General features: G+C 34.4%; 1 protein-coding gene and 1 pseudogene across 2 annotated transcripts; one reads left to right on the forward strand and one right to left on the reverse strand.

Annotated features, from left to right (window-relative positions):
• Positions 1–33,171: 33,171 nt before the first annotated feature.
• On the reverse strand, positions 33,172–35,474 carry LOC150036586 (uncharacterized; annotated as a pseudogene).
• Positions 35,475–37,489: 2,015 nt separating this feature from the next.
• Positions 37,490–45,505, forward strand: LOC120076433 (MADS-box protein SVP-like). Of its 2 annotated transcripts, none has more exons than XM_039030255.2 (9): positions 37,490–37,619; positions 37,937–38,131; positions 40,342–40,420; positions 41,385–41,446; positions 41,548–41,647; positions 42,218–42,259; positions 43,260–43,301; positions 43,382–43,542; positions 45,249–45,505. In XM_039030255.2, the coding sequence occupies exons 2-9, from the start codon at positions 37,950–37,952 to the stop codon at positions 45,265–45,267; spliced, it is 687 nt and encodes a 228-aa protein (XP_038886183.1). In that variant the 5' UTR covers positions 37,490–37,619; positions 37,937–37,949; the 3' UTR covers positions 45,268–45,505. The 2 variants fall into 2 exon arrangements, with proteins under 2 accessions (XP_038886183.1, XP_038886184.1); XM_039030256.2 differs by lacking the exon at positions 37,490–37,619 and adding an exon at positions 37,687–37,789.
• The last annotated feature ends 26,584 nt before the right edge of the window (positions 45,506–72,089 follow it).

A 72,089-nucleotide genomic window follows, 5' to 3' on the forward strand; every position in this document is an offset into this window, starting at 1 on the left:
ATAGTCCTTGAATGCTGAGTCCAAAAACTCTCCACCTCGATCCAATCGAAGTGTTTTAATCCGTTTACCCAATGCGTTTTCAACTTCAGCCTTGAACTCTTTGATTTTTTTCAAAGGATTCAGACTTCCATTTCATAAGTTAAACATACCCGTAACTGGAGTAATCATTAGTGAAACTGATAAAATACTCATAGCCACCTCGGGCTCGCACATTCATAGGACCACAAAGGTTAGAATGTACTAACTCAAGAGGCTCTTTGGCTCTATAACCTTTTCTAGTAAAAGGTCGTTTAGTCATCTTACTCTCAAGGCAAGACTCGCACACTAGTAAAGAACTTTCTTCCAGCTCACTTAGAAGTCCATTCTTCACCAATCTCTCATTCCTATTGAGATTGATGTGCCCTAAATGAAGATGCCAAAGTTTGGCATTTTCTTTTGGAGAAATTCATCGACTTTTTGATTAAGTTACGGCAGTTCTAAACAATTCGGTATTATGGAGTGAATTAATGGCTAACGACCTTAGCACCTATAAATTCGATTCAAGATTTGCAATACAAATAAAACACCATCTTTATGAATAAATACTTTATCCACATTAAAAGAGACAAATATTTACATTGCAATAAATAATTTACAGAAATGAGGTTCCTCTTTAGTTTAGAAACAATATATACATCATTCAAAACAAGAAACATATTCTGTAAAGCTAACTAGAGCCCTCCCACTGCCACAGCTGAGACGACGTGCTCGGTGCCTATTCGCATCGTCATTTCACCAGCCTTCAGCTGTCGCCAAGATCTAATCCCCTGAAAAGAAGAACAAACACGGTTAGTGGCGCCCGAATCAATTATCCAGGTTGAATCATCATTTTCCACTAAACAAGTTTCATGTACAAGTAAATCACATTTACCTTTATCAGCCTTGGCCTTAGCCTTGGCTACTTTCTTCTTTTTCAAATACCGAAGACAGTTCCTCTTCCAATGTCCATCCTGGTTGCAGTGGAAACACTTTCCCTTTACAACCGGTGGACGCCTCCTTGGGGCGACAGGCGGTGGGTTAGTAGGCGCCTTTCCTTTTCCCTTACCACTCTTCTTCTTCTTCCCCTTTCTAGAGTTAAAAGTAGAAGGTGCAAACTTCGTTCCTGAGGTCGAACCTCTATGGAATGTCCTGGAGGATGAAGCAACATTTACATCACCCTTCCTCCTCTCCTTACTTGTCAGTAAATATGGTAGGTCTAAAACTCATTGAGGAAAGTTGTAAGGTTATATTTCACTTTGTTAAGATCACATTACTAACAAAGTGCGGGAAGCTCTCTGGCAAAGAATGCAGGATTATGCTAACTTGGCTGCCCTCATCGATCGTAGACCCATTCAACTCCACCACATTAAAGTGGACCATCATGTTAAGCACATGTTCACAAACAGAGGTGCCTTCTTTCATTTTGGAGTGGAATATGTATTTAAGAGCCTCATGCATAAGTTGTTCAGACGGTTTTCCAAACATCCCCCGTAGGGACTCCATGATCTCACGCGCTAAGACCATAGGCTCATGTTTCTTCGCTAAGACTTCAGAAAGGCTTGTCAAGATGTAGGCTCGGGCCTTCTCATTCGCCCTTGTCTATCTCTCGTATGCCTTCCGAACATTTTGAGCAGCATTTGGAGCTGGAATAGGAGGACAGGCCTCTGTGAGAGCGAACATGAAATTCTCGATGATTAGGATCGTCATGATCATGTGTTTCCATGTTGCGAAATTATCGTCAGTTAGTTTTTCGGCGCTTAAAAATGCCAACGTGGCTGTTGCCATTTTGAAAAAGAAGTTGTTGAAAATACGAACAAACCTTTATTAGATTTTACTAAACCACTTTTAAATCAATCAGTTTTGCAAAATAGTTTCTATTTTCCAATGATGCCCCAATGAGGCAGAACAAACGTCACCAGTGGGGTGATCAGTTGCCTCTTCACTGGGATGAGACATACTTAACCATTAGGCAGACTTAGAGATAAGCTCTATTGGCCAACAATCATCGCATGCACCCTAGAGATAGGTTATGGTAGTATGTGGTCGCCTTATGTATCTGTGAATCATTCGTCATCGCATAGACAAGAATAGAGGCTTAGGTGTAAGTCCTATAGACATCATCGCATACATCGTATGCATTCTAAAACTAGAAGCTGTAGCATTTGCATTGAGAGATGACTTATGCTATTGTATATATGTAGCTTAATCGCACAACATGAACGCAACCCTAGGAAGTGTTAGCTAAACCCCTTATCAACCCGTTCCCCCGCATACTCATCGCAGCTTTCGTATTATTAACACTTTTTTCAACTCCGCCGCATAAACTTTATACTGTAAACAACAAACCAACCAACCTCTTGATTTATTTGTTACCGCAAAGTGATCTAAAAATTACCATATCGCATACTATTTTCCTTAGTCCCTGTGTTCGACCCTGGGCTTACTAGGCAACTCAGTAGGATTTATACTTGGGTCTTACTGAGAAAACTTGCATGCACAACGCATATTCCACAATCACATTCTACACCATTATTTCATCGCATAAAATAACGCATTAGTGCCAGAGAGTCCTACCCTAATGAACCCATCGTAGGGAAGAAGCAGATTAGGACAAGAGACTAAGTTACCTTATCCTCTTATAGGAGATCAAATAAAGAAACACGCAAAACTTTCATCCTTTAGGGGAACACTCCCAGGGTGCCTCGAGGCGATGCGTAGTAACTTTATTCAACCTAATGAGGGAGACCAAGGGATATGTCGTCACACTTCCCGCTCCTACTTAATATGAACACTCTCTTCATCTACCTTGATACTACCCAAACACCATTCGTTAGGGGGACACTGATAACATGCAGAAATGCATGTCATCTTAGTCCTTTTACTTGGAATTATGAAGGTTGTTAGGCAGAATATGCGGAAATCATGTTAGGAATTCATGAGAAAAAGAGCTTGCGTCGATCAGTATGATGAATCTCAGCTAACCCGTTACTTTGCATTAATTATGCGTTCAATGTTCTATTTTTGTAGCCAATGCAGGAAATGAATGCAAACGCGGAAACCAGACCACCGCATGCGGAGAAACACCCCATCGCAAAGTCGAATGCGTCGGTCAACGCATGGATGTTGCAGTAATCATCCGTATGTGTCCATCGCATAGGAGTTGTACTTATCAAGCGATTACGATCATCATCTAGAGTTGCGGTATTAAGCGAATGCGGCCATTGAATGATTGCGGCTACGCGACAATGCAAACAAATGAGATCAATGCAAGGCAGGTGGAATGAACGCATCAACGCATCTACCTCGAGAAAATCCAAAAGATGATGTTGACATTTCACCTACCATGCCGTTGGTGGCAGAGGTTCAGAAAAGGACTAACGTGCCGAATGTCAGACTTAGAACAGTCCAATTAATGTTGTCGACGACCCAAGCTCTATAAATAGAAGCCGACGACTAAAATTCAAGTGATCTAGATATTATCCCTCAAACCGGGGATTTTCCCCGCGATCTAGACAAATGCGTGAGTAGATGGTTGAAAGTTCTTCATCTCCATCATCCATTCCGAGTGACGACCGGAGCCTTCGACCGGAGCTAGATCGCGAGAGAGTCAGCTCCTCTGCCCATCCATGGCACCATCAGTAGCCTTGACGCACATCCGTTGAAAGCAAAGTTTTGCTTCCAGCCGGTCATTTCTTTTTCCTTTCTTTTCCTATATTGTATTGTATGACGTTTTGAATTAAGGAATTAATACAATCTATTTTCAATACATTTCTCTATTCCTTCGACTCCATCTCCATCTTCTTTGCTTAGCATCTTTACTTTCATTGCAACACTTAGTGAGATTGCTTGGGTATTGCATACTTAGTCATGTGGATTAGGGATATGAAGCATGTACCAACCTACCGAGAGGTGTGCGTTGCATGAGTGTGTGAGTAACCTTATTTTCTTAGTGTGAAGCTGCGGCAACGCCTGTCTATAGGCTAACGCATTGCTTGTCTATGAGTAAAGTTAGCAACAACTAACTGCCCGAGAGGGTAAGTGGTTGGTCGCATTAAGCAATGTATGCTTTGTGCACTAGAGATAGGAATAAGCTTAGGTCAGCCAAGTTCATACGATTACCTTGCTCTATGAGCGCATCATTCATCATTTAGGCATACTTGAGAGAGTAGTCTAAAACCCAAATCTAAGACTCGAGAGAGCGGATTGGAAAGCATAGGCAAGAATGGGGATCTTAGAGATAAGCTCTGTTTGCATCACATAGTGGATGCACCCTACAGATTGGAATTACATGCATCCAGGAAGTAGGATAAAGGGTTATGCGGTAGCCATGCTCATGTGGCTAGAGCTAGTGAGCTGGTTATGGAGGTCTAGGCAGGCATAGGCTTCTCGGCAATATCGCAGATACACCGCATATGTCCTAAAGTTAGGTTCACGTGTTTGTAGCATGATTGCATGGATTGCATTGACTAAGGTTGTCCTTGCGGTCACTCTTAAGGGTTGCAATGAATTCATCTCCGCATTTTATCAATTTTCCCATACATTTATTTCAAGTCAAGTGTTGTCGTATCTTTACCTCTCATGCATATTCTTATTGCGTTATCTTTTAGATAGGAGTAGGAGTAGGAGTAGGATTAATTTAGCAACATCCCCTCCATTCTTTTATTTATACCACCACATGTACATCACCGCAAACATATAGTTACAAGTCCCTGTGTTCGACCTCAGATTACCCGAGAAACTTGCGTTGGAATTATACTTGGTTCCAATGCAAGAAAACTTGTGGCAGGACGCATGGTCATTGCATACATTCATTAACGCAATATCATTCCAACACATGACCATCAACGCATGACTATCAACGCATATCTTAGGAGCATGCATCGCACAACGCATCCACGGGATTTTGGTTTTCGAGTAAAATTGACTTCCAATTTCCCACCATTAAGTTTTCAGTGCCGTTGTCGAGGACTTAGCAGCTAAATGTTTGTTAAGTTTTGTGTCTCTGCGAGCAAACTTTTTTTATCTTGGGTGTATTGCAGCTTGTGCGACCAGGTTGTAAACAATATTGAAGTCTAGGCAATGCGTCGAAAGCCAATGTTGACCCCAAGGTAGAAAGGCAATCAGTCGCAAAAGAGCTGAAGGTAATTCTAAGCACATGACGGCCGCATACACCAAACAATTGCTGGAAGTTCCAATGGTCAGGGCAACTTGACCCAAGCAGTTGAGAGCCTTCTTCTGCATGGAAGACTCCTTGCGGTGATAACACTCTTATTTTTCCAGAGACGTCTTTTGCTCTATCTTTACTTTGCTTTCTTAGTATAGGTTATTTATTTTATTTTGTTATTTTGGATATATGGCTGCTTCCTTGGTTGTCGTACGTTTTCTCTTGTAGGTGCAATAATAAGTCTCCTCGGTTCGTAGTTCAACGAAAGAATTCCTTTCACAATTCAGCGCATGGCTTCAATCACATGGATTCCAACGCATGAGCGCATGCGTTGTTCCGCCTAAGGTCTTTTCTTGTTATCTTGTATGCCTTATTCTTTTGAAATTCTCTTTTTTTCGATTGCGTTTTTTTGTGATGCTTCTATGATGGTACGTATAGTTCACTGCATTTTCTAACTAATCAACGCAAGGAATTCTTTACTTTTATTAGCTTCTTCAAATTTTGAAAGTCTTTAAGTTTTATTTTGCGCAAACCTTTGTTCAAACATTTATTATCGTATTCTTGTAATTTTGTTTTTAGCTTTACGGTGAGAACGCTACCAACCTCTAAGTTTTGAGGTGGCAGCGGTCTTGGAGAATTGCGTTCATTATATTGCGATCATTTGAAGAAAAAAAAAGTTGAAGTGAGATTTTGAGAATAATAACTCCACTGTCAACGCAATGGGGAAACCCATGTTGATAAGAGTTAAGTTGTGAAAGGCACTTGCTCGAAGATGGATGTCCGCATGACACACGTAAGGGCAAGCCAAAACGAAGGCAAGTCACCAGGATCAGCGCATTAGCGCAACTCCTCTGTCCGAAGCAAGCCAAAACAAATGAGAGAAGAGTTGAGTTGAATATGGAATACAACCAAAGTTGGATGTCCGCATGACACACGTGGGGGTAAGCCAAAACGAAGGGCGTAACCAGGTTCAACGCCGCATTTGAATAAGTCATCGCAAAGTTTTGAAGTATTTTTGAATAAACACATTCTCAAAAGCTAAACAAAGAATTACGGTGAATGAATAAAGGTTTTTTGGCAAAGGCTTGCTAGATCTAAACTTAGACAAGATCTTTTTGAAGAAGCAGCCAAAGTGGAGGAGAGCATTGCGGTGATGGTCAGAGGTCTGTGTAAATTATATTCTGAGAAGCTGGTCATCGCAAAGGAAAGCATGAAATTTAGTTAGCATTTATTGAGTATAACGCATGCTTGAGGACAAGCATGATTTTAAGTTTAGGGGTGTGATGACATGTAGAAATGCATGCCATCTTAGTCCTTTTACTTAGAATTATGAAGGTTGTTAGGCAGAATATGCGGCAATCATGTTAGGAATTCACGAGAAAAAGAGCTTATGTCGATCAGTATGATGAATCTCAGCTAAACCGTTACTTTGCGTTAATTATGCATTCAATGTTCTATTTTTATAATCAATGCAAGAAATGAATGCAAACGCGAAAACTGGACCACCGCATAGACGACCGCATGCGGAGAAAAACTCCATCGTAAACCCAAACGCGTCGATCAACGCATGGATGTTGCAGTAATCATTTGTATGCATCCATCGCATGGGAGTTGCGCTCATCAAGCAATTGCGGTCATCATGTAGAGTTGTGGTATTAAGCAAATGCGGCCATTGAATGATTGCGACTACACGACAACGCAAACTAATGGGATCAACACAAGGTAGGTGGAATGAACGCATCAACGCATCTACCTCGAGAAAATCCAAAAAATGATGTTGACATTTCACCTACCACGCCGTTGGTGGCAGAGGTTCAGAAAAGGACTAACGCATCGAACGTCAGACTCAAAGCAGTCCAATTAATGTTGTCGGCGACCCAAGCTCTATAAATAGAAGTCGACGAGCTGAAATTCAAGTGATCCAGAGATTATCCCTCATACCGGGGATTTTCCTCGAGATCCAGACAAACGCGTGAGAAGATGGCTGAGAGTTCTTCACCTCCTTCATCCATTCCAAGTGACGATCGGAGCTAGATCTCGAGAGAGTCAGCTTCTCTGCCTATCCATGGCACCACCGGCAGCCTTGACGCACATCCGTTGGAAGCAAAGTTTTGTTCTAGCTGGTCATTTCTTTTTCCTTTCTTTTCCTATATTGTATTGTATGACGTTTTGAATTAAGGAATTAATACAATCTATTTTCAATACATTTCTCTGTTCCTTCGACTCCATCTCCATCTTCTTTGCTTAGCATCTTTACTTTCATTGCAACACTTAGTGAGATTGTTTGGGTATTGCATACTTAGTCATGTGGATTAGGGATATGAAGCATGTAGCAACCTACCGAGAGGTGTGCGTTGCGTGAGTGTGTGAGTAACCTTATTTGCTTAGTGTGAAGCTGCGGCAACGCCTGTCTATAGGCTAATGCATTGCTTGTCTATGAGTAAAGTCAGCAACAACCAACTGCCCGATAGGGTAAGTGGTTGGTCGCATTAAGCAATATATGCTTTGTTCACTAGAGATAGGAATAAGCTTAGGTCAGCCAAGTTCATGCGATTACCTTGCTCTATGAGTGCATCATTCATCATTTAGGTGTACTTGAGAGAGTAGTCTAAAACCCAAATCTAAGACTCGAAAGAGCGGATTAGAATGCATAGGCAAGAATGGGGATCTTAGAGATAAGCTCTGTAATCGTCACACAGCATATGCACCCTACAAATTGGATTTGCATGCATCCAAGAAGTAGGATAAGGGGTTATGTGGCAGCCACGCTCATGCGGCGAGAGCTAGTGAGCTGGTTATGGAGGTCTAGGTAGGCATAGGCTTCTCGGCAATATCGTAGATATACCGCATACCTCCTAAAGTTAGGTTCACATGTGTGTAAAATGATTGCATCGATTGTGTTGACTAAGGTTTTCCTTGCAGTCACTCTTAAGGGTTGCAATGAATTCAACTCCGCATTTTATCTATTTTCCCATATATTTATTTCATGTCAAGTGTTGTCGTATCTTTACCTCTCATGCATATTCTCATTGCGTTTTCTGTTAGATAAGAATAGGAGTGGGATTAATTTAGCAACATCTCCTCCATTCTTTTATTTGTACCGCCGCATACACATCATCGCAAACATATAGTTACAAGTCCCTGGGTTTGACCTTGGATTACTCGAGAAACTTGCGTTGGAATTATACTTGGTTCCAACGTAAGAAAACTTGTGGCAGGACCCATGGTCATCGCATACATTCATTAACGCAATATCATTCTAACGCATGACCATCGACGCATGACTATCATCGCATATCTTAGGAACATGCATCGCATAACGCGTCCAAGGGATTTTTGTTGTCGAGTAAAATTGACTTCCAATTTCCCACCATACAAATCAAAGGACTGCCCTCAATGGCAGAGTTCCCAACTCACTCAAAATTGAGGTCATGTTACCTATGGTCATCCTAGTGAAATGAAGTCTCTGTCATGAACGGTGTTATATAACGAAACGTTAACAGTTCGTGGTCAAGTCTTATACAAACTCTTTGTATAGGTCGCCCCCGCTCACATGTCCACAACACGAATGATCAGGTTCAGACCATCTATGACAAGTCACAACATTTGTGACCATTCCACAAAGCGGGCCGCATCCGTAACGTTATCAGGATAAGGTTTCCCTCCTATATCCATATACTACAGACCATTTTGATTATCACTCAAGACATGATCCATTGTATGTCACCACATACATGCTTAAGTTATATACAGATAACCAAGGATTTTAAGTTTATTGGTTGTTGGTAAAGCAAATAAAACATGAAACTAAGAAAAATACAAGATGTGAAATAAAATATCATATATTATACAACACAAACGTTTGTAAAAACTGTTTACAAACTACAGGCCACGAGAATTTAGGGCATCAACCCCAACACCACTTCCATAGTGAAGACGACGTGCACAATTTTAACATGCATCGTCATCTCCCCAGCTTCGAGTTGTTGTCAGTAAATAATTTCCTGAAATGAAGAACGAACATGGTTAGTGGCGCTTGAATCAATTATCCGGGCTGAATCATCATTCTCCGCTAAACAAGTCTCCAATACAAGTAAATCAAATTTACCTTGCTTAGCCTTCTTCTTTTCTACCAAGTATTTGGAACAATTCCTCTTTCAATGTCCCTCGTGGTTGCAATGGAAACAAATCCTCTTTGCAGCCTTGGTCTTCTTGCGCTTCTAGGCAGCAGCTGGTGGGTTAATTTTCCTCTTTCCACCTTTCTTCTTCTCCCATTTTTTGATGCTGGAAGAAGAAGGCACAAACTTAGTTCCAGAGGACGATCCTCATGAAGGAAATCAAACATGAGGATTTCCATGAGCAGTGGAATGATCATTCCAAATTTCATTCGATGTAGAACATACACAATTACAATCAAGAAACGGAAACTAACAGGTCATCCACAATACGAAATTACAGCATGCTTTCAGATAAGATCAAGGGATAGAGTATCATACCTTTGAAGACTCATCCTTCAAACTCCCTCGACGTTCAGTCTCCAAGACAACAACACACGAACGCTCAAGCACAACGACCGCAACAAAGCACGATCAATAGCAACCAACACACGAACACACAACGAATGGCCTCCAAAACCTCGAACTCAAACGAGTTGACCACAATGGTTACCTTGGTATTCTCGGTGTGAAAATCCAAAACTGTGGGCTCTATATGGACTTGGTTAGAGGAAGAAGTCGGAGGAACAAAAAACGTGTAGACGATTGAGCAAGTGGGAGATGAGAAGTGTCTATCGTATAAACGAATGCTCAAACGTGTAGAAGAAGGAAGTCTATCGTCTAGACAATGCCCTGCGATTATTTAGCTACGACCAGCTAAGTGAGCTATCGTATAGTAACACTCCACAATCGTTTAGTCTCTCTATTAGCTATCATTTAGTGAAACAATTTCACTAAACAGTATTACGTGAGTTTCTTTCCGAAAGTAGCAACTCTTCTAAAATTAGGAAAACATTTTTCCTTTTATCTCACAGTTACCATAAAACCATCAAGAATCTCTCACTCAATTGGTTATTAGAGAAAAATAGATAATTATCCAATAATTAATATTATTATATATATATGGTAGCCAACTTACTATATTATATTTATAACCTATAGTTTTAATATTTCATCTAATGAAACATATAAACCATAGCTCTTTTTCTATTTTATGGTACATAATGTAAATAATATTTACATTAATCCTCCACTTGATGTATCTTATACATCACACCGATTATATCATATACAATCGAATTTCCTCTTGTCAATTTGAACATTTTAAATCAACATCAAGAACTGATTCTCAACTTGAATCCATTGAGCTACCAAGGGGACCTTATGGACCTGTAGCTTAAAGCTCCAACAGTACGTGAATAACTGACTAAACTCTTTAGTCACCGAATCCATCATCCGTTAACTATCAAACACTCCACTAAAGACCGACAACTGCACTCTTCTTACTATAGATATATTTTGTGTCCATATCAACCAATCAACAGCGCAATAACTCTTCACATATCGCTCGTAAGTACAGTTGGGCCAATTTACCATTATGCCTCTGTAGTTACATCTAACTCTTTAAGTACCGTTGATACTTCTAATGAACATAAGTCATAGTTCTACTATGACCGAGTTCTCTCTTCCAAAGAAAAATTGTAGCCACTATGTTCAAGACCCAAAATCATCTCTTAAGGGAGTAATCTATCTACTTACCCTTGATTCAGAAAAGGAGTGAATTCCATCTTGTGTAACTGAGTTCCCAGCTCCCTGATAACGGGCAGAAATGCACGTTATCATAGTGCTAAGTTCTTAAACAATGTTGGCTTGCGTTGATAAAACATATTAAATTGCATCCATTAAGCATCAATTCCATAATATTGTGGTCGCATGCGTTCATCACATTAGAACAGTTGATTTTTGTATTTTTGTGCAGAATATGCAATGACGCAAGGCAAAAATTACGATCATAGGAAATCATTGGTCGAGCGCAGCATTACTGCAAGGCTTTGCGATGATCGTGTTTGCAAATATTCGCCCGAGAAGTATTGTCGCAACTTAGTCAGTGCAACATGGTGGGTGCATCTGAGTGAAAGGCTAATTAATCACGATGGAACAAAGCTGATGACAGTCGAATCCGAATTAAATTGACAGCCGATAACGATCACAAGTACATTCAGCATTTCGGTAACAAATATTTAGTGCATCAGTCAGGAATTAAAATAGTCCCATCTGTGCAATCATGAGAGAGAAGTCGTCGTTCACCCTGGATGTTCTATAAATACCAAGGACGACCTTCAGAAAAGGGGTTCAGCAGTTCAAAATTTCATACTTCGGTTCTCACGTTCTTGTTCTTAGTTTTCTTTTGTTTTAAGGTGGACACGAGAGAGGAGGTTATGCTGACAAATCATTCCAGTAAGCTTGAGAGAGTGTCGGAAGCTTCAAGGACAGAGAGAGAGCCAAAGCCTGCAGAAGTAGGAACATTTTTGGAACCGAATAGAGATTTACAGTGTAAAAGCCTCGGTCAGCAAGGAACTGCTACCAGGCTATCTACCTTTAACTTCCATTATTATTTTGTACTCCACTCATTTATCGAAATGGAATCTACTTCTCTATATCTTTTCACTCTTTGTTATTTATGCATGAGTAGCTAAATTAGTTGAATGGGTTGAGAAGCATTTATGCGATTATTTTGTATTATGTATGCTTCATTCATCCACTAGAGATACTCGGAAGGGTAGTCTAAAGACAGGATCTAGGCTTGGGAAGGTCATATTAGAATTTAGGCTCGGGAGAGTCAGATTAGAACGCATAATCAAGAGATAGGAGCTTAGGAATAAGCACTATTTGTTATCAATGCGTCGCATGCATCCTAGAGATAGGATATGATTGTATGCGGTTACCTTGCCTTTATGCATTTTGCATCATCGCATAGGAAAAAAGTAGAGACTTAGGGATAAGCTCTATGGACACTTTTGCATTCAAACATGTGTCCTAGACGTAGGAGCATCACATTTGCATTGGAAAATGACTTGCTGTGCATGGTTGTAGCATGATCGCATAGTTTGACGCATTCTCAAGTAACGCTAGCTAAAGATCTTCTCAACTCGTTCACCCGCATACTCAGTGCATCTATCACACAACTGACTTTTCTCAAATCTGCCGCATTTGTTTATTTTTCATTAACACAATCAACAACAAACCCACAATTAATTGAGTTACCAGTTACCGCAAAGTTTTCATAAAAATTACCATCGCAATCTATTTTCACAAGTCTCTGAGTTCGACCCTGGACTACCAGGAAACTTAGTGGAATTTACACTTGGATTCTGCTAAGGAAACATGAGTGCACAACTCAATTTCACCATCGCATATCATCCATAATTTCACTTCATAAAAATAAGCATCACTCCCCAATCAGATAAATCCCCAAAAAGGTAGGTTGTTGAGTTGGCAATCTGGCCACTCTCACCCATACTAATCAAACGGCCGCCCTCAAAGGCAAGAGTTCCCTAAACACTTAGGATTAAGGTCATGTCACCTATGGTCGTTTAGGTGAGATGTAAGTCTCAAGTATTAGCGGCATTATATAAAAAGACTATTCATCTCACGGTCGGTCTTATACAAACTCTTTGTATAGGACACCCCCGTTCGTTTGTCTCTACATGAATGGTCAAGATAAACCATCTATAGTAGTTCACAACACTTGTAAACCTCTACAAAGCGGGTTGTATCCGTAGTGTCACCAGGATCAAGTATCCCTCCTTAATTCTTATACTACAGACTTTTTTAGGTTATCACTTAAGGCATGATCCACTTGTATACCTCATATACATGCTTAAGTTTACATACAATAACCATGGAGCTTTGTTTATTGGATATGAGTAAATATCAAATAAAATAACTCTTATTTTATTCATAACAATGTGTACAGTTTATAAATTACGAAATTCCGGGAGAATTAGGACATCAATCCCAACAATTGATCCTTCCGCTGCTCACGGAAATCCTCATGTTTGATTTGAAGGAACTCTTATTCAAGAGTACCTACGAGTGGAAGCAGATCATTCCAATTCATTGTGACAGAATTTCCACATATACATTCAAACATACTAATATGCATTTATAATGCTAAATTATTGACATGCTCAAAGAAACAATAAATAAGAGATCGAGAGATCATACCAGTTGAAGTCTTTTTCTTCACAGCAAATCTCGCTTTCGCTGAGACGATAAGCTATCGCTCAGCAAAACTCAATCGTCTACCTCGAACAATCACCACACGAACAGAAGGAAACGGAGATGACACCATCACTCAGAGCCCTCAGTATTCTTGCAGTGAGAATCGAAAGGGTGGGCTTTGTTCGGATTTGGTAGAGAGAAGAAGGAAGAGAGATCGTATACAACAATCAAGAAAATGGGAGATAGGCTCGTCTATCGTATAGAAAAAATGCTTGATCGTTCAGGTGAAGTATACAATCATGTAGGAAAAGATAAGCGATCGTCTATACGATCGTTTAGTAAATATCATGTACTAAACGATCACTTAGGAAAAGGTAAATGATCGTTTAGTAAATAGCACGCGCGGGTGTAATCGTTAACTGATCACTCAGCACTATCGTATAGGTAAGCGATCGTTCAAGCACTATCGTATAGGCACGGGTTTTGTTAAACGATGACACTCTTCAACATAATGTCCACGCATCCAATGCTTAACACACCGTGAGCTATTTAAGCGTCTCAAAGTAATCTTTCAACTTACTCATCCATTATGAAAACAGAAGAGACGTCGTCCTATTACCTCTTTAACTGTCCAATTAATAGACAATGAATATCATCACATCATATTCATAACCTATGAATTAATATCATATATTAATCATAGTATTTTTCCTCCACTAGATATAAGTCATATTTATATCCAATTTTCTCCAAATTAATGTATCTCATACATAAAGTTAATTATATCATATATAATTAACTAGTTCAATTATATCATATATAGTCGAACTCCCTCTTATCAATTTGAACATTTCAAACAGACCCAAAAACTGACTCTCAACTTGTATCCAAGCTACCAAAGGGACCTTATGGACCTATGGCTCGAAGCTCCAATGGTACGTGAATAGCTGACTAAACTCTTCGGCCACGATATCCATCATCCGTTAACTGCCAGGTATTCCATTAAAGACCGACAATTGAACTCTTCTTACCATAGATATATTTCTATATTCATTGGATATAACCAATCATCAGTACGATGACCATTCACAGATGCTCGTAAGTACAACTGGCCAATTTACCGTTTTGCCCTTGTAGTTACATCTTATTCTTTAAGTACCACTGATCCCTCTAATGAACAATACAATATAGTCCTACTATGTGCGAACACCTCTCGGGCCATGAGAAGGTGTGTGGCGCCACATCGTTCAAGCCCCAGGATCAACCCTGAAGAGAGCAATCTATCTATTTACCCCTGCTTCGGGGAAGAAGTGAACTCCATCTTGTGAAGCTGAGTTCCCAGCTCCCAAATCAGATGAATCCCCAAATGGAATGGAATACTCTAAGATGCTTCATAGCTTCAACAAGCCCATATTCTTCCCCTTGGGGAAAGATTCGTGGTAAGTTTGAGTCGACGCTCTGGCAATTCGCATCTATGCAAATCAAAGGACCGCCCTTAATGGTAGGAGTTTCCAACTCACTCAGGATTGAGGTCATGTTACCTATGGTCATCCTAGTGAAGTGAAGTCTCAGTCATGAACGGAGTTATATGACGAGACGTTAACACTTCGAGGTCATGTCTTATACAAACTCTTTGTATAGGACACCCCCACTCGCATGTCCCCTACACAAATGATCAAGATCAAACCATCTATGACAAATCACAACACTTGTAACTATTCCACAAAGCGGGTCACGTCCGTAGTGTTACCAGGATAAGGTTTCCCTCCTATATCCATATATTACAGACCATTTTGGTTATCACTTAAGATATGATCCACTTGTATGTCACTACATACATGCTTAAGTTGCATAAAGACAACCAGGGATATTAAGTTTATTGGTTTGTGGTAAAATAAAAAAACATCTAAATATGCAAAGTCAAGAAGTGAAGTAAATACCATATATATTATACATCACATAAGGATTTCCATGAGTAGCAGAATGATCAATTGTTGGGTTTCGTGTCTTAATTCTCCCAGAATCTCGTAATTTATAAATTGTACACATTGTTTTGAATAAAATAAGAGTTATTTTATTTGACATTTACTCATATCCAATAAACAAAGCTCCATGGTTATTGTATGTAAACTTAAGCATGTATATGAGATATACAAGTGGATCATGTTGGGGTTTGTGCCCTAAAGTCTCGTGTTCTGTAGTTTGTAAACAACTTTGTAAGAACACTTATGATGTAGAATATATATGATATTTACTTCACTTATTGACTTTGCACATTTAGATGTTTTTTATTTTACCACAAACCAATAAACTTAATATCCCTGGTTGTCTTTATGTAACTTAAGCATGTATATAGTGACATATAAGTGGATCAGGTCTTAAGTGACAACCAAAATGGTCTATAGTATATGGATATATGAGGTAACCCTTATTCTAGTAACACTACGAATGTAGCCCGCTTTGTGGAATAGTTACAAGTATTGTGACTTGTCATAGATGATCTGATCCCGATCATTCGAGTAAGGGACATGCAAGTGGGGGCGTCCTATACAAAGAGTTTGTATAAGACATGACCTCGGAGTATTAACGTCTCGTCATATAACTCCATTCATGATTGATACTTCACTTCACTAAGATGACCATAGGTAACATGACCTCAATCCTAAGTGAGTTGGGAACTCCTACCATTGAAGGCGGTCCTTTGATTTGCATGGGTGTGAGTGGCCAGAGCACGAACTCAAACCTACCACTTTGGGGATTCGTCTGATTTGGGAGCTAAGAACTCAGCTTCACAAGATGAAGTTCACTCCTTCCCCGAAGCAGGGGTAAATAGATAGATTGCTCTCTTAAGGACTGATCCCGGATCTTGAACGATGTAGCGCCACACACCTTCTCATGGCCCGAGAGGTGTTCACATATAGTAGAACTATGTTGTATTGTTCATTAGAGGGATCAGTGGTACTTAAGAAGTAAGATGTAACTACAGGGGCAAAACGGTAAATTGGCCAGCTATACTTACGAGCATCTGTGAAAGTCATCGTACTGATGATTGGTTATATCTAATGGACATAGAAATATATCTATGGTAAGAAGAGTTCAACTGTCGATCTTTAGTGGAATGTTTAGCAGTTAACGGATGGTGGATATTATGGCTAAAGAGTTTAGTCAGCTATTCACGTACCATTGGAGCTTCAAACCATAGGTCCTAAGGTCCCCTTGGTAGCTTGTATACAAGTTGAGAGTCAGTTTTTGGGTCAGTTTGAAATGTTCAAATTGACAAGAGGGAGTCCGATTATATATGATATAATTGAACTAATTGATTATATATGATATAATTAACTTTATGTATGAGATACATTAATTTAGAGAAAATTAAATAAAAATATGATTTATATCTAGTGGAGGAAAAATACTATGATTAATATATGATATTAATTCATAGGTTATGAATATGATGTGATGATATTCATTGTCTATTAATTAGACGGTTAAAGGGGTAATAGGACGACGTCTCTTCTGTTTTCATAATGGATGAGTAAGTTGAAAAATCACTTTGAGACGCTTAAATAGCTCACGGTATGTTAAGCATGGTATGCGCGGACATTGTGTTGAAGAGTGTCATCGCTTAGCAAACATGTGCCATGCGATAGTGCTTGAACGATTGCTTACCTATACAATAGTACTGAGCGATCGCTTAACAATTATACCCATGCACGCTTTGTACTAAACGATCGTTTAGCGCCCGATATTTACTAAACAATTGTATAGACGATCGCTTGTTTTTTTCTACACGATCGTTTAGACGATTGCTTACCTTTTCCTACACGATCATATATTTCACCTAAACGATCAAGCATTTTGTCTATACGATAGATGAATTTTGTGTATACGATAGACGAGCCTATCTCCCACTTGTTTGATCGTTGTATACGATATCCCTTCCTCTATCCCTCTACCAAGTCCAAACAAAGCCTACCCTTTGGATTCTCACTCTAAGAATACTGAGGGCTCTAAGTGATGGTGTCATCCCCATTTCCTTCTGTTTGTGTGGAGACTATTCGAGGTAGCCGATTGGGTTTTGCTAAGCGATAGCTTACCATCTCAACGAAAGCGAGTTTTGCTGTGAAGAACAAGTCTTCAACTGGTATGATCTCTTGATCTCTTATTTATTGTTCCTTTGAGCATGTCAATAATTTAGCATTATGAATGCATATTAGTATGCTTGAATGTATATGTGGAAATTCTGTCACAATGAATTGGAAAGATCCACTTCTGCTCGTAGGTACTCTTGAATAAGAGTTCTTTCACAGCGTTACAAGCTACGAAAAGAACAAAGCATTGTTCTTCTTCGCAGTGTTGTAACACTAGGGCACAGCGTTGCAATGCTGCATACAGTCTCCACTGTACAACCATGTTCTCCTTCGTTTCTCCTCCAAATTTAGTCTCGATTTCTCTAGAACATCCCGAAAAACCCACGAACGACAAGAACATAAAATTATAGACTCGTCAAAATCATATGTCCCAAAATACGGGCCCTTACAAATCATATTGTAAAAGAAAATGATAAATCTATGTGACCAATCCCGAAAACATCCAATAATCTTAAACCATTCATAAAAAAGCAATCATCACATGAAGAATTTGATAGAATGAAACCCACCAAAAATTTGTAATACAAATTCTGGTAAATTAAAAAAAAAATGGATCAAGAAACCTGGCTCTGGTACCACTTTTAGGAACCGACGAAGGTTCACAACGGAAGGAGATCGTCCCAATTTTTCAATTTTCATAGAACACCAGTTTTACAAAAACAAAAATAGCATCAAGAAAGAAATTTTTACAACAGGCTCTCATAAAACAGAAAAAAAGAATTAGGGATTAGAAAAACCTTACCTATGAAGATCCGATCTTCAAAAAATCCCTCGAACCGAAAAAATCACGAACAAATAGTGAACTAAAAAGGACACCACCAATTGGATTCCTCCATATTCTCTGGGATGAGAACCCAAGAAGTTATGGGCTCTTGGAATTTTGGTGAGAAAAATTGAGTTTGAAAGAAAGGAGAGGGTGGGAGAGTTTTTGGGAGAAACTTTTTCTGTGTGTGTTCAATAGAGAATTCAAGTCTTCACACCCTTCTGTAAAAAATCTATGTAAAAGATAAAACCCCAAAACCACCCACTCCCTATCAGAGTTAAGAGAGATTAGGGGAAGGAAGTTATTTCCCTCCCTTAATTTCAAAATATTAAAATTAATAAATAATTGATTAATTTTAATATATATATATATATATATAACATATGGTTTAATATTGTATCATATACAATATAACCTATAGTTTTAAATCTCTCATCAATGACATTTAGTATAAATCCCATTTATATTAAATTTAATTATATGAATCCAATTCATATAATTCTCAAATAAACTTTGTATTATAATTTATCAAATACATTATAGTAATTGTATCATATATAGTTGAATTAAGAGAAATTCTTATCAATAGAAAAATCCCAAAAATATTTACACTTTATAGCAAAAGTTCTAAAAATGTTTTGTATTTTTGGAACTTTTTGCTATAAAGTGTAAATATTTTAAATGTTTTTTTATTTTTAAAAAGACCCTTTAAATTAAATTAATTATATCACATATAATTAATTCCTTCAATTAATTTGAACAATTCAATTCTCATTTAAATCTGTTGAGCTACATAAGAGACCTCATGGAGCTGTAGATTGAAGCTCCAATGGTTCTTGAATAATTAATCAAACTTTTTAATTAAATTATTCAACATCCACTAATTGTCGGGCACTCCAGTAACCAGTCAACAGTGTGAATTGTTCGTAAGTACAGCTGAGCCAAAATTACCGTTTTGCCTCTAACTCCTTAAGTACATTGATTCCTCTAATGAACAATAAATCATAGTCCAACTATGACTAAACCCCTCTTGGACCAAGAGAAGGTATGGCGCCACATTGTTCAATCAGCCCTTAAGGAAGCAATTTCTCTACTTTCTTTAACTACAAAGAATGAGTGAATTTGCTCTTGTGAAGCCGCATTCCCAACTCCTCAATCAAATGAATCCCCAAAATGGTAAGCATATTAAGTCGGCGAAATAGGCCACTCTCATCCATGCAGATCAAAGGACCGCCTTCATAAGTAGGAGTTTACAACTCACTCAGGATTCAGGCAAGTCACCTATGGTCATCCTGGTGAAATATAAGTCTCTTTTATCAACGATGTTATATAGAGAAACTATTCATTCTGTGGTCCAATCTTATACAAACTCTTAGTATAAAACACCCCCACTCACATGTTTCCACATGAATGATCAAGATTAGATAACTTGTAGCACTTTATTGCAATTGTAACAACTATAAAGTGGGTCGTATTCGTAGTGTCACCAAGATAAGGTACTCAGCTTTATCCATCTACTACAGACCATTTAGGTTATCATTTAAATATGATCTACCTATATGTCTCTATATATTTAAACTATAGAAGATAATCTTGGATCTTAGTTTATTGGTTTTGTAGGTTAATGCTACAAAATGTCAAATAAAACACCTCTGATTTTATTAAATAAATAAATTGTTTATACAGTACAACTGCAAACTACAAGACCCACAAAATTTAGGTCATCAACCCCAACACTTTCAACATCATTTGTTGGCCAACTCTACAGGCAACCCTGTATTAATATACTTATGTGAGTAGTAGCACCAGAATCTATCTATCAAGTATCTGTAGGTACAAATGCTAAATTAGCTTTAGAACAAACCAAAGTAAGAAGTTTACCCTTCTTTACACGCCATTTGGCGTACTTAGGACAATCTTTCTTCAAGTGACCTTCCTTTTTGCAAAAAAAAATAAGGATTTTCAATAACCTATTTCTTTCTCTTTTTTTGTTGTGATGTCTCTTCTACAGCACCCATAGATTTCCTTTTCTTCTTATCACGAGAGTTAGTTGCGAAATGAGTACTTTTTGTCCTTTCTCTCTTAATTCGATCTTCCTCTTGCACACATTGTGAGATAAGCTCACTAATACTTGATGAATAAAATTAGCGCAAACGTAATATGCGATGCATGTCTTAGGTTATGCGTTTATACTCATGCGTCGGTGGTCATGCGTTGGAATACGTCTATACAAATGTAATGACCATGCATTCCTGTCACAAGTTTTCTTGCGCTCGCGCAAAATATAACGCGAATAAAAGTTTCTCGGATGATCCGAGGTCGAACTCAGGGACTTGTAGCTAAATGCTATGCGGTGATGTGTTTGCGGCGGATAAATACAAGAATAATGGGGGTTGTAAGCTATAAACTACTCTTACTCCTAATTAACAGATTAAGCGGTGAGAATATGATTAAGAGGTAGCGACACGACATCTGTTGACGCGTAGTAAAATGCATGGGAAAAATAGATAAAATGTGAGGATGTCTTCATCGCAATCTTAAGCTTGACTGTAAGGGCAACCCCAGCCAACGCAAGTTATGCGATCATGCTACACACACTTGTGCCTAACTCTAGGACGCATGCGATGTATATACGATAGTGCCGAGAAACCTATTCCTAAGCCTCCATAACCCGCTCACGTGCTCTCGTCGCATAAGCGTGATAGCCACATACCACCATATTCTACTTCTGGACGCATGCAATATCCTATCCATAGGGTGCATACACTGTGTAATAGCAAACTGAGCTTATCTCTAAGTTCCCCATTCTTGCTTATGCGATCCAATCCGCTCTCCCGAGACTTAGATTTGATTTTTAGACTACTCTTTCAAGTATGCCTAAATGATGAATGACGCGCTCATAAGACAAGGTAACCGCATAAACTTGGCTGATGTAAGATTATTCATATCTCTAGTAAATACTAGCTTACATTGCTTAATGCGACCAACCACTTACCCTCCCAGGTAGTTAGTTGTGCTGACTTTACTCATAGACAAGCATTGCATCCGCTTATAGACAAGCATTGTTACAGCTTCACACTAAGTAAATAAGGTTTTCTCACAACACTCATGCAATGCACACCTCCCAGTGGTTTGCTACATGCTTCGTATTCCTATGTTGCATGATTAAGTATGCGATACTCTAGCAATCTTACTCAATGATGCAATGAATGTTAAGGATGTTAAGTAAAGGAAGATGGAGATGGAATCGAAGGAAATATAGAAATGCATTGATCACAAAATGTATTAATTTCTTAAGCCAAAATGTAATACAATACAATATAAGAAAAGAAGAGAAAATGGAGACGCTAGCTGGAAGCAATGTCTTGCTTCCAGCAGATATGTGTCAAAGCTGCCGGTGGTGCCATGGATGGGTAGGGGAGCAGATTCTCTCGAGCTCTAACTCCGACGAAGGCTCCGATTGTCACTTGGAATAGATGAAGGAGATGAAGAACTCTCAAGCTTTCCTCTCACGCTTTCGTCTGGATCACAAGGATCCACCCGAAGGTAGAAACTTAGATGATTTGAAATTTTGCTCATCGGCTTCTATTTATAGAGCTTAATCGCCGATAGTATTAATGGACCTGCTCTAATTCTGACATTCGTGGCGCGATAGTCCTTTTCTGTATCTCCGCTGCTAACGGCGTGGTAGGTGAAATGTCAACATCATCTTTTAATTCTCCCGAGGTATGCGTTCATGTTGTATTCCACCAACCTTGCGTTCATCCCTCTATTATGGTTATCATCATGTAGCCGCAACTTCTATGCGATGACTGCATTTGTTTGATGACCGCAACTCTATGATGACCACATTCGCTTGATGACCGTAATCTTCTATGTGATGGACGCATGCGGTTGATGGCCGCAACATCCATGCGTCGAGCGTATGCATTCGCCTTTGCGATGGAGAAATTCTCCGTATGCAGTTGTCTTTGCGATAGCCCGGCTTCTGCATACGCGTCCGCTTCCTGTGTTAGCCACAAAGATAAACAATTGAATGCATAATAGTGGGTTAGCTGAGATTCTTGATGTCGATCGACGCAAACTCGTTTTCTCATGAATTCCTAACATATTCGCTCATATTTTACTTAACAACCCTCATAATTCTAAATAAAAGACCTAAGATGATGTGCATTCCTGCCCGTCATCAATACTCCATTATCATTCTGAGTATTATAGCTTATCTTAAACTAAGTGAATGGTGTAGGAAGAGAGATAAGTACCAGATGTACGAGTACATTTTTATTTTTCTAGATATCAAGTGCCTTTAACTTACTTGCGAGATTAGACATTTTCATAATGTACTCCTTATATTCCCATTACCCTTATACCTCATGAAAGTTAAAGAAGTCAAAAGACTACTTGCTTCCCATTTTTTACTTTTAGCAAAATATTTCTCCATTTGAGCAAGAAATTTATTGGCATTTTCATATTTCGTGATAGAGCCCCGAAAAGACTCCATAATGGAGTGCCTAATGATCATCAAACACATGTGATTTGACCGTTCCCACTTAATATCACCCATATTTGGTTGTTCCTTAGAAGAAATAGGTTTATCGATCCTCAATGCAAGGTCTAGATCCATACACCTTAGAAGTATCTCTAAGCTTTTCTTCCAAATCGTGAAGTTCGATCCATTCAACTTAGGGATTGAACTCAAATTTCCATATATTTGAATAATACCAACTAAAACAATAAATAACAAAACATATACTCATTATTAAAATATGACTAAATAATTTCACATATGTGGTGGGCCCCTTTTACAAGATACCTAGCACAACATTGATGTCTAGCCTTTGGGTAAAGACACCAAGTATAAATGGTATTCTCAATGTAATAATCAAAGCATTGACAATAAACTTGGTAGAAAAATAGTCTTTCTTTGGACCGACTATTTTTCACATGAACAATTCTTATAATTGTCACATACTTATTACCACATACATACCTACAATTTGGTCAAATAATTATCTTTTTTTGGACCAATAATTTTCCGCATAAATTCATGATGCACATCTTATATTTCATAATTAAACTAATCTACATAACATAGGTTACTTTGGTAACATATTATTTTGACCAATTCAATCCATACTATAAGACACAATAATATAATAATATTATTGTACAAAAATAATAGAAGAACACCCAATAGTCTTTACCAAAATTCACCCAATAATTGCATACACATAATACAATTAAAGCAACATAAATATGTGAATATCACCAAATATTATCAATCAAATTTAAATTTAAATTCACCAAAATATCAATTAAATTTAAATTTAATCCACAACATGATCAATTAATCTTGAATCAATAACATGATTAATCAAATTCAAACTTAAATCTACGATCAAATTTTAGATTCAAACTCATATAATCATCAATTAAAAATCTAGTTTTTACAAAGTTATAAATTAAAAGATATATAGAATAAATCATAAAGAAATAATTTAATCTGAGATCAAAATTTGCTTGCTATTTCTTACTATCTGCATCCCTTTAACAAGTTGGAAGAAGGACAAACATGTGGGCATAAATGCTTATAAATTCAAATCTCATAACAAAATAAATTGGAAATCTCATCTTTTAAGGTGTAATCATTCTCTAACCGTACACCGGGCAGGAACCCAACTAACAAGCCCCTCTTTACCGGATTCATCGCAATTAAGAAGAAAAAAATAATAACAACAAACAAATAAAATCTGCTGACAAGATCTCCAACCTAAACTCACGGCAAGAACCGAACGAAATCGAACCCTTCATGTCGGTTGTTTTGGTGAGATCAAAATTCTTAGCCCGAATTCTATATGATAATTATTCCTTCTTTTTTTTTAATTCTTTAATCAACTCTATCGAAATTAAGGGTTTAATCTCACCCCAATGGAGAATAAAAGAAAACCAACCATTTAAATTTTATACTCTTATTAGCATAATTACTTTAAATCTATATTGAATAGATTAACTTTAGAATCATTCATGTCAAATTACCAAAAATAAATAACATATCGGATTCTATTGAGATTGATGATAGTTTCAAGATGACTAATTTTAAATGCCCTGGGACATCTCTCTAGATGGGATTTAAGTAAAACTGAGTGCGTATTGTTTTGGTATATTGGGGACCATAACCCTAAGATCCCCATTAAACACTAATTGACTATGAATGGGGTTATATCCATTAGTCCATACTCAATTAAGAATTCAGGGCTTTAATTAATCTTCCAAGCCAAATCTATTTAGTTTTCTTTGCGGTTTCTAACCAATTAGTTAATCAAAGTTATAATTATTATTGTTGTAATTGAGGTAGTTTCCTTTATCATAAAATTTTCAACATAATTCATAGTATATATCATATAACAGTATGTATCATATTTGGGATATATATAGAGTTAAGAAAAACAAAAGAGGCTCCCCATCTTCGTCTCTGTCATTGTTCGACTGTTCGCTGTCCATGTCCATCTATCGTCGTTCGACTATTCGTCACATGACTATCATCGTCCAAGTCGCACTGTTGTTTGCCATCCAGTCGAGCTGCACACTGTTTGAGGCCACCGAGCCAAATCCACCATGTGTGCACCGTCGTCTGACTCGATTCGTCATTTGCCATCAAGCCAAGTAGCTCATCATTCACCGTCCAGCCGAGTCGCTCAGTATTCCACTCTGAATTTGTTGTTCATTGCCCGAGTTTCGCTCCACTTATGTCGTTTTTCGTCTATCATTTGTCATCCGGTGTGGACATCAATGAATCGCTCACCAATTTGGTTGTCATGGGCTGCTGTGAAGTTGGAGAGAACGAGGGAGGGATAGAGAATAAGGGTTTTGAAAAAAAATGGTTAAAATAAAAAGTACACATGAATCGAAGAAACTTTTGAGTTTCCTTTTCAGAAAAAAGTGTAATTGATTATAAGTTAAGGATAAAAAGGTAATTGGATTCTAATTTTTGTATAATTAAGAAGTCAATTAGACATTTTTTAAAAGAATAGAAAAGAAATATAGGATCTTTATTAGAGTAAAAAAATGGAGTAGATGGCTTAAAAGAAACTCCCAATATAGCCTTCAAATTAGAGGTTTGTACTTTTGGTATTTGAAGTCTGAGTCTAATAATATTTCGGTCTATGTTTTCGAACTCCCGTTTTGACACCTAAATTTTGATTTTAGGGTGCAATGTAAACAGCTGATGGAGAAGGGAGAAATTTGAGGAAGGGAAGCAAATTTCTTTTTCAAACAAATTATTTATTTACAAAAATATAAAAAAAATTGGATAGGTGTTAAACAGACACTTCCGTTTTGAAATATGATACTAAGGTTTGAATTTGATAGCATTTTTAGTCTTTTTAAGTTTTCAAATTCAACATTTTAATCTCTAGTATTTGATTTTAGGACTGAGGTGTCAACCATGAAGGAAGGAGAAATTTGAGAACGTGGAAAGAAATTATACTAAAAACTGATTTTCAAAAATGTTTATTCTTTTATTAAAAAATAATAATAATAACAGAAACGTTTATATCACCAAAAAAAAAAAAAAAAAGTAATCATAACGACCAAAATGCTACTAAAATCAAGTTTAGAGGTTAAAATATTGAATTTGAAAACATAAGACCAAAATTTTTTTTTTTTTTTAGTATAATAATTACAGAGGCGAGGATTGAACCTCCAATCTCTTAGATCGGAGTCCATACTGATGTACCACATTGTTATATATGGGGCAAAATTTTATATCAAAGGAATGGATATTTTGATCGTGTAATTTTTCCAAATAAATATAGATGTATTTCTTATAAATATTATGATAATATATGTCCATTAGATATTCATATTTAGTGTCCATTGATCATATGTCATGCTCCTATTTTTCAAAGTATTGTCCATATGTCTCAATATTTCACATTATTAGTGTCTATATAATTCACCTCTTACTTGCTAAATTATTTATAAATAATGATATTTGGTAGATTTTGAAGGACACACATTGGATAAAATCTATCTGAAAATTGGAGAAAGTAGAGAATTTAGAGTTTTTTTTTTATTTTGTTAATTTATCTTGTTTATATATTATGTTTAATTTATTTTATTATTATATTATATTATATTTATTTTAATAGTATATTTTATTGATATCTATCTTTTCACTGTGCTTCTCAAATTGAAGACGGATACAAAATTTCACATTGAATATTGATTTTTGTACCGTTGGATCATTGTATGTAACTTTGTAAAAGATATTTTTCCTTTACATTCAAGTCCCTTATTGTAGTAGCTGTACATTTGTTTGCATACATTAAAAGCTTGTGATTATATTGGTGCAGGGGCAAATGGTGGAAATGGCAATTGTTTTATCAATTTTTTTTTTTTTTTACGATTTTGTAAAGAATTAAAATTATATATATTTCTGAGGAATTGATAAAAGTATAAGATGTTGTATGACTAAATATTTGATTAGGTAAACTTTTTCAAACATTTAAACTTTGAAATTGTATCATTACAAATCAGGATTAAGTTGCGTACTAATTGTCTAAAGATTATTGGACAGAGAATAAATTTCTTGGTCTAAGAGTTGAACAATTTATAAGGTATGATTAATCAAGCATACTTAAATATTTTTGTCATACAATACAATACATAAATTGTAAAATGAGTTTAAATATATACCTTGTAAACCATATTTAAAGTTGTTAGGGGAAAATTGTGCTACATTTTTCAAACTTCTCTTGAATAGTCTTTTTGTTCGTAAAACAATTTTATAGTTGTTGGATATCAAAAACTCTCGTATTGAATTCTTTATTCACCATAGAAATTTTTTTTTACTACATCTACAATTTGGGTCACCTTTGAGCTTTAATTATTAATATTAATACTTTAAAAGCTTGCAAAAATTCAAAATAAACACTTAGACAAACTTTGTTAAAAAAGCTCACATATTATAAACTTTTATTTAAAATTAATTGTTCTATTTTACAATGAGAAAATATTTGTTCTCGCGAGATTTCAAATAAATATATAATTTTTTATTGCTCTCTCATTTGATCTCTCTTTAAACTAAAATACTACTAACTTATTTTTCTCTCTCATTCGTGTTTTTACATTTTTCTTCTTCATATTTTTCTATTATTTTTGTCTCGTGTTTTCAAACTCATACACGTCAAGCTCTACTTCTCTAAAAATATTGATACAAGAGTAGGTTATATGTTACTTTATGAAATAATGTACTAATAATAATCTTCTCATAAATAAAAGTATTCCAATTCATGTTCGCAATTTGCAACCTACTCGTTAATATTAACTTGTGTTTTTTTTCTATAAAATAATAATAATAATAATAATAATAATAATAAATAGTAGTAGTACAACAATGGTACGTGGTAAAATTGCAATCATATGATTCTATATGGACACTCACTTTGGTGTACTTTGAAAAATGAATGATAAAATTATATTAAAAAAAAACATTTAATTTCATTACCAAATAATAATCACTTCTATATGTAGGTGGGAGTACAACAAAAGTGTAAGATAACAATAATAGTAGTAGTAATAAATAATAATAATAATAATAACAAGTTTGGTCTCGTCATACTTTTAAAGAAAATTCTAATATTTTAGATCTCGTTCGATAATCATTTCGTTTTTTTTTTTAAATTAAGTTTATTTTGTCTACATTTCTTACAATAATTTGCATATTAGATTATTAGCCAAATTTAAAAAATAAAAACAACCAATTTTTTTTTAGTTATCAAAATCTGACTTGTTTTTTAAACCATTGATGAAAAGTAGATAATAAATGAAGAAACTAGGAGATAAAAATAGTGTTCACGAGCTTAATTTTTAAAAATAAAAACAAAAAACAAAATAGATCTGAATATGACCTTAATAATTTAAGGTAGTATGCAATGCATACCACCTTCAATTATTAACCTATTCTTAATTTTTTTTTTAATTATTTTATGTTATTTAAATGGAACTTATCATTTTATTATACTTCTCCTTTGTTTTTTTTCCCCTTCTTTTTCCCAAAAAAAAAATATATATATTTACTATAAATTGACTTCTCATCAAAATAAACTTATACATTTGAAATCAACCCTAGCTCAAATGATTTTTTTGATGTGTCTAAAATTTTAATTATTAAACTTTTTCAATAATATAATCTAATGCATTATTGTCAATTATGTGTTACTTCAAATAGTCTTTCAAAAAGAAATTAAAAGTATTGATAATGGTTCGATGACGTTAGGATATCCATTACCATTTTAAAATGTATATATTTTATTTTTTAAAAATATACTAATTTTACTCGTGAACTTGTTAAATTGTATAAAATTTTCACTTTTAAACTTTAAATTGATATTTTATCATTAAATCCCATATACTTCCACATTTGTTACCATTTTCAAGATAATACTTTTTTTTTGGGGTTAAATTCACCCGCTCCTTTTAACAAAAAATAAAATAAAAATATTTCTCATTGATTTCATCTTAAATCAAATATTGCACAAAATCAAGCTCAATGAATGGAATAGATGTTTAATAACTCCTAAACTTCGAGAAAATTTTCGTGTTATTTTTCTATAAAATCTTCATCATTAATAATTCCATACTAAACACAAATTTCATATTCATTCAACCATATGAGAAAGATCAGTTGATTTTTTTTTAAAAAAAAAAAAAATTGCATGAAAGTCTACTAAAAGCAAGTGTTTGCAATGCTTATTCAAATTTCAAATTAAGAGTAAATTTACAACAAAAATTAACACTCGGTTTGACTATAAATTTGGTCCATATAATATGAAAAAAATTGTAAAGTAATCATATGGTTTAAAAGTTAGAATTTAATCCTTATGATTTAATGAAACTCATAAATAGTTTATATGGTTTGATAAAATCTTCATACATGATATTTACCCTAGACTATTTATGAATGTCGTTTTAACATACCATAAAGATTAAGGGGACATTTGGGCAAGAAGACTATCCAAAGACTATAATAATCACCTTAATTAGCTACAGTCAACACTATTTTAAAATCTCTATTTGCTACATTTTTTACTATTTTACATTCATTATTTTTTTTATTCTTTACTGTAATGTTTACTATTTTATTTTCTAAACTAAAATAGTTTACACCTCAAACACATATTGTTATAACCCAAACTAAAAGAATCTACACATCAAATTCAAACTATTATAACTCAACTATAATAACTTAGGACTATAATAACTAACTCCTTACTTCATCTCTTAAAATTATAGGATAATTGTATTAGATAGCACTTTTAAGGACAATAATTAAGTTTATAAAAACATTTTTTAAGAATTGCAAATATAACAAAATCTACAGGCTATAGACTCTATCGTTGGTTGATATGGCCTATTATTATTAGACTTCTACTAACAATATGGTCTATTACTGATGGATTTCAAATTATTTTGCATAGTTTAAATTCTGCTATTTCTGCAAATTATTTTGTATGTGTTATGTCTACAAATAATTTAGGTAATAATGAAGTGTATAACAACATTTTCTAGGAATTGTAAATATAACAAAATCTACAGGATATGGACTCTATCACTGGTTGATATAATATATTACTGTTAGACCCCTACTAGTAATATGACTTATTATTGATAGACTTTGAATTATTTTACATAGTTTAGATTTTGCTATTAAATTATTTTACATGATGTTATATCTACAAATATTTTAGGTAATAATTAAGTGTATAACAACATTTTTTAAGAATTGCAAATCTAACAAAATCTACTGGCTATAGACTCTATCGCTAGTTGATATGGTCTATTACTATTAGACCCTTACTAGCAATATGGTTTATTAATGATAGACTTCAAATTATTTTGCATGGTTTGCTATTTCTGCAAATTATTTTGCATAGTGTTATATTCTACAAATAATTTAGGTCTGATAACTATATTTGCAACCGCTCCTCAATTTTAATTAAAAATTCATAAATTTCAATTAAAAACTATAAGGATTAAATTATAATTTCATTTTAATAGACTAAATTTACAATTTAATCTTTATATTGAAAATATATAAAATGGTTTTTTTAAAGAGGAAAATATATAATAGGAATTGAAATAGCTAAAAGTTTATACTTTGTTCTCTTGGGGCCACACGCAGAACTCATTGGATAAGAGGAATTAAACATGTGGACGTGAACGATACACGCCGTTAAAGAATCGTACCGGCAAGTTACCGTCCATAAGATATGGAAGTTTAAGAAAACCAAAAATAAAAAAAAAAAATACATTTTTAGTTATTTAAGTTATGATCTGTATCTTATTAGTCAATAAATTTTAAAATGTTAATACTTTTAAATCGTTAGATAATTATTTTGGTCTCGTTTGATAAATTATTTATTTTTTTATTTTTGAAAATTAAGTCTATAAACACTATTTTCACCTCTAAATTTATTTATTTTTATTTACTTTTTACCAATAGTTTAAAAAATAAAGTTAAATTTTGAAAACTAAAAAAATTAATTTTTAAAAGCTTGTTTTGTTTTTGGAATTTGGCTAAGAATTCAACCATTGTACTTAAGAATATATAAATCAATGTAAGAAATGAGAAGGAAATATTTTGGTCTCGTTTGAAAAATAATTATTTTGGTCTCGTTTGATAATTATTTATTTTTGAAAATTAAGTCTATAAACACCACTTCCACCTCTAAATTTATTTATTTTTATTTACTTTTTACCAATAGTTTAAAAAAATAAAGTTAAATTTTGAAAACTAAAAAAAGTAATTTTTAAAAGCTTGTTTTGTTTTTGGAATTTGGTTAAGAATTCAACTATTGTACTTAAGAATATACAAATCAATGTAAGAAATGAGAAGGAAATAGATTTAACTTTAAAAAACCATAAACAAAAATTGAAATTGTTACCAAACGGAGTCTTCATTTTTTATTTTTGAAAATTAAATTTATTTTCTTTCAATTATCTATATATTTCTTAAGTACAAGAGTTGAATTCTTAGTTAATTTTTTTTTACAAATTTTTTTTTAATTATTATTATTTTGTAGTTTTCAAAATTTTGCTCAGCTTTGTAAAGCATAGGTAGAAAAGTATATAACAAAATAAGAAATCTAGAGGTGTGATGGAGATGTTTGTAGACTTAATTTTTAAAATAATTTTAAAAAATCAAACAATTACTAAATGGGACCTCAATAATTTAATTTTTAAGTTTAATTTCAGCTTTTCACTTAAATTTTAAAATGTTAAAAATGTATCTTTGAAAATTGAATTTTATTCCAATTTAGTTCTTTAAAATTTACGTCAATTTTTAAAACTAAATACTCATTTTAATAAAAGAATATATTCGGTTAACTACTAAAATTATTTTTAAATTTTATTTCATACTTATCTTAAATTGAATAATATAAATTGAAACAAATATTTAATTAAAAACTTGAGATTAAAAATATAGATCTGATAAAATTGAAATAAAACTTGAATCTCATACGTGTAATAATTAAATTGAATTGAAAAATAAAAATTACATCTAAAACTTAGAATATATATATATATATATATATTAATCGTTTAAATAAATAAAGTCCGCGAGAAAGGACAGGTCGATAATTTATGAGTTTCGGTTGGAAAAATAAATTATCGCGCGATATAAAATTATTACCCAAAACAGAGAAAAATAGTACACAGTAGTCAGACGGGCCGTGGGCAGGTGTAGACTTTGAAGTGACAACGGGTAGCATGGCCGCCTTGTACGGAAACCAGTTCTTTTCACGCCAACTAGAAAATATATTATTATCCATTTCCCAAAAACAATAATTACCTTTTTTTTTAGCTAAAATAACCTTTTAGTTTGTATGCTTTTCATATTTGTTCATTCCCTTTTCCCTTTCAAATTTTTTTATTTTAGGACTGTACTTTTGATAAATCTAAAGTATAGTTATCAATTGCAAGTTTATGGTTGATCTTTTAAAATAATAGAAAATTTATATTTTTTGTTCCCTACCATTTATTTTTATCTGATCCCTATATTTCTAAATATCCTACTTTTACATATGAATTTCAAGTTTAATTTCTATTTGATTTTTAAAATTCAGAATGTTACATTTTTACTAGGAATGATCATCGATCAATCGGGGTTAGTTTTTCAACCAGACCGACCCCGAACAGACCAAAATCGGTTCGGAATCTGACCAAACCGGTCCCAACCGTCGACTGAGCAAAAACATGACTGGTCGGTCGGTCGATCGGTTTGATCGATTTTTTTATTTTCCTTCCTTTTCTAAAAAAGAAAAATTATATTTATTTATTAAAATTCTTAGAAAAATTGCTATTAAGTAAAAGTTATATTTAGTTATAAATTATTGTCGTTATAAATAGCAATTTTTTAATACAAATCAAAAATCAACTATTTATTAACTTCTTTATCAATCATGTTTAGTCTTCTCTCTTAATTAGTGATTGTGATTCAGAATTCAAGATACTATTGCACATTTTAATACTTATGGAATAGAGGTATTAAAAATAAAATATTGATATGATTTGATTTGACAACCCTTAATATTTAACAATTAACATGTCCATTGGTTGGGATTGTGTTCGCTTCGTTTAGTTGTTTAAAGAACCCCTAATACATATTACATATATATATGAAAACAAAACTAATATGAGAGTCGAGAGTGTATGTCACACGACACATAGTCACATACAATCAAATTAGAGATTACAACATAAAGTCAATTGTTGAATACAACCAAATTACAATAAAACATAAAGTCAATTGTCAAATACAACCAAATTACAATAAAATCAAATGATAAATACTTAATTGATAACTGACAACTTTGCAAAATCTGGAAAGTCTTGAATCTCTTTTTCATTGTCCATAACTGCTCTGAATCCTAGATTAATAAGAGAAAGACAACTTCATTAAGATTTTAAACTAACAAGTTACAACTATAAAATACAAATGAATAAAGTTTAAAGTTAAACAATTGAATAAATATCTTCGTCAAATAATGAAGCTTCTTCCATGTCATGCTGAGCTTCAAGATCAGTTGGACCAGAATTTAGCCAATTTTGAGTACAAATGAGAGCCTCCACTATTTTTTGGAGTCAATGAACAACGTGATGAATCAACAACACATCCTCCTGTACTAAAAGCTGACTCAGACGCTACAGTAGATACTGGAATTGCCAAAATATCTCTAACCATACGACTAAGAACCTCAAACCGATGACTGTTCATTTTCCACCATTAAAGTATGTCAAAATTACCTTCATTCTTAACATTGGCTTCCAACAAATAAATATCAATCTCTGACCCCTATTCGAAAGGTGTAGTATCATCACCTTCAAAATCAATATCAATTGTATCATAGACAGAGTCTTCATCCATCTTTTCAGTTAAATCACAATCAATCATGGTCTCCAAGGCTGAGACAATTGGTGTATTAGTAGTAGTACTCCTACTCTCACTCCCACACCCACTCTGAGTAGTACTGTACTCGTGAAAGAGACGTCTACAACATTGCTCCACTACATTTCCCATAGATTTGGCAACCTCTGGTCCAAAAAAAATTTTAAGGCAAAAAGATACCAACCTTAGCTTTTTTCGAGGATCTAGCACAATAGCACCATACAACAATAGATTATTTTTTTTTTTTCATTTTTCCCCCAATACTTCTCAAATTTGGCCTTCATACTATTGGTCGTTCCAACTAGCATTGCATTTGCACTACCAGCATTCAAACATATACAATTCTAAACCACTGTAATCTGATGAAAAACCATAATCGAAGTGGTGTAAAAAGACCCTGAAATTTTCAACGTCACATCATAAAAGACCTTTAAAAACCTAATCGACATCTTAGCATTTGTTTGATCTTCCTTATTTAGTGACAAATCATGTCTATAAGAAGCATCTTCATCTTCTAATCTATCAAAAGCCTTTTCAAATTTCACAGCTGCCTCAAGCATTAAATATGTAAAGTTCCATCCAGTGGGAATATCAAGACACACATAACTCTTACAATAAATTTTTTCAATTTCAATGCACTTTTTAAATTTCAAAAAACATGCAGGAGAAGATCTTATAAATCGTACAGCATATCGAATCCTTTCAATGCAATCATTATGTTCCTTAAAAGCATCACATACTATGAGATTTAATATATGAACGCAACAACGAACATGCAGAAAATTCTCCATCAAACAATAATCCCTTATTGAATCTTTTCAGAAGATAAACAATGACAGTGTCATTCGAGCTTGCATTATCAACCGTCAAAGTCATTACCCTTTCAATGCCCCAATCCTTCAAATTCTTTTAAATAGTTTTACCAATAGTGTCACCTTTATGATTCTCAATTGGACAAGAACTAAGTATCCTTTAATGTAATCTCCGATCATAATCTATGAAATAGGTAGTTAGTACCATGTAATTTATATTTTGTCCCAATGTCCAACAATCCGTAGTGAGAGAAACTCTATACTTCTCGTTCACAAACATGTCTTTCAAACACTTTTTCTCGTTAATATACAACTTAAGCACATCTCTAGCCACAGTAAATCGAGGCGAAACAACAAATCTAGGTTGATTTGCACATATTAATCTATCAACAAATTTCTTAAATCCTTTACCCTCCACAAACTTGAATGACAATTCGTCAACAATTACTATTTCACAAACGCTTCCCGATAACTCTCTAAACTATATGACTCACATACAAGTTGTGATGTATTATCCCCAACATTGTCTTTGTAGTTTTGAAAGCTAATTTCATTTAGGTTGGATCTCTCTTTTTCTGGTAAAGGTATTTTTTACAATTTTCCAAATAATTTTTCATAGTCCCAGTACCATTACGTTTAGAATGACATGCATAGACAACTCCACAGTACTTACATAGAGCATGAGGGTCTTTAGGATCACCTTTTAGTCTCTCAAAATGATCCCAAACCATGGATTTTTTCACAACCTTCCTTCTTTTTGGTGGATTTGGAACATCTGATGTCTCATTTGCTGAATCAACATCAACGATATTTATATTGGTATCCATTTCTGCATCTCGTTCATTTTTTGAAGCATCAGTTGCAGTTCCATCAAACTCCATATCCGTTGAATCCATGTAGCTGAACCACACCATGTCAGATGTCAGTATCACACAATTCACAAAAAACTCAAAGTATTTCAGCTTTACAAAAAAACTCAAGTCTCAAAGTATTTACAAGAACTCAGATACCCATACCCTTATCACCTTATGCATGAAACATGAGCAAATAAGGAATCCGTGCCAGAACACACGATACCTCAACAGGTTTCATAAATGTCTTATAAGAGATAATAAGGGAATAACAGTGCCTCTAACGCTCATGTACACTGCCTCACCTCAGTAGAACAATAACTAACACTCCCCAATTTATTACATAAATGTAAACTTTCAATACAAGAGACTATGCAACTCAAATTTGTTAAAATTGTGAACTAAATAGTAAATTAGCAATATTGAACACTGAACAGAACTCTATCCACAACATTTTTCAAAACTCGACGAAATTTTATGAACACTGACCAAATATAAAATGACCATTTTATGGACTTGACAACATCTTTCAGAACTCATCAAACCCAAACCAGCCAGAGTGGGTATTTATATTTTATTTTATTATATATGGAATCGTTTATAACACTAACCAAATATAAAATGACCCTTTTATGGAATCGTTCAACGGTACGGATTACGAAACGAAGAAGAAGAGAACGATACGGAGCTGCAGGCAATGACCGACTGAAGGAAGAGGAAGAAGATGGCTGAATGAAGAATGATCAGGAAGAAGATGGCTGAACGACTGGCGCTATAATGGAAGGAAGAACGACCGACTGAACGACGAGGAAGAAGATGGCTGAATGACTGGTGCTGGAATGGAAGGAAGAACGATCACTGAACGAAGAAAATGGATGAAGAAGATCGATGAAGTTCGAATGAAGAGGAAGAAGATGGTTGGCGCCGCGACTTCTAATGGAATATCCCTACATTTTTAAAACACAATTATATATATATATATATTAAATAATAGGTCGGTCGGTCGGGTTAAGACCCAACCAATAACTCGTCCCAACTGTCGCTGGAATCGATTTTAAAAACCAAAAACCGACATCGACCGCTTCTGTATGATTTTCCGACCGTTCGACTCCATTTCGGCCGGTTTGGGTCGATCGTTTCAGTTTTTCGGTCTAATATGCTCACCCCTAATTTTTACCATCTAGTTTCAAAATTTTGTTTTGATTTGACAGGGTCCCAAGATTTACAATTTTAACAATGATTTTTCACCAATTGCCCATTTCACTCTTTGTATCAATGTGTATCACTCATTGTTTAGCATTATTAAAATTATTTGAAAATTTTAACATCATAACTATTTTAATAAATAATTAAAAGTTAATGTCAAATAATAGAGTGAGCATTCGAAAACACTTGAGATTAAACGTGTAAAATATTACACGTATTCCATAATTGTAATGAGTTGCGTGACCTGTCTCCAAATCTGTAATAAAAACTTGTAACCTAATCGAAGAATGGAAAGGTGCTCAATCTAATCGTGCTTAAAAATTACGTAGGACTCGTTATTTTTACTATTACCATTATAGATATTATTACTGTAGAAATACAAGAATTATGCATCTATGACATTTATTATTACTTTTATTGTTACCACTATCATTATTGTTACCATTTAGTAACAACAACAGTAAATGCGAAAGATTTGTGTTATAAGTAAACATGATTTAAAGTAATCCAATTATATTTGTGATTTAGACTTAAGGATTAAGCTATCAATAATTTTATTACAATTACACAAATTTCAATTACAATTTGGTAAATGTAACCTAAAAGAATTTAAAAGAAGATGGAAGCAACAAAGAGCATCTAAATTAAATCATTAACCTATAATTATTTATATATAATTAAAAAATTTACTGTTTCGTTTTTACTTCGAAAAATAGAAAGGTTATTTTATTATTATTTTTACCGAAACCACGTTTTCTAAATCCTTTCGGCATCTGTTTGGGTAAAAGTTACGGGTAAAAGTAAAAAGGAAAGGCGACTGTTTGGCTATAAATGGGATGTATTCTTTCCTTAAATTGAACACGTCATATTCTAATCCACATTTCTCTCTCTCTAAAACCTTCCTTCTTATCCCTCTGCTCGTCATTTCTTGCCAAAACCTACCACACTCTTCTTTTTAGTCTCCCAATCAAAATACCAATTTTGGTCGGAATTTCCCTCTTTTTCTTTTTTCTTCTTTTTTATTTTACTTAACTTACTTTTTCTTCGTTTCGTCTCTATTTGATCTTATTCTACGTCACTTATTTTTTTCAATTTTAATTATTTTTTTTTCTCCTTTTCCACTCTCAGATCTGAACTCAGATTCTTTCTCTAGGGTTTTTTCTTCTCCTCTCTTTAATTTCAAGGAAGATCAATTTGGAAGAAGAAATTAAAATTTTATTTTTGTATTATTTTGGATTGGAAGGTTATAAGATACCAATTTTTTTGTTATAAATAATAATAATAAAAAAGTGTGGTTGTAGGAAGAAACATAACATGGCGAGGGAGAAAATCAAGATAAAGAAGATTGATAATCTAACGGCGAGGCAGGTGACATTCTCTAAGCGAAGGAGAGGGCTTATCAAGAAGGCCGAGGAGCTGTCGGTGCTCTGCGACGCCGAGGTGGCGCTGCTCATCTTCTCCGCTACCGGCAAGTTTTTCGAGTATTCGAGCTCCAGGTAACAATCCAAGATTTCTCTGTATAGATGGAGATTCGAACTTTTTTTTCTTTTTACAACTTTGAGTTTCTTAGGTGAAGTGTTGAATTTAATCCTTTAAAATTAGGTTTGATTAAATGGAAGATTAATTAAATTGATGAAAAAAAATTAATATCTAATTAAAAAATTATTTTGTAGTGATTTTGAATATGATGAAAAAAATTAATCTCGAAATATGTCTTCAGACTTCTGTTTTGGAAAATTTGACTCAAAATAAATAGATTTTTGCAATTAGGATTTCATATCTTGAAAAATTTTAATAGGTTTGACTTATGGATTGAATTATGTAACCCTAGAATTAGAAAAGCTTGAGCCTAAGTAAGTAGTATGGTTTTCATTTAAATTTTGAAATGCGTTTTTTTAATGATATACATTATTTTACATGCCTTTATATCATTTATTAATTTATAGAGCTCAAGATTAACCTGTAAATGTTGTTAAAAATTAATTATGTTTCTAATTTAAATCGTATTTATACAACTTTATAAAATTCTTTTTTATATAAAAGAGATTTGAATGAATTTCTAATTTAGTTTTTATAGATTTATTTTAAATTCTTTTTATCAAAAGAATTTAAATAAAATGGTATTTTTGCAGTTTTTTCTTTAATAAATCTAAACAGCCCAAAAACTATTATAAAGAAATTGGTACAAACAACTATCATTTTCTAAATCCAAATGGTTACTTAATAGAGTATAAAACTTTTAGGCCCCGTTTGGTAGTTATTTAGTCTTTTGTTTTTGTTTTGAAAAATTAAGTCAATTTCATCCATATTTTTTACAATGGTTTACATCTTTGTTAAATACAATGGTTGAATTCTTAACTAAATTTCAAAAACAAAAATAACCTTTTGAAAGCTATTTTTTTAGTTCTCAAAATTTGGTTTGGTTAAAACCATTGGTAAAAAATAGATAACAAAGAAAGAAATTTGGAGGTAGAAGTAATGTCTATAAACTTAATTTTAAAAAACAAAAATAAAAAACAAAATGGTAATCAAACGAGACCTTAGTTAACTATTTTTTTTACATCATACATTTATTGTTACAATCACCATCATTAATTTGAACTCACCCACCTAAAGTGATCTTGATTTACACATATGAGAAAATTCTAATTTGTTTCCCATCTACTTTCCATTATTCTTTGAATTTTGAATGAAAACTTTGTCAATCAAAATCATTTATTTCTTTAAGAAAGAAGAAGAAGAAGAATTTACTCTATTACCAAATAGTGTTTAATATGGTTAAAGTCACAAGTAGACAACTAAAGAACAAAAATTAATGATGATCTAAGATTGAAATAATTAAAGAACACTTAACAATGGTGGGTGGCCACTTTACCCTTTCTTTTGCCATCAAATGGATGTGTGTTGACATATTTGACATTGATGTTTAACCTACCACATATCTTTTAATTTCAACCAAATTGATAAAACTAGAGACAAACAAAAATTTTCAAAATTCTTGCAAACTGAACAAAACCAAAGAAATTTGCCCTTAAACAAAATGGTTATAAATTAATGATTTTATATATTTAATGGAAATTTTCACGAATAGAAAAAAAATATCAAACTATTTATAAAAATAACAAAAAAATTATTGATAGACTTTTATTAACGTCTATCTATCATATATTATCAATGATCATTCTATCAGTTTCAATCACTGATAGACACTAATAGATTTTATATCAGTCTCTATCAAAGAAGATTAAATTTTGTTATTTTATGTAAATAATTTTTCTTATTTTTCTATTTTTAAAAATTCTCTTATATTTAATTAAAATTAAATTATAAGTTTAGTCGATAAATTTTAAGGATTGTGTAGTTGGTTCCTATATACTACCAACATAATTTAATAGGTCTTTGAGGTCTAATAAATTATTAAATTTTTAATTTTGTATCATAATAGCAAGATATCCAAAAATTTTAAATTAGCACTTATCCAAAATATATATATTGAAATTCACATATCTATTAAATAAATAATTAAAAGATTTAGATTCTAGAATTGATATTTGAATTTAGTATATTAATTAAAATTTAAAAATGGTAAGTTTGTTAAAGTTGTCTATTTGAGGACGACCAATTCAATATAATCTTATTAATCTTATTTCTTTTTTGGCATTGCCCCTTTGTATTATTTATGTTTTGTACACATCATTTGATGCAGCGTTAAGGAAGTTATTGCTAGATATAATTTGCACTCTACTAACCTTGGAAAGTTGGAATATCCATCCCTCGGGCTGCAGGTAATCATTGTGTAGTTTAATTAAACTTTAGAAATTTCTATACATTTTTTTTTAAACAAATCTTTTGATATTTTTATTTTATTGGAAAGTAAATTTTCATTCATATATTTTGACATCTTTTAGAATTAATGGTTCTATTAAATATTTAATAATTTAGAATTTAAGTTTTGAGATTAAATTTGTAACTGAATTATTGTTTTTTTTTTTTTCTAAAAAAAAAGAAAACACCTCTGAAATTTGAAGCTCATTTGATTGTAATGGTTTTATGGTTATAAAAACAAATCTCACTTGTGTATGGTTTAAACTTTCAAGGTCTTAATTTTGAAAATAAGTCATCTTAGGAAAATTGAAGTATTTTCTATTTAAAATAGATCTTGAACTACTCTCAAAATGTTTTTCAAATAATTTTTTATTATAAGAGTTTAAATATAAATGACTTTTTTTTTAAAATAATTTTTTCTCTAATTAATCTAAACAGAGATTTAGTCCATGAATTTATAGTTTGTTTTTATTGATCTTAAACTTTTTATTTTTTTCTTAATTTACGGGCCTACTAGACACTAAATTAAAAACTTATAGTTCTAACCGAACATAAAATTTAAAGATGTAGAGCAATTAATTTTAAAAAATTTTGAATTTTTAAAGATCTATTAACACAAATTTAAATTTTAAAAAACAAATAGAGAGAACTAAAGTTGTAACTTGAACTTGGTTTTATAAACAATTCTTTGTTCTAGAATCATGTTTATATAATAATATGGTATGGTACTTGATTATTATTGAGAATCTATTTTTGTTTTTTGTAACTTGGTTTTAATTTTAGAAGGTTTTTTTCACTAATAAAAAAAGTTAAACATAGACATTATCATTAAAATAAACATCATTTCTCTCTTAAAAAAAGGGAAACAAATTCATATAATTAAAACTTCTTACGATAAAAAGGTATATTGTTTGTGAAGTTTAGCTTGAAAATAGCAATCACGTCCGATTGAACAAGGAAGTTGAAGATATGACCCAACAACTTAGGTAATATATATTCTTTCTTTTTTAGGTTAAATATTTTTTTTAATGGATTAATTAATTTGAATACTTAATTAATTTTAGAAACTTAAAAAAAATGTTAAAAGGCAGATGAGGGGAGAGGATCTTCAAGGATTGAATTTAGAAGATCTGAAGCAATTGGAAAGAATGCTTGAAGTTAGTCTCACACGAGTTCTTCACACCAAGGTTTCTAATTTTTTCTTCACTTGCCCTAATTTTTTCTTTTAAAAAGTAACAATTTAGACTATAATTTACCACGATAAAGGTTATATTGTTACAAGTTTGGATAAGTTTAGAAAGTATAAGAATTGAATTGTTATGTATTAAAGTAGAATAACTAAGGTCTCCTTTGGTAATCATTTTATTTTTAAAAATTAAGTTTATAGACACCCATCTCTAAATATCTTCATTTATTATCTTTTTTTTTTACCAATGATTTAAAAAACCAATTCAAAATTTAAAAACTAAAAAAATAACTTAAACTTGTTTTTGTTTTTTAAATTTGGTTAAGAGTTCAACCATTATACTTAAAAAAGATGCAAACCATTGTAAGGAATGAGAAGAAAATATACTTAATTTTTCAAAACCAAAAATAAAATACGAAATAGTTACAAAACGGGGTCTTATTATTACACTTTTGGAAGTGTAGAGATTAAATCATTACAAACTACTATTTAACCCCTTTTATAATAATGATAAAATGTTTTTATTTGGGAAAATAACATGTGGTTCTGGTTATATTTTTTTTTTTTGTAGGAAGAGAAGATTATGAGTGAAATTAATGCGCTTGAGTTTAAGGTAAATCGATCAGAAGCATTAGTTGTTACTGCCATTTTTCTTGTTCTTTGATACAATTATCCAAGATTGTGAAACTATTTAAATGATAAAGTGTTGGTTTTCTTTTTAATTATGTTTATTTAGTTTATAAACTGAAAATGTTAGTTAGTAATAAGGGAGAAGTTTTTGGAAATATAATTGGTGTATTCTTACATTCTTAAAGGATTCTAATCTTTGTTAAGATTTTGTCTACATTGAACATTCTTTCCTTTTTCAAAATTTTAAGTTCTAAATTTGTTAAGAGCTTCTACGTTGCATTTAATATGTTTGGAATGAGTATTTAGTAACAAATCAAAGATAAAAGTAAAAATATTGAAATCTAAAAACTAAATAGAAACAAAGCTCAAAATTCATGTAATATTTTGAAATCAACAAGTCAAATGAAAATCAAATTCAAAATATAAATATAAAAATGTAATATTTACAAATTTGAGAATCAAATAGAAACTAACTCAAAATTTAGGAATCAAATTGTATATTTCTACCGATATATGTCTTTAAAATTTTTAATAATATATCAAAATATCATCCTTCGAATTAGGACTAGATTTGGGATTCAAACCTGATTTTAAATATTAAAAAAAAAATTCTTTTTACCTCCTATGGGGGTGGGACACCCAATTTCCAAGTAATAGAAATGTGTTTTATGTTCATCTTATGACTTGAATAAGAATCTTAAGGTTTTTTTTTTTTTTTTTTTAAAAAAATCCAGAATAATTTTCGATTAATATTTAGTTTTATTTTCAAATAGTGAAAAATGAGTCAATTTATTTACAAATATAAATGAATGTCATTGTCTATCACATTTATCAGATATATCAGTGTCTATTACCGTTTATCATTAATAGACAATGACATAGATATTTTGTTATATTTTAAAATATTTTTAACAATTTTTTCATTTAAAACAATTATCTAATATTTTCAACTATTTATTTCAAACATGAAAAAAATTGTGCAGGGAGCGAGGCTGATGGAAGAAAACAAGATGCTTAAACAGCAGGTAACTAATAAGATGTTATTCACGAAAAAGGGTAAATATAATAATATTTATGGTTAAACAAATGAAAATTAAATTGGCAGATGTTAAGGTTGTCGAATGATAGAACGCCAGTGCTCGTGGATTCCGACGTTCATGTTGCGGCGGAAGAAGGGGTTTCGTCGGAATCCGCCGCCAATGTCTGCAGCTGCAACAGCGGTCCTCCTGCCGACGACGACAGCTCCGACACCTCTCTCAAATTAGGGTCAGTTCTTTCTTTCTTTCACATATTATTAATAATTATAAGTAATTCTACTTTATCCTTATGGTTTCCTAATATTGTAACTGATTATTACGGGAGACTCGAAAAATTAACCGTCCCTTAACGATCGTTGAATGTAGATTACTTGACTCATCCCTACTACTAATTTGAGGTATTTTTACAATTTTTATCTCATACATTAAATGTCGTAAAATAGTCACATTACAAAGTTTTATCAAATAATTTTTTGAGAGACAATATTTAATCATTAATTAATTTAGCTCCATTGAATAATTATTTTGTTTTTTAAAATTAAGCCTATGAGTAGTACCATTTACACTTCTAAATTTTTTTCATTTGTTATCCACTTTCCATCAATTATTTGAAAAACCAAGCTAAAATTTAAAAACTAAAAAAAATAGCTTTCATTATTAGCAGTTCACTAAAAATTTAATCATTATATTTAAATAAAGATGTAAATAATTATAAGAAATATGAATGAAATAGACTTAATTTTAAAAAATAAAAATAAAATGTCAAATAATTATCGAATGGGACGTTATTTATTTATTTGTTCTTTTGTTCTTTATAAGGTAAGGAGAAGACTTAAAATCTGAAAGATATATACAAGGACACTATCTCTTTAAGGAAATTATATAGTCAAATTATATATACCGAACGGGACATTATTATTATTTTATTTATTTATTTATTTATGATTATTATTATTATTATTATTATTATTATTATTATTATTATTATTATTTTTGAGAAATCTATTGAGTTGAACTGAAGGTACGTGTCCAGCAATTTATGTTTGTGATTATTATCATTATTATTGTTCATATATTTGCATTTAGTGCTGACATTTATAATTATTTTGGCTTCTATATTTTGGTCTTGTCTGTACAATTTTTAATTCAAATTTGTTCTGTTGGTATGTTTTGTCACATTTTAGAGTAAAAAGGAGTATGAAATTTTTTTATTTAACTTGATCATGTTGGTGAACTTTATGACAATGATGATCATAGTGGATTTTTTTAGTCAATTTGAAATCAATTCAAGTAATGGTATTGTATTTCATTGAAAAAAAAAATTGGAGTTATGTTAATTTATCAATTTGTGTCTATTTGATTTATGAATTTTCACAAATACTTTTTTAATTTTTATTATTATTTTTTATATATATATAATAGGTTTTAGACAAATTCAAGTTCTTAAGAACAATTGATTTATTTGATGTAAATTTAAATTGTGCGTCTAATGAAATTTTAAACATTCAATTTTATATCTATTTAAGAATCATAATTAAAGAAATGGGAAGTTAAGGTGTTCCTATTACTTTAAAAGTAGTTCAAGAATCAAATAATACGAATATTAAAGCTTAAAGATTATTTTAATTAGATGTTATTTTCATACTTCAACTTAAAAAACAAATAAATTTTAACTTTATAAGTAGTTCAAGAATCAAATAGATATGAATATTAAGTTTAAAGATTATTTTAATTAGAAATGTTATTTTCATACTCTCAAACTTAAAAAATAAATAGATTTTAACTTTATATGATTATGGAAGCATACCATTGTAATAAAATGAATAGATATAAATACAACTTTAGTGAAGATTTTTATTATAATTATTTATATGTTTATTAATAATTTTACATTAATAATAGTTTTAATGAATTGATTTTGCACTTATGCTGCAGGCCTCCTTGCCCGAACTGAGGCAGAAGTAGTCCAAGAGATGAGGAAGAGACAGGGAAATTAGATGCAACAAACAAAAGTGAAGTGTGTGAATTATATAAAACTTTATTAATACAATCCATGAGAGTAAAGAACACTAATAAACGACATATTCGAACTCTAATCTTTTGATCAAGAGTTTAAATTTTATGTGAGTTTAATTATGCTTATGTTGGCATAAGCGTTACTAATTAATTAATTACAGTTTCTTTTCTATAAACATCTTAACATTTAGTAATGAAATTGATCCGCAATTTGAGTATAGTTTAGAAGATGTATAGTTACGAAGTTCTTATTATCATTTTAAAGATTGATGTGAGAAGTCGATCTTTTATTCCCACATTCATAATTTAAAAATAAAAAATATGTTATAGGAAATTTCAGATCGGCAAAAGGTCAAAGGTCAAGATTGAACCAAGAGAGTTATCTAGCTTAGGAAATGGACCTGAGACTGACTAAAGAGCAGGTCCATGAGAGTTCCAATAAATAAAGGGAGGATACGTTGAGCTTAAAAGAGCTTGCTTGGCTCGCCCTAGTATTAGAGGTTGAGGTCGTGGCCAATGTGGGTTTTGAGAGTCCAAGGGTCGAGGCCAAGGCCACAAAATCTCCTATAGTGAGTCCGATCTGGATTGGATCTCTTCATTGGAACATCCTCAGCAGTCCGATCCCAAGCCCCGGGTGTCCAACTTCAGAGTAGGAAAAGGAAATTGATCTCCTCCAATTGAGATAAGAAAGATCTCTAGGACTCAACTATAAATAAAATATGACAACCCTATGAAAAGTAAGCTCACATCATTCCTAAAAACTACTTGTCCTGACATTTGTTCAAAATACTGACTTAAGTTCGAAGTATTTGTGGCAAGCACCACACCGATGTGTTACCCTTTTGATTGTCTTGTAGGTAATTCCCACTCCTAAAATACAAATTCATCGCTGAAGACACGTGAAAGTCAGTTGATTTCCTTTGGCCAAATTTTGCCATCAACAGTTCGCACCGTCTTTAGGGAATGTGTGACGCTTACAAGAAGGTATCAAGAACACGCCATTTAAGCAAAGAAAGAGATGAGTCAACTAGAGAACAACAACATTTTCTATAGCTCGCCTAGGTTCAGTCTCCCGAGAAAGAGACGGAAACTAGATTCACAATTTTAGAAGCATGGGTGAAGACTTTAGATCAAAACCTAGCTTAAATTAAGGGACTCGTTAGAAGCACAAAGAAACCTCTCAAGCACTGCACGCTCAGATTAGCCTCATTTCCCTAGGGAAGAGGTGGAGTCGAAATCCAAGAAATCATAAGAAGTATGAAAATTGGATCGAGGTTTAGCTCAGATTTCGAAAAATTCGATGAGGCAAGACCTACCTGAGGAAGATCTAAGGGGTTCAACCAAGAAGACCTGCACTTTCGATAAGCAGTTCTCAGGAAGGAATATATGAGGCAATCTAACATCCAAATCTAGGAACCACATAAAAGATAATGTCAAAACAAGAATCAGTTGAGGCAACATAAAGGCGAAAAGAGCCAACAAAGTCCACATGGTTTACTTTGCCATCAGGAATCGAGATCAAGGCAAGCTTAGGCCAAGGTAAGGCCGACGTGAAAAATCTAGGACAGGCCAAGGCCGAAGTGAAAAATTCAGGCCAACCCGAGGCCAAGGTAAAAAGCTTAGGCCAGACCGAGGTCGAGGTGAAAAGCTTAGGCCAAGCTAAGGCTGAGATGAAAAATTTAGGTCAGGCCAAGGCTGAAGTGAGAAATCCAGGTCAGGCTGAGACCAAGGTGAAAAGCTTAGGTCAAGCCGAAACCGAAGTGAAAAATTTATACCAGGCCAAGGCCAAGGTGAAAACCTTAGGCCAGGTCGAGACCAAGAAGGAAAGTTCAAGCCAGGTTGAGGCCGAGGGAAGTTTAGGCAAAACCAAAATCTAAGTGAACACAGGAGGATATAAGGTCAACCAGAGGGGACAACCTGCAGGGGCCTTGGAATCCATCCCTCTCATATCCAAAGAAAAAAGAGTCAACATTGGGACCAAAGTTAGGAATTGAGTAGGAGGCAAGGTTGCTTAGCTTCCTTAGAGAAAATGCGGATGTGTTCACTTGGTCACATGCAATAGTACACAAATTGAATGTTAACAAAAATTTTAAGCCCATTATACAAAGACGGGGAGTTTTTAATCAAGAACGGAATGAAGTGATAGCTGACCAAGTCAAAAATCTTCTCAAGGTAGGTTTCATCAAGGAAGTTGACTATCCAGAGTGGCTTTCTAATGTAGTGTTAGTTAAGGAGGAAAATGGAAAATGGCGAATGTGTATCAATTTCACCAATCTAAACAAAGCTTGCCCGAAAGATACCCTCTTCCAATAATAGATCAACTATAGATGCCATAACAGGTTATGAGATGCTAAGTCTCATGGACGTATATTCAGGTTATAATCGAATCAAAACTTCTTTCATCACTAATAAAGGTTTCTATTGTTATAAAGTCATGCCATTTGGCATTAAAAATGCAGGGTCCATGTACCAGATAATGGTAAACTACATATTTACCCCTCTCATCGGGAAGAATATGGAAGCGTACGTGGACGATATGCTAGTAAAAAGTACCAAGGCAGACCAACATGAGGCTGACCTGAACGAAGTTTTTCAAGTACTCAGAAAATACAAAATGAAGTTAAATCCAAAAAAAATGTGCCTTTCAAATTGTTGGAGTTGATGCCCTCAATCTCGTAGGATCCTATAGTTTGTAATTGTATTGTACAAACATTTTGTTTATTTAATAAAATATGAGATGTTTTATGTTTTAGTTGACATTTAGTAGCATTAAACTTACAAACCAATAAATTAACATCCTGTTGGAGTTAGCATGCAATCAGTAGAAGAAATCAAGATCATTAAGTGCTCTAATTCATCAATTTAGCAACTAAGTAAGCATGCTTATAAAATGAAAAGAGGTTCTTCAAACCACGAAATTAGCTTGAATCTCTAATCCAAATGGTTGTAGACCACCATTTGATCTTCCCTACTATTCTCTTGGACCTTAGATTGGGTTGTGGGATCTAAAATGAATAGAAACTAAGGGAATTCTTAAGAGAAAAGGTCTGGTTTTTCTGGTTTTGAAGAACTCTTCTTCAACCTTAATTGTTTGTAAAAATAGCCGTGCAAGAACCTTTTGCATCTGAAATTGACACCTCAAGATCATCAAATTGGAGCAAAAAGGAGGTGGAATATAAAATGGATCCCACTTTCTCCCATCTTTTTTAAATAGAAAAATTAAATATAAATTCAATTTAATTTGAAATCAAATTTAAAATTCAAAAATCAATTTAATTTGTTCAATCTAAATAATTAATTTTAACCAAAATTAATTCTACTAATTAACTTTTAAATGAAATTAATTCCAAATAATTTATTAAATTATTTAATTAATTAAATTAATTTAATACCAAATATTAAATTAATTAAACACCAATTCCTTAACCATGAATCTCTATTCATGTAAGTAATATTAAAATCAAATTTAAATATTATCCAATTCTCCAATTTCGTTTAATTCGATAATTAAATGTGTAATTATATCGTAAATAATTACTAATCCCCTTAATTTGAATTTAAACGTTTCAAATTTATTCATCACGTTATTCTAAGGTTTAATCTGTTTAAGAGTTAATAGGGAGATCTAATGGACCTACAGATCATGGACTCCAACAATCTGAGATTAATTGGTTAAACTCTTTAAATCTAATTAATCAACATTCATTAACTATCGGGTCACTCCACTAAAGCCCAGTAGTTGCACTTCTCTCACTACAGATATATTTCTGTCCACTTAATTTAACTGTAATCGGTAAGTCAATATTTCATAGGTTGTTCGTAATAACAGCTGGGTTAATTGTTGTTTTACCTCCGAGATTATATCTTGCTCCTTAAGTCCCATTGATCCTCTAATGAACAATTGGTTTGTGATCCAATCACGAAACTGAGTCCCTCTCGGGCCAATTAAAGGATGAGGTCTGTTGTTCAAGACCTGGAATCAATACTTAAGAGAACAACCTCCATATTATCCCTAAAAGCAGGTAGAAGTGAATTTTGTTTTGCACCATATGTCCCCAGTTATCTATCCGATCTTACTCTTAAAATGGGAGGCTGATTGAGCTGGTGTTCTTAAGCCAACCTTCACCCATGCAAATCTAAGGATAATCACGATTAAATAGGAGTTCATAATTAGCTCAGGATTAAGGTCAAATTACCTAGGTTGAAATAGTCAGTCTTAAACAATAAACAACGTTATAAAGTAAGAGTGACTTATTACTACGAATACGACCTGTTTTGTAGATGTTACAATTGTTGTAAAGTGCTACAAATGATCTGGTCCAGATTATTCATGTGGAGACATGTGAGCGAGAGTATTCTATACAAAGGAGCTTGTATAAGACTGGACTACAAAATGACTAGTCTCATTATATAACGTCGTCCATAAATAAGACTTACATTTCACCAAGATGACCATAGGTGACATGACTTGAATCCTAAGTGAGTTGTGAACTCTTGCCTATGATGGTGGTTCTTTGATTTGTATGGGTGAGAGCGGCCAGATTGCCGACTCAACAAGCCTACCATTTTGAGAATTCGTTTGATTGGGGAGCTGGGAACACAACTACACAAGACGAAATTCACTCCTTCCCTATGGTTGGGATAAGTAGAAAAATTGTTCCCTTAAGGGCTGATTCCGGGGCTTGAACAATGTGACGCCACACCCTCTCCTAGTCCGAGAGGGGTTTAGTCATAGTTGAACTATGACTTATTGTTTATTAGAGGGATTAGTAGTACTTAAGGAGATAGAGGTAGCTATAGTGGCAAAATGGTAATTTTGGTCTAGCTGTACTTACGAGCAATTTGTGTAGGGTCATCGTACTGTTAACTGGTTATATCTAATGGACACAAAAATATGTATGTAGTGCAAAGAGTGCAGTTGTCGGTCTTTAGTGGAGTGCTAGACAATTAATGGATGTTGAATAATTTAATTAAAGAAGTTTAATTAGTTAGTCAATTACCATTAGAGCTTCAATCTACAAGTTCATGAGGTCCCTTTTGTAGCTCAACAGGATTAAATAAAAATTAATTTTGGATTAATTTGAATTATTAAATTAATTGAGAAAATTAATTATATGTGATAATTAATTTAATTTAATTATATATGATATAATTACTATAATGTATTTGATACATTATATTATAAAGTTTATTTGAAAGGAAATAAATATTTGAATATGATTCAAATATTAATTATGTGAATTGGATTCATATAATTGAATTTAATATAAATGAGATTTATGTTAAATATCGATTTAAAAACTGTAGGTTATATTGTGTATGATACAATACTAAACCATAGGTTATATGTTTAATGTCGTATAAACTATAGTTGTGTGTGTGTATATATATATATATATAATTTTATTTAAATTAAAATTAATTTATTGTAAATTTTAATTTGAATTAATGGGAGGGAAATAACTTCCCTCCTTTATTTTTCTCTCAACTCACTATTGAGTGGTGGGGATAGTTGAGGGTTGTTCTCTTCTTCATTCATTCAATGGATGAGACTTACAGAGAACGTTCTCTACAAAATTGTTTTACAAAAAAACTATTAGAAAAGTTCCCAGGCTTTCACACAACTCTAAGAATAATTTTGGGGATTCGGTTCTATTGGTTTGAGCGATTCAGGATCGATTTGAGTGTTGGGCGGTTTGGTTCGAGCGGTTCAAGACCCGATTCACTTGTTTCGAATCACTTGACTATTATTTTGTAATAGTTAGATGTTTTCTAATTAATTAAATTAATATAATTGTTGTATTAATTTAATTAATTATTTAGGTATCCAATCCTAGTCTAATAATTTTTTTTTTTGTTAATTATGCATTTGATGTATGGTTTTAATTTATTATTATTTATCATAAAGTATGTCATATAGTATAAAATCCCACCATAGGTTATGCATATTTCATGCATCATTTATATTATAAATGTTATTATATAGTTGCATGTTTCTTATTTTATAACATGTTCATGCATCATATAGCATAAATGTTATATTATATGCATGCATGAACCGTAGGTATAACACTCAGTGGGAGGAAAATGGATACTTCATTTTCTCTTATCACGTTTCTCCCTAAAAGTTCACACTGTGAGATCTATACTTGGTCTCGAGACACTTTTCTTGTGTCCTCCTATGGATGGTGTTTGTATAAGTCAATAACAAGGTGAATGGAGAGAGTGTTTATAGTAAGTGGGAGCGGGACATGTGTCAACACATCCCACGGTCTCTCTCATTAGTTTGTAGTAAAGTTTCATGCTCCTTGAGGCACCTTTGCTTGTGTCCCTCTATGGATGAAATTTGCATGATTCTTTACCTCAAACTCCAGAAATGGATAGGATTACTTTAGTTTTTGTCCCAATCGATTTTTTCCTATAGTTGGCTCATTGGGACAGAACTCTATAATCTAAAATGAGGGGTTACACCTACAAGAAATATTAAACGAGTTTAACAATTTATGGATCGAATAATGGTGACCGATAGTTACAGTAACAAGGAGTTGTTCTGTCTTTTAGTTGAGATAGTCTCATTTCAGTGAAGGGGCACTTGTTCACCCCACGATGGCTTTTGTCCTACCTCACTAAAGCATCATTGCAAAATAAATGTCACTTAGGGAGCATTAGATTATTTTGCTAAATTTGATTGGTTTTTGCAATCGGGTTAATGCATAGATTACTAATATAAATAATTTATATGGGTTCAACAATTTATTAATTATGACTTCTGCAACACTTAATTTGCTCGCCGCCGACAAACTTATTGGCGAAAATTATACAACATGGAAAAACACATTCAACACAATATTGATCATTGATGACTTTCTTTTCTTTCCTTATGGAGGATTGTCCTTCTATTCCTGCTCAAAATGCCACTCAAAATGTTCAAGAGGCGTACAACCGCTGGATAAGGGCAAATGAAAAGGCCCGAGCATATAACCTGGCTAGCCTTTCTGAAGTACTGGGTAAGAAACATGAGCCCATGATCACTGTCTGTGAGATCATGGAGTCCCCACGGGGGATGTTTGGACAACCATCGGTACAACTCAGGCATGCCGCTCTAAAACACATTTTCAATGCCCGTATGTAAGAACGGGTATCTGTTAGAGTATACGTTCTCAACATGATGGTCCACTTCACAGTGGCGGAGATGAACGGGTCTATCATTGATGAAACCAGCCAGGTTAGCTTCATTTTAGAATCTTTACTTGAAAGTCCTAAAGCTCCGTAGCAATGCTGTTATGAACAGGATTGACTACAACCTGACCACCTTGCTCAATGAGCTTCAAACTTTTCAGTCCTTAATGAAAAGCAAGGAACAAAAGGGAGAGACACATTTTGCCTCATCCCCAAAGAAGTTCTACAGAGAATCATCCTCTGGAACTAAGTTTATGCCTTCTTCTTCCGACACCAGGAAGTGGAAGAAGAATAAAGGTAGAAAGGGGAAAGCTAACCCACCAACTGCTACCCAAAAGGGCAAGAAGACGAAGACTGCAAAGGGAATCTGTTTCCATTGCAACCACGAGGGACATTTGAAGAGGAACTATCCCAGATACTTAGCAAAAAAGAAGAAGGCCAAGCAACGTAAATATGATTTACTGTATTGGAGACCTTTTTAGTGGAAAATGATGATCCTGCTTGGATAATTTATTCAGGTGCCACTAACCATGTTTGTTCTTTATTTCAGGGAATTAGTTCCTGGCGGCAACTAGAAGCTGAGGAGATGATGATGGGTGTTGGAACTGGATACATTGTCTCAGCTATGGCAGTGGGAAGACTCCAACTGACTTTACAAAATAGATATATTTTACTTGAAAATATATTTATTATTCTTGGTTTAAAGAGGAACTTGATTTTTGTAAAGTGTTTATTAGAACAAAACTACTCTATACAATTCTAAGTAAATAAAGTGTTTATTTCCAAGAATGGTATTAATATTTGTTATGCTAAGTTGGAACATAATTTATATGTGCTAAGATCGTTAGCAACTAAAGCCCTCATTAATACTGAAATGTTTAAACTGTGGTAACTCAAAATAAAAGACTTAAAATTTCTCCTAAAAAATGCCCGTCTTTGGCACCCAAACTTATGACACATCAATGTCAATAAGATTGAGAGATTGGTCAAGAATGGTCTTCTAAGCAAGTTAGATGAAAATTCTTTACCTATATGTGAGTCATGCCTTGAAAGCGAAATGACTAAAAGATCTTTTACTGAAAAAGGCCATAGGGCCAAAGAACCCTTAGAGCTTGTACATTCAAACCTCTGTGGTTCGATGAAGGTTATGGCAAGAGGGGATTTTGAATATTTCATCACTTTTAATGATGATTATTCAAGATATAGGTATGTTTATTTAATGTAACGGAAGTCTTAAGCCTTTTGAAAAGTTCAAAGAGTTTAAGGTTGAAGTTGAAAATGAATTAAATAAAATGATTAAAACATTTCGATCTGATCGAGGTGGAGAGTTTTTGGATCTTACATTCCAAAACTATTTGACAGAACATGAAATCATATCCCAGCTCTCCACACATGGTACATCTTAGCATAATGGTGTATTAGAAAGAAGAAATTGAATCCTATTAGACATGGTTTGGTCTATGATGAGTTATGCTTCGTTCCGGACTCGTTTTGAGGTTATGCAATACAAACTGCGACATATATTTTGAATTGTGTTTCATCAAAGAGTGTTACTAGAACACCTTTGAAATTATGGAATGGTCATAAAGCCAGTTTATACCATTTCCGAATCTGAGGTTGCCCAGCACATGTGCTTGAGGTAAATCCTAAGAAACTGGAACCTCGTTCAAAATTGTGCCTATTTGTAAGCTACCATAAAGGAACGAAAAGTGGTTACTTCTACAATTCTAAAGAAAATAAAGTGATTATGTCGATAAAGTTACATTTTTAGAAGAAGACCACATAAAAAAGCATTTGCCACACAGTAAAATTGTGTTGAATGAACTTTCTAAGGAAACTGCTGAACTTTCAACAAGAGTTATTGAAGAACTCAACACTTCAACAAGAGTTGTTAAAGTTGGTTCATCTAGTAGGTCATGTTCACCTTAATTGTTGAGGGAACCTCGACGTAGTGGAAGGGTTGCGAATCCGCCTGTCCATTACATGGGTTTAATAGAAATTTTGGCTATGGTAGCTGATGGAGATGTTGAGGATCTATTGTGGAGGATGTATACAAAGATGATTGGATCAAAGCTATAGATCTCAAAATGGAGTCAATGTACTTCAATTCTGTTTGGGATCTTATAGATTAACCTGATGGGGTAAAACCTATAGGTTCTAAATGGATATACAAGAGAAAACGGGATGCTGATGGGAAGGTGCAAACCTTAAAGGCTAGACTTGTGGCAAAGGATTATACCCAAGTTGAGGGAGTCGACTATGAGGAAACTTTCTCACTTGTTGCCATGTTGAAGTCTATCCAGATCCTCTTGTCCATTGCCTTATATTATGACTATGAGATCTAACAAATGGACATCAAGATTGTCTTTCTGAATGGTAATCTTGGAGACCATTTATATGGAGCAGCCTAAGGGATTCATAACCCAAGGTCAAGAGCTAAAGGTTTGAAAGCTTAATCAGTCCATTTATAGATTGAAGTAAGCTTCTCGATCTTAGAACATTTTATACTGCAATCAAATCTTATGGCTTTAATTAGAATGTTGATGAGCCTTGTGTATGCAAGAGGATCATCCACAATTCAGTCGTTTTTCTAGTGCTATATGTAGATGATATCTTACTCATTGGGAATGATGTAGGAATACTGACTGAAATTAAGAATTAGCTAGTGACCCAATTCCAAATAAAAAATTTGGGAGAGGCGCAGTTTGTTCTAGGTATTCAGATTTTTAAAGATTGAAAGAAATAAACGCTAGCTTTGTCTCAGGAATTGTATATTAACAAAATGCTTGTCAAATTTTCGATATAGAATTCCAAGAAAGGTTTGCTCCCTTTTAGGCATGGAGTTATATTGTCTGAGGAATAATGTCCTAAGACACCTTAAGAAGTTGACGAAACGAGACAGATCCCCTATGCATCGGTTGTTGGCAGCCTGATGTATGTGATGTTATATACTAGACCTGAGATCTGTTATGCGGTGAGGATAGTCAGTAGATATCAGTCTAATCCAAGATTTGATCACTGGACCGTCGTTAAGAACATCCTCATGTATCTATGAAGAATGAAGTACTACATGCTCGTGTATGGTTCTAAGGATTTGATTCTTACAAGATAGGCAGACTCTGATTTCTAGAATGATAAGGATTTTGGGAAATCCACATCAGGATTAATGTTCACTTTTAATGGAGGAGCACCAAGCATGGGTGCATTGTTGACTCCACTATGGAGGCTGAGTACGTAGTGGTTTGTCAAGCTGTTAAGAAAGTTGTGTGGCTCAAGAAATTCTTGACTGGTTTAGAAGTAGTTCCTGACATGTCAAAGCCCATCAACTTTTATTGTGATAATAGTGGTGTTGTGGCTAATTCCCGAGAGTCTCAGAGTCACAAGCGGGAAGCCTATAGAGCAAAAGTATTATCTCACCTGAGAGATTGTGTATTGAGAGGATGTGATCGTCATACAGATAGCTTCGAAACACAACGTTGTTGATTCATTTACAAAGACCCTCATGGCTAAGGTGTTTGAGGGTCACCTACAGGGTATGAGTCTATGGGACAAGCCACATATAGTTTAGGGCAAGTGACAGATTTTTTACTAGGCATGTTTTATGTCCTAGTTTATTGATTTGTGTACTTGTCTATTAGTATGACTTGTATATTGTACACCCAATAGCTTTAGAACAAGCGGGAGATTGTTGGGGTTGATGCCCTAAATCTTGTAGGGTCTTGTAGTTTGTAATTCTATTGTATAACATTTTGTTTATTTAATAAATTGAGATGTTTTATGTTTTATTTGACATTTAGTAGCATTAAACTCATAAACCAATAAACTAATATTCAAGGTTATCATCTATAGCTTAAACATGTATGTAGAGACATACAGATAAATCATGTTTAAGTGATAACCTAAATGACCTGTAGTAGATGGATAAGGCTAGATACCTTATCCTGGTGACACTAAGAATACGATCCGCTTTGTAGATGTTATAATTGTTATAAAGTGCTACAAATGTTATGATCCTGATAATTCATGTGGAGACATGTGAGGGAGGGTATTCTATACAAAGGAGTATGTATAAGACGGGACCATGAAATGACTAGTTTCATTATATAACGTCGCTCGTAACTGAGACTTACATTTTACCAGGATGACCATAGATGACATGACCTAAATCCTGAGTGAGTTGTGACCTCCTGCCTATGAGGGTGGTCCTTTGAATTGGATTCATATAATTGAACTTAATATAAATGGATTTATATTAAATATCATTGTTGAGAGATTTAAAAATTGTAGGTTATATTGTATGTGATACAATACTAAACCATAGGTTATATGTTTAATGTCGTATAACCTATAGTTATATATATATATATATATATATAAGTTTTATTTAAATTAAAATAAATTTATTGTATTTTAATTTTAATTTGAATTAATGGGAGGAAAATAACTTTCCTCCCCTATTTTTCTCTCAACTCACTATGTGAGTGATTGGGATAGTTGAGGGTTGTTCTCTTCTTCATTCATTCAGTGATTAAGACTTACAGAGAACATCCTCTGCAAAATTTGTTTTACAGAAAAACTCTGAGAAAAGTTCTTAGACTTCCACACAACCCTCTTCCTCTCTCAAACTCTATCCCTCTCTTCCAAAATACCAAGAGCCCACAACTCCTTGGATTCTCATCTTAGAGAATACAGGGGAATCTTTCGTGGTGGTGTCCAAATTAGGATTTCGACTTTGTGGCCATTCTGGAGAAGGAATCATACGTGAAGATTAGATCTTCAAGGGTGAGTCCTCTTTTTCTCTCTTCTCAATTTGTTTTTTTTATTAGCATGCTGTAAAACTTGAATTAAATGCATAATTCTTCTCTAATTTTTCTGTAAAATTCCTGTCCTGTAAAATTGGGATTTGGGTCGCTTTCGCTTAAGGACCTTTACCGATTCCTACACGAATAACATCATGAAAGTATCTAGGTTTCATGTTTCACCAAATAAGTATAAGGACAACCCGGATAAAATTCGGGCTATCATAGAAATGTTATCTCCAACAAACCTCAAACAACTTCAGAGCCTCAATGGAAGAATAACATCACTTATTAGATTTATACGCATGGCCAAGGATTGATGTTTACCTTTTTCGAAGTCTTAAAATGGGGACTCAATTTGAATGGACTAAGGAATGTGAGAAAGATTTTAAGGACTTAAAGTCATACTTAGGGATCAACTCCCCTTCTTGTAAAACCCGTTTCAGGAGATGAGTTACTACTCTATCTAGCAGTCACGAAAATTGCGTTAAGTTCAGCTTTAGTGAAAGAAGAAAAGGGACTCCGACGACCAATTTATTATACGAGTAAAGCAATGGTGGGAGCTGAAACCAGATATCTTCAGGTAGAGAAACTCGTTCTCGCATTGGTCACTTCAGCAAGAAGATTACGCCTATGCTTTCAAACACATAAAATTACTATCTTGACTAATTTCCCTTTAAGGCATGTGCTACAAAGACCAGAGGCATTAGGACCACTTATGAAATGGGCAATACAATCAAGTGAGCATGATATCCAATATAAACCGAGAACATCAATGAAAGGTCAAGCCATGGCAGATTTTATAGCATAATTAACTACAAAGGATGTAGGATAGGGTAAGGCCATCTCAGGACAAGTAAAAACTGAAACCAAAGTAGAAGTGAACTCTCTCCAATCAGTTACTTCTCAGATCCCGTGGACATTGTTCGTGGATGGGTCGACAAATACAAAATAATGTGGGACAATATTGCTATTTGTATCCCCTTGGGAGAGAACATCTAGAGTATGCATTGAGATTCAGCTTTCAGGCTTCAAATAATGAGGTAGAATATAAAGCCCTGCTTATGGGGTTAAGAGTTGCAAAAGGGATAGGCATTTAAAATCTTTTAATATTAAGTTATTCTTGTTGGGATGGTGTCCTGATTCTCCCGGAGTCTTGTTGTTTTGTAAAGATACACATTGTTTAATGAATAAAATAAGTGTTATTTAATTCTACCATTTACTCAAATCTAATAAACAAAGCTCCTTGGTTATCTTATGTGAACTTAAGCATGTATACGTGATATACAAGTGGATCATGCCTTAAGTGATAACCTAAATAGGCCTGTAGTATAAGGACTAAGGTGGGATACCTAATCCTAGTGACACTACGGATATAGCCCACTTTGTAGAGGTTTGTAAGTGTTGTAAACTACTACAGATGGTAGATCCTGACCATTCATGTGGAGACGTGAAACGAGGGTGTCTTATACAAAGAGTTTGTACAAGACCAGGACCACGAGATGATTAGACTCTGTATATAACGCCGTTGATACTAGAGACTTACATCTCACCTAAACGACCATAGGTGACACGACCTCAATCCTGAGTTGTTTTGGGAACTCCTGCCTTGAAGAGTGGTCCTTTGATTAGTATGGGTGAGAGTGGCCAGATGCCAACTCAACATGCCTATTTTTTGGAGACTTGTCTGATCTGGGAGCTGGGAACTCAATCCACAAGATAGAATTCACTCATTTCTCGTAGCAGGGATAAGTAGAGAGATCGCTCCCTTAAGGACTGATTCTGGGGCTTGAACGTAGTGGCCATAGCTACTCTTTGGAAGAGAAGACTCAGTCATAGTAGGATGTTCATTAGAGGGATTAGTGGTACTAACTACAGGGCATAACGATTATTGGCCCAGCTGTACTTACGAGCGATCTGTGAAGGGTTATCACATTGCTCATTGGTTTAGATGGACACATAATATATCTATGGTAAGGAGAGTTCAGTTGTCGGTCTTTACTAGAGTGCTTGGTAGTTAACAGATGGTGAATCCCGTGACTAAAGAGTTTAGTCAGTTATTCACGTACTGTTAGAGCTTCGAGCTACATGTCCATGAGGTCCCCTTGGTAGCTCAATGGATTAAGTTGAGGATCAGTTCTTGGTGTTGATTTGAAATGTACAAATTGACAAGAGGTATTTTGATTATATATGATATAATCGGTATGATGTTGAGACACATCTAGTGGATGATTGATGTAAATGAGATTTACATTAAGTACCATAGAATAGAAAAGAACTATAATTTATATGTTTCATGAGATGAAATATTAAAACTATAGGTTATAAATATAGTATGATAAGTTGGTTATCATTTATATTTATAATAATATTAATTATTGGATAATTAGTTATTTTTCTTTGATAACCAAAGTAGTGTGTGGTTATTGGATTCATGGTAACCGTGAGTTTAAAAGGAAAATGGTTTTCCTATTTTGAAAATAAGTTTTTACAAACGATTGAAAAAGTTTTTTGAGTTTTCTTTCTCGCAAAAAAGAAACTCACGGTGTCGTCAAGTAAATACGGATTTACTAAACGACGGTTGGGCAAGGTAAACGATCATGTAGTAGCGAGCTAAACGATCGTGCAGTATTTACTAAATGATCACATAGTTTTGCTAGACGATCGCTTACCCAAAGTAAACGATCGTGCAAAGTCTATAGGTAACAGACCGAGCTAAACGATGAGCTAAATGATCCCATAGCTTTTGCTAGACGATCGCTTAGCTTTATCTAAATGATTGGGCATCGACCTATATGATAGGTCTCTACCATCTCCCACTTGCTCAGTCGTGTACGCGATTGGTGTTTCCTCCATTCGTCTGCCTCATACCAAGTCTGAACAGAGCCCACCTTCTGGATTCTCACATCGAGAATACCAAGGTAGCCTTGTTGGGGGTGTCAGACTCAACCCGACACCGTCGAGGTTTTTTGGAGTTCGTTTGTGGAGCTGTGGAGGCTGTTCGTGTTGCTGAGGAGTTTGTGAGTGAGGCGATCGTTGAGGAGATCGTGACTGAGCGCAAAGTGTTCGTGCTGTGTTCGTTGCGGTGTTGCGGTCGTGTTGTTCGAGCGTTTGTGAGCAAGGAGCGTGGAGACGAGGCGACAAATGTTCGTAGAGTTCTTCCTTGTTCATTTTTTGTTCATGCTGTAATTTCTGCATTTGAATTGTATAACCGCTTGTTTGAAGTCGACTGTAAATGTTATGTTCATTTATGATTGTGATTTGGAATAATCTTGTTTCGCTGCTCATGGAAATCTCAAATCCGATTTCCTTCAATTCTCAACTAATTGCAAAAAAAAAATAACAACTTAATATCATGCCAAGGATCAGAGAATGACAACATATATATCTAAAGTCAAAGAAATGTTAACCTCATTCCTAAAGTACGAAATAAGGCGAACCCTGAGATCACAAAATGCAAATGCATATTCCTTAGCCCGATTAGCAGCAGCCTATGAAACTGAATTGAGCAGGACAATGTTAGTAGAGGTTTTACATCGACCAAGCGTTGTAGAGGAAAAGAATTTGAAAGAAGAAAATTCTGGTTCTAAGGCCCACGAAACTGATTTCGAAAATGAAATCGTACAAAGGAATATCGCTACAGTAGAACAAGAAGACAAAAAGGAATCAACATGGATGGATCCGATAGTAGGGTACTTAAAAGAAGGAAAACTACCATCAGAATGGGCAAAAGCCAGGAAAGTGCAAAGGCAAGCAATTCATTACATATTAAGATATGATAAACTTTATAAAAGAAGTTATTCAATGCCCTTACTGTAATGCCTTACCAGCGATGAAGAAAATTATGTGATAAGGGAAATCCATGAGGGACTGTGCGTAAACCATTCAGGTGCAAGGTCTTTATATCACAAGATTGTAAGGATATTAATGGGCAACAATGCTCCAATATGCTCGAAAGTTTGTAAAGGCATGTGACAATGTCAGCATTTTGCACTAATTTCGAGAAAACTCCAGAACCACTGACAAACATCATAAGTTCATAGCCATTTGCACAGTGGGGAGTAGATCTCATTGGACCGGTTCCCTAGGGCAAAGGGCAAGTGAAGTTTGCAGCAGTTTGATGCATTGTTTTATGTGATGGAGTTATGAAATGAGATGCAGTGATAGAAATGAGTTGAGCAACAAGTTTTCTTAGTGGAATCCAAGTATAAACCCCACTGAGTTTCCTTGTAAGTCCAGGGTCGAACTCAGGGACTAGGGAAACGGTATGCAGTGATAATTTTCCAAAAGTCTTTACGGTAACCGGTAAATCAAATAGTTGTTTGGTGTTGTTGTTTGCGGTATAAAATAAATGTATGCGGTAGATTTGAGAAAAGATCGATTATGCGGAGATACACCGAGTATGCGGAGGAACGGTTGAGAAGGTCTGTAGCTAGCGTTTCCCGAGAATGCGTCAAACTATGTGATCATGCTACACTCATGGAATAACAAATCATTTTCCAATGCAAATGTAGTGCTCCTAGTTCTAGGATGCATATGTTGAATGCAATAGTGTCCATAGAGCTTATTCCTAAGTCTCTACTCTTTTCCTATGCGATGATGCAAGATGCATACAAAGACAAGTTGATCGCACACAATCATATCCTATCTCTAGGATGCATGCGATGCGTTAATAGCAAACAATGCTTATTCCTAAGCTCCTATCTCTTGATTATGAGTTCTAATCTGACTCTCCCGAGCCTAGATTCTAACCTGACATTTCCAAGCCTAGATTTATCCCTTAGACTACCCTCCCGAGTATCTTTAATGGACGAATGATGTATATATAATACAAGATAATCGCATAGAGTGAAGATCCCCAGTTGTGCTAGCTAAGTGCTTCTTAACCTATTCGATAGATTTAGTTACTCATGCATAATAAACAGAGAGTGAACAGATATAAAGAAGTAAATTCCATTTCTATAGATGAGTTTAAGTACAAAATGACAATGGAAGATAAGGATAGAGAGCCTGGTAGCAATTCCTTGCTTCCCAAGGCTTTTACACTGTCAACTCTATTCTGTTCAAAAGATAATCCTGCTTCCACAGGAGCTGGCCTTCTCTCTGATCTTGACGCTTCCGACACTCTCACAAGTTCATTGAAACGATCTCTCGGCACAATCTCGCTTCTTTCACTTCCGCCTTCAATTAAAAGAAAATCTAAGACAAGGCTATTCTAACTATGGAGAAAATTATCTAAGTATCCGAGCTATCTGAACTCTTTTGCTGAAAGTTGCCTTCGGTATTTATAGAGCTTTGAGGTGAAAGGCGGCTTCTTTCTTATGATTGCACAGATGGGATGGCTTTAATTCTCTGACTGATGCGTTGAATATTTGTCACCGAAAAGCTGAGTGTACTTATTATCGTTAGCAGCTTGTCAACTTAATTCAGACTCGACCGTCATCTGCTTTCTGTTTCATCGTGATTAATTATTCTTTTCACCCAGATGCGCCCACTAAGTTGCGTCGGCTCTATGCGACAATCCTTCTTGAGCAGATGTTTGTGAGCACAAGTCACCACAAAGCCTTGCAGAAATGTTGTGCTCGACCGTTGCTTTCTTGTGATCGCACTTTTCGCTTTGTGTCAACGCATATTCTGCCAAAAATACAAAAGTTAACTATTTTTATGCGATGAACGCATGCGACTACAATGTCATGAACTTAATGCTTTTTGGACGCAATCTTATATATTTTATCAACGTAAACTTCATTGTTTAATAACTTAGCACTGTAATAACGTGCATTTCTGCTCGTTATCATAATTACGGTAGATTATTTTACAAAGTGGTTCGAGGTAAGGACATTAGCAACCATAGCTGAGAAGAAAATAACTAACTTTATCTGGAAAGTCATATATGCCAATTTGGAATCCCGAATGCAAAAGTTAATGATAATGGGAAGCAATTTGACAACGCCACATTCAAAATTTTTTTTGTTCAGATCTAGGACCAAACGTCATTGCTAATCTCCTGCTCATCCTCAAGTTAATTGAAAGGTAGAAGCGATTAAAAAAAAAAAAAACTATAAAATGGAACCAAAAACCAAGCTCAAAGGATTAAAAGGGTTTTAGCCAGAAGAGTTGCCAAATGTGCTATGGGCATATCGAATAACTACGTGAACCTTTACAAGATAGACTTCTTTTTCTCTCTCCTTTTGGGAAGAAGCAGTCGTTCTAGTAGAAATTGGACTTCGTTCGCCAAGAGTGGAGCAGTTTGATCCTCAAAAGAACAAGGAATCAATGAGGTTAAGCCTGGATTTATTAGAACATTGGGAAACAACCCGACTTCGAGTAGCAGAGTACAAAGATAGAATTGCATGTTACTATAACACAACAATCAAGAAGCGCAGTTTCAAAGAAGGAGATTTTGTGGTAAGAAAAGTAATACAATATACCAAGGACCCAACAACCGAGGCATTCGGTCAAACATGTGAAGGCTCGTATCACGTTATCAAAGTAGTATGTTCTGGGACTTATACTTTGGTTGGCTGGGGAGGAAAAGTCCTCCCCCAACTGTGGAATGTAAAGCACCTAAGAATCTACCATCAATAAATTAAAAAAGAAAAGAAAAGAAAAAAGAAAAGAAAGAGAGAGAGAAGAGTGCCCGTGCCTCGGAGGCCAAGGCCAAGCCCAACCAAGATGCAAGCTCAACACACGCCACTCCATTGATGGTGTTGACATTCAACATGCAGAAACAGTTAAGATCTTAAGCACTCTAACTACATTAATTATGGATTACAAGCATGCAAATCCATAATATTTCAGAATTTAGGGTTTCAGTGAATACCTTTGAAGAACTCCAAATTAGCTCCAATCTTCAGCGTGATTCACCTCTCCAATGGCTTGTAGACAACCACAAGTGTGCTCCCTACAATTCTTTGGCCTTAGATTGGATCGTGGGATCTAAAATGAGAGCAAACTTGAAGGGAAGCTTAGAGAATTTTGGTTTTGGTGTGAAGATCTTGAGAGAACTATTTCTCTCTACAATTTTCAAATTGCATGAACCATTTTCATGTAATAATAATAATAAATTTTTTTTTAAACAATTGCATGCAATCAGATGCATCTTAACTTGATATCAAAACCACAACAAGAAAGTGGAATTGAAGGTGCTCCAAATAGTGGAGAAAATTGGAGAAACCCACTTAACCTATTTTTCATTTTTAAATTAGAGTTTTCACAAAATTTCTCATAAAATGGAAATGAAATTTTATATTTTAATTTTAATTTTAAAACTAAATTTCACAATTCAATTTAGAATTTAAATAAATAAGTTTAAATGATTAATTAAACAATTTAATCAATTAAATTAATTTAATATAAAATATGAAATTAATCAAACACCAATTCTAAACATGAATCCCTATTCATGTTTTTAATATTTAAATCATATTCAAACATTTTCCAACTCTCTAATTTCGTTTAGTTTGATAATTAAACATTTAATTATATTGTATATAATTAATAATTCCCTTAAATCAAATTTGAACATTTCAAATATTCTCATCATTCTAAGGTTTAGCCTATTTAGGACCTAATGGACCTACAAATCATGAGCTCCAACAATTCGAGATTAATTGGCTAAACCTTTATAACCGAATCAACATTTGTTAACTAGCGGTTGCTCCACTAAAGCTCAATAGTTGCACTCTTCTCACTGTAGATATATTTCTGTCAACTTGATTTAACCATGATTAGTAAGTCGATCCTTCACAGATTATACTTGTCACACCTCCTCCCAGACTACCTTAAGCTTGATAGGGAATGTGATGGTAGAAGTTACCAACACTCTCGCTGGCAATTACTACCAACTAACTTGCTACTAGAGGGAAAATTGGCAGAATATTCAACGCTAACTACACCCAACAGACTTCATAACTTAACATTAATGGAAATTCCCACATCAAGACTAATATACAATATAAATACATATAACCTTAACCGAGTGGGTCCCACCCATAACAGACCCTATATAACCCAACATGTGTACAATCAACATGATATAGACACCTTGATTCCTTCTGCTTAACTTATGTCCTTTGAGTGGCAAAGCTACAGTAGAGTAGTCTTTTGGGGAGTTGACCACTACCTGGAAAATATTTTAAAACAAAACAGGATGAGCTACTAGCCTAGTGAGTGACTCAGTTAAAAAAACATGAATATCAAACTTTTAGGTTAAGCTAGAACCAAACACTGTAAACAATCACTAAAACTGCACCAACAAGCAAATACATAAACCTTTGAAACATTTTACTTGTGGAAACATAATTTATCAAATCTCAGGTGAGAGAGAACCCTTTTGCTCAATCCCTTACTTTTCAGTCTGAACTGTTCAACTATTATACGTGCACGAAGAGCATCTAGATAAATCATCGTGATGCCTTCTCTTCATCCTTCAGTATCAAAGTTATGGTGTAACTATCTGATACCTTCTCCTTGCCCCTCAACATCAGAGTTCTAGCATACTGACTGATACATTCTCTAACGTCCCTCAGTATCAGGATTTTAGTATACTGACTGATACCTTCTCTAACGTCCCTCAGTATCAGTATCTCAAGTAGTTCAGACTAGGTTATACCGCTCAAGTACCTTCTCAAATGTCCTTCAGTACTGTGTTGGTATACCTTGTAGTACATAATATGTAACAAGTTTTATGGAACTTTAGTTCATAAATATAAGTGTTTAGAAATACCAATACATTACTAAAACATCCTTGCTTAATATCATAACAGGCCAATTCTCAAACATTCGATAAAACCATAAAGCATGCTTGTACATTGGAAAGTAAGTTTACTCAAATCATGTTACTATTCTTTGAAAGGTTCGCATGTGTTAGTTATGAAAATCTTTTTATATAAATCATGCTTAAAACACACTATACGTTGGATATACTCGCTGACATAAAGAATAAGTTACTTAAACGCATATGAAGATTGCAACTAGCAAAACATGGTGTAATAAAATCATTGGCAAAACACTGGAGTCACTCACAGGTTTGAAGCAACTCTTCTATGATTGGTAAGTTCCTCCTTTTTGGGCCCACCCTTCTAACGCATACTTCACCATGTGTTGTACACTTTCAGATTTCTTTGGGCTTAAACTTGGTTGTGTGACCAACAACTTTTATGTGTTCATCGCATGCCCATTGTGCCTCACTAGCCACACATACCAATGCATAACCTTGTGCCAATCGCTTATCCTAGGTGCCCAATGTGCTGGACATCAATGCACAACCCTGCCCCTTTTACGTCCAAGTTCTCAACTCATCCTTACACCATCTCAATGCATGCTGGTGTGTGCTCATGCTTTTCCACGCACGTTGGCTATTGAGTTGTCTGCTTCTTTAACCCAAGCAGTTGCCTGCTTGTTCATACATTCCATATTCAACTTACAATTTTAATAACTAATTTTTCAGGATTTTTCTTAAGAAATTTCCTTCTAAAATGTCTTAGCAAGCTTACCTTAAAATTTTAGCTAAAAAATCTTCATGGTTTGGCTGGAATCCTTAAATCATCAAGTGGCTCAAGCTTACCCGAGAGCTTGACCTTCAGCTAGATTCTTTAATCTTCAGCTCGATCCCTCTAGAATTTCCTTCCGAAAATCCAACCTCAACAACTAGACACACTTAGGGTTTAAATGGCTCTGAAATCACTCCATTTGCACGAGTAATTTGCTTAAACCCTCTCTTCAAAGCAAAACTTACTTTTTATACTAGCAGCTGCATGATAACCCTTCATTGATAAGCTGCCACCTCATCCTTAAAAAGCGAATAACAAACCTAAGCATGATAGCTGGCTTAGCTAATCAGTTAATATGTTGATCCTTTCCTCTTGATCATTAACATAAAGCTAAACTCTCAAGCCAACCCTTGCAATTACTTGGTTGCATGCCTCCTTCAAACAATACATTGCTCGACTTGGCCAAAGCATAGCTCACCTTGAGGCTATCGCGTCCCTTCTTTGGTGGTATAAACCTAAGCCAACGCATGTCCTAGGCTACATATAGCTTAGTCTTAACATATCACCAACCAAACGTTAAGCCTTCCTCAATGCACAGCCTTCCAGCGTAATCGCATACCTCATCGTATACTTCCTCGCTCCATCGCATAGCTCTAGCGTGCATCGAGTATTCAACACCTTACGCTTATCACCGTACACTGGTCTGTGCGCACGCCCAGCCTCAATGCTCAACCTTGTGCCCATCGTGCACCTCAGTGCACATCGTCTACCTCATCTTCTTACGCTCATCATCTAGCACCTATCGTGCAGCTCCGCATGTATTATGCGATCACCTTCGCGCAACGCCTTGCTCGCGCGTAGCGAGCGATTCCTCACTTGCGCTTGGCCTACTTATTGCATGATGGCTACTCTTTGCTACACGATCACGCAAGCCTCAGCGTATCCCTTGCATGCGTGCGCTAAACTCAGTGCCTAACCTTGCATCAACGCCCAACATGCCTTGCCCGCATGCTCACTAACCTCACAAGCTCTTTGCTGTCGTATACCTTGTCAACGCATAGGGTTGTAAGTGCTCAACAAGACCACCTTGGCTTGCACAACTCCAACGCCTAGATTCCTCTATATTTGGACACACTTGGCCTCCACAAGAGCTCGTCTAACCTCTAAAAGTAAGACTGGTGCATGAGAGCTTGTCTCCAATGCTCAACACAAGGCTAACGCATAGGCTACATTACCAACACTTAACCATTTTATGGCTTGCCTAACCTCAAAGGAAAAACCAACGCCCATTCTTCCAACCCAATGCCACCAATGTCTTGGCCTATACTTAGCCAAATTTTCCTCTTGCTAAGCTATCTAAAACTCACCCGAGACTAGGTTTTTCCATTACTTGGAATTTTCTTCCTCTATCTTCCTACTTTCTTTACTTCCTTTCACAACTTTTCCTTAACATACTCTTAATCTTTGTCAACATACTTATTACTTACTTAAGTAGGTAACTTAGGACTCGGGGTTTACAATTGCCTCCCCCTTAAATAAATTTCGTCCTTGAAATTTATCCGAACTTACTCGGGTCAAAGGTTACTCTTTTATAACTCCTTATAACCTTCTCAATTACTATGCTTCCGTTGCACCACTCTAATATTACTTCCGTAGTACTTTCTTTTCCCTGTCAAGGATCTCATCCCTGATTTCCTTTTTCAATTATTAACACAACTCTTTTGTCTATCATAGGCAATCTCCCTTAAAAGAAAAGAACATTCCAATTTTTTTGAGCTTATAGTTTATTCCTCAGTCGTTACTTTTCTTAGCTGACCTCTGAAAATCAAAATCCCTTAACTGCTTCCATAAAATATTTGTTGTATTTTATGTCCTAAAACTCGTAGTTAGTAAATTAATAAACATATTCTGTTTTGTTTTTCGATAAAGTTGTTATTGAAATTGTAATCTTGAATGCAATAAACTAAGGTCCTAAGGCTATTTAATGTAGTTTAAACTTTATGTAGTGACATAAATGTGGATCAAGTTCAAATATATAGCCAAAATGGTCTATAGTATATGAATAAGGTTGGACGCCTTATTTTGGGGACACTATGGATGCGGTCCACTTTGTAGTTAGTACAAACGATGTGATCCTAAATCGTTCATATAGAGATATGTGAGTGGGGAATCCTATGCAATAAGTTTGCATAAGACTGAACCATGAAATAGTCACTTTTTACGTTCTAAATGTCGTTTTATGTATAAAACTGACTATTTCGTTAATTGATGACCTAGGTAACTTAATCTTAATCTTCAGCTAACTATGAACTCCTGTTCACTTGAAATTATCCTTATATCTACATAGGTGAGGGTAGCTCTTCATCGCTGATTCAATAAGCCTCCCATTTCAGGGGTAAGATCAGGTGGATAGCTGGGAACATAGGGTGCAAGACGAAATTCACTCCTACCCATTATAGGGATAGTAGATAGGTTGTTCCCTTTAGTACTGAATCCAGGTCTTGAACAAGGGACCCCACCCTCTCCTTGGCCCGAGAGGGGTTCGGTTTATAGGTTGGACCTTAAACCAATTGTTCATTAGAGGATCAGTGGAACTTAAAGAATAAGATGTAGTCTTGGGGGTAAAACGGTTTTTATGATCCAGCCGAGATTACGAACAACTGTGAAGAATTAGCTTACTAATCATGGTTATATCAAATGGACACAAATATATCTATAGTGATGGGAGTGCAACTACGGGACTATAGTAGAATAATCTGTTAGTTAACGAATGTTGATTAGCTCCATCTAAAGAGTTTAGCCAGCTAATCTTGGATCGTTGGAGCCCATGATCTATAGGTTCATTAGGTTCCCTTACTAGCTCATATGGAATAAACTTAGAACAGTATGATAGAATAATTCGAATTGTTCGAATTAGGTGAAGAGAGAGAAACCGACAAGTATATATGATATAGTGGTCGGTTTTACAGTTTAGAGATATAACTTTAATATTTAAATATGATTTAAATATCAAGAATATGAATACGTTCATATTCGGAAGCTCGAAAATAATGGAAACGGTCAAAGATGTAAAAAGTCAAAGATTTGACTTTGACTTTGAAAAGTCAAACTTTGACCGACCTTATATTCAAATGTGATTTGAATTTCGAGAAAATGAATGCGGATTCATGCTCGGGAGGTGAAAATTAGTCAACACGGGAAAAAACATAAAAAGTCAAAATGTTGACTTTTTGGTCAAAGTTTGACTTTGACCAAATGACTATTTTCCCCTTGACTATAGTTAGTGGGAAAATCCAAACTTTTGTTGTGTAATTCCACTAACAAAATAGTGGGCTAGGTGTTGGCTGATAGTGGAGACGTTAAGCCTGCCTAGATAGTGGATTCTAGGTGTTGGGTTTTTATGGATTTGTTTCATGCAAATGTTGCATGATTTTTTCTATAAAATGGGCTTTCAATTATGGATGAAAGACTTTTGGCCATTTTTCCAAAATTGTTTTCAAAATTGGGCTGGAAAAATAAAAAAACTCAAACCTAAATTCATTCTTATTTTTCATCTTTTTTCTCTCTCTCGGTTTTCTTCATCCATTGGGTCCCACAACCCGGTTATGAGTCCAGAGGATAGTAGGTCAACTCTAGTGGTGGTTCGGAAGAGTTCGGGTTGAGATCCAGCAAGGAAAAGCATTTTTTGGGAGCTACAAAGGTTGTAGTCCATCCCTTTTATTTACTGTATTTTCCTTCAAATTTCATGTTAATTTCCTTTTAATTAAAAGTAATTAAAGTGTAATTAGGTCATTTTTCCGTTGTGTATGTCTCGTGTTCCATCAATATTGTTTATTAAGGTAGGTCATATCTAGAGCTAGGCTTGCCATTCCTGACTCCCTGCGTAGAGTATCAGCTATTTCATTCACCGCAGCTAACTGGTACTTGATAGTACAACCATTATCTTGATACGCTCGTTTCACCTTTCTGGCTCAAGCTCAGTTTCTCCAAATCAAGATATACTTAAAATTTTGTATGGTCACATGACTCCGTTTTCCAACTAATATTGTTTCCATGACTTCAAAGCTATAACTATAACTACTACTGTTAGGTAATGAGTAATGTAACTACATTTGTGCTTCTTTAGCTAACGAGAAACATATGCTATTACTCTATCTTTCTTAATCAGTGCACGACCTTAATTCTTACTGGAATACGTCAAGGTAATCCCCAAATTCTCTATCTAGAGTGAAAGAAGTATGTACTGATGCTAAAACTAATCTTTGCCTAACTCTTGGAAATCATGTCCACTCTTCGTGTTCATTCTAACTTACATCCTTCCAGGTCCAAGTAGTTAATGGAAAAGGTAACTTGGAGGACCTTCCATCATATACTCATAATGTTCTTTAAATTTCCTTGTACCAACATGTATGTAACTATGCCTCTTGACCATTAATATCTTTGCACCATCCGACATGGAATCATACTTACCAATGTTGATATGTGTGCAATTAGCTATACTTGGATTTTCTTGATTTTCAATAGACATTCGCTATCACTTACCTTCCTGGCAATTTTTGGAGATCTTAACTCAAACTTGGTGACTGTATTACCTCTGGCTCTTCGATCATCGTAATGAAGCAATGCCCTTTGGTTTTTTTTTTTCTTTACAACAACACTTTGGCCTTGTTCAATTCTAGGACTAATGCCTCGGCCTCCCTTAGCTTGGCATCACTATCACTTAGCTTCAAGGTTATTACCAGCGTTCCTTAGCTCCCTACCTTATCTTGGTCTAATTATTCCCCTTCAAGCTAATGCCCAAGAGTTGCCCTCGCTATTCTCGCAAAATTGCATTATCGTCAGGTTCTCCACACGCTTGTCTTCGGCAAAAGCCAAGCCTCTCATGACTTAAAGCCTTGGTACTCCCTCGGCAACAACCTAGTGCTTTACCTCGGTTAGCACCATCTCAACCGTAGTCCTCGCGTCTTACTTTCGCTAGCCTCATATACTAGCCCGCCTAGCTTAGCATTTCTTGACGGCCTACACATATCTTTGCCTTGGCGTTTTACACCATACTTAGCACCCCAACATGGCTGTCTATACTTAGTCGTTGACGACTTGCCCACCTTTCAAAACAAGACCAACGCTCAACATTTCCAAGTTGATGCCTCCTCTACCTAAGGCGCCTTGTATGCCATGCTTAAGTCTCATTCACAACCTTCAACACTTATTGGTATGTGACACCTTGGTTGCTTTAGTGCGTTTCCTTTCGTTTATAATATCTGTCATATTTACTTTAAACACTCTAT

This window comes from Benincasa hispida, chromosome 4 (genome assembly GCF_027475165.1).
Source record: "Benincasa hispida cultivar pf3 chromosome 4, pf3_genome.v1.1, whole genome shotgun sequence".
Lineage (NCBI taxonomy): Eukaryota > Viridiplantae > Streptophyta > Magnoliopsida > Cucurbitales > Cucurbitaceae > Benincasa > Benincasa hispida.

What these genes read in the sequence shown, in the direction of transcription:
- LOC120076433 (XM_039030255.2), top strand. Translation starts at nt 37,950, where the DNA reads ATGGCGAGGGAGAAAATCAAGATAAAGAAGATTGATAATCTAACGGCG. An exon ending in CACGAGTTCTTCACACCAAG is followed by an intron (nt 41,648 to 42,217) that starts GTTTCTAATTTT and finishes TTTTTTTTGTAG; the next exon opens with GAAGAGAAGATTATGAGTGA. An exon ending in TTAATGCGCTTGAGTTTAAG is followed by an intron (nt 42,260 to 43,259) that starts GTAAATCGATCA and finishes AAAATTGTGCAG; the next exon opens with GGAGCGAGGCTGATGGAAGA.